This window comes from Bactrocera oleae, chromosome 2 (assembly GCF_042242935.1).
Source record: "Bactrocera oleae isolate idBacOlea1 chromosome 2, idBacOlea1, whole genome shotgun sequence".
NCBI lineage: Eukaryota > Metazoa > Arthropoda > Insecta > Diptera > Tephritidae > Bactrocera > Bactrocera oleae.
The window spans coordinates 86,065,568-86,126,515 of record NC_091536.1 but is presented as its reverse complement, the minus strand read 5'-3'; the positions used below and the strand labels follow the sequence as shown (position 1 = coordinate 86,126,515).

The 60,948-nt window shown below is 33.9% G+C and overlaps 1 protein-coding gene across 1 annotated transcript; it reads right to left on the bottom strand.

Moving 5' to 3' along the window:
* Positions 1-1,983: 1,983 nt before the first annotated feature.
* On the bottom strand, positions 1,984-40,665 carry C15 (homeobox protein C15). The gene is made up of 4 exons (XM_014237565.3): positions 39,928-40,665; positions 33,392-33,744; positions 20,144-20,372; positions 1,984-4,105 (listed from the first exon to the last, which is right to left on the bottom strand). Exons 1-4 carry the CDS (start codon positions 40,089-40,091, stop codon positions 3,907-3,909), a joined length of 945 nt encoding a protein of 314 aa, XP_014093040.2. The 5' UTR covers positions 40,092-40,665; the 3' UTR covers positions 1,984-3,906.
* Positions 40,666-60,948: the final 20,283 nt, after the last annotated feature.

Genomic DNA, 60,948 nt, shown 5'->3' with positions numbered 1-60,948 from the left:
CATGTTGGGCGATGTACCGTTAAAATTTTGAAGACGAAAAGAGAATGAAAAATAATTGTGCTGAAGTTGATCTTCTTAAATGTTTGAGATTTTTTCTATGTGAACGAAGATAAAGTTACCGTAATTGTGCGCACTCTGCAAATCTCATTAAATATTATTAAGTGATTAAAATTTATAACAAATTACAATTGGCTTTAACTTATTTGCATGCTCGCAATACCATACCTCCGACCCCGTGTTGACACACTTGCTTGTGAGTTTATACACGTATAACGGGTATGCGTTGCACTTGCAAATGTAAATGTCACTCGTGTGTGAAAATCCGTTATCCGTTGGCAATTACATTAAATAAGAGCGAAAGCAGCAACATTTCGGGTAAAGTGCCAAAGTAATAAAAACAATAAGCAAACATATAAAAACGATTGTCAAAATGATGTGAAACAGGATATGCGTGTAACCGCCGCGCAATACACGCGCTCGCACAACAATATACACATATATACATAGTACTAAACACGGCAGTCGCAGCAGCACTCGGAGGGCTAGCACAACAACGCCCTTTCAATTAAGCACAGCGCATCACTTTTTTCCAAGTCAAGGACATGCAAGGATAATTGCCTTTTGGAGTGGAAAAAATATACATAATGATTAACAGTTTGATTACGTATGTATGTAGGCAGCAGGATGGGCCAGCACGCCAAGCCTACTGACTGTGTTTGCTTTTGCTCCTGCTTCTGCTACTGGTGGATGTTAAATGATGAACGCGATCCGACACGTGTTTTGCCGCAACGCAGCGTTTTTGTAACAAGTTCATCAATTTCAAATGTTTTCCAGACGTTATGTCAATTCCGTTGTCTCTGCTTAATTTTTCCTTTCCTTTCGATTTTTTTATCGCCGCTGCCGCATCCCTGCCGCTGTCGAGTCTATTGGGATTTGCTTTCTACGAGTATGTAGTCAAAAGTCACGAGTGTATTTGAATGAAAAGAGCATATCCATATCAACCATTTAAACGGAAGAGCAGTAAACAAAGCAACTACACCAACACGTTTTTAGTGTTAAGCTCAGATGAGGGTTTGAAGTCAAGTGCATGCCAAACAAAAAAAAAAAAAATACTAAACCTTTTCAATGCCATTTTTTTAACAGTATAACATTTATAACTAGGCACAACAAACAACTCTGTTATAGGTATAGTACTTGAATATACATATACAACTATATGCACATTAGGGTGAGAAAAAAAGACAAATAACGAATTTATGGAAAAAAATATAAAAATAATATATAATATTTATAATTAAAATAATTATAGAAAAAAATGATAAAAGTATAAAAAATTATGTTTTTATTACAAATACCATAGCTTTTGAACAATTTAGGGTAATATTTTGTGCATCGCTGATTCTTGTAAAACATAAAATTTTCTAAAAAATCTACCTCCATAGAATTTTTTAAATTAAAATAAAAATAAAAGGAAAAATTAAAATTTTTAATTGAAGTAGAAAAATGTATCTAGTAATACCTGTAAAAAATAGCATCTCATATAGTTTTTGAGTTGCAGCCTATTAAGTTGTAGCTACTCAGTTCAATGAGCTAAATCAGTTTATCTTTAAACGCAAAACAACATTTTTCAAATTCGATTGGCTGACCTCTTAATGTTCAAAAGATATCAGTTATTGTATCAAAAAAGGCACTTTTTTCTATGTGTATATGGGCATAATATCGATTATAGTTTTTGGCTCACCCTAATGTATGTACATGTATGCTTGCTTCTGTTGAAAAACCTTGAAATTATGCGGCGCAGTTGTTGATTTTAAAATCTGTGAACTATTGCAGTAATTTGGCATTTGCTTTCCATCGACATCTATTTCAGTTGAAAGTATCGATACTCAACCGATTACCGTCTGCTGATATATCGTGCAACACTATTTAATGCTTAACATTTTGTATCTCAATAATTTAATGAGTTTAAAATTAAAAACACCATTTATTCCTTTTTATCAGATATTTACATAAGTTTGTACATTTATTATTTTAAATAATGCGACATGTTTCATTTTTATTGTTTTTTATACACGATTTCTTGTGGTTTTATTTAATGTTAATCTAAACTAATTAAAATATTCTAAGCTTTGTTGAAGTGAGAAAGAGTTATGCAAGCGATTTTGTGTTTTTGTGTTGTTGTTCCTTTCGTCCTTTTTTATGTCTATGCATACGCAAGTGTTAAAAAAGCTGTAATCTAAAAGCTTTTTACTAAAGGTATTGGAGCGCTTATGACATACCGACGGTTATTGCGATTATTCCGTTTGTACAAAGAAGCTTTGAAAAATTTTAATTAAAACAAAAATGTTACAAAGTGACAGGGAATTTTATTTTAAAATACTTTAAGATATAATGATTGCTGTAATTTTCTGACTAGAGAGCTAGAAATTTTTGAAATGCTGAGTAACATTTTTACTTTTACATAAAATATCTGCTGTTTTGAACAATTTTGTACCTTAGTTTGAACAGAATTCAAGGACAAAATGAACATGAGCATAATAAATAATTTTAAATTAAAATTTGAAAAAATATAACAAATTTAGGAAAAACCATTAATAATAACATTTTTTATTTAAAGGAAGCAATAGGAATTGTTAAATATAAAATCTATATTAAAGCCGTCGGAATACGTTTTATACGCTATAGGTTTTATTGCTCAAATTGTAGTATTTGAAGTATATTCAAAGATACACAAATTAACTGCTAATTAGTCAATCAAGCACTACATTTTAGATCTAGTAAAATAAGTCATTACGTTCTGTAGGCCTGAATTTTTTTCAAAAAAACGGATGAACACAAACTTGCTAATATTCTGTTTGACAATAAATTAAAATATAGCATCTGATCAAATTTGATCCGAATTGGTCCATAATGACTGGGCGCGTGAGCCGATTCGATAATTTTTTTTTCTAAATTGCTATACCGTTATTTTATGTTTGTCTGAAGTTTTATCTCCATACGGAAGTAAAATAGAGTGTGTTTAGCAGCTGTTTGTTTGCAAGGCGAAAACTTTGTCTTTTGGCGATTTTTACCATGAAAGCATTCAGTGAAGGTCGTGTAGTCATCGAAAACTTGGCTCATGCAAGTCATACATCCACTTCTCTTAATAACAATATTATCGAAGAAGTAGTTTCTAATTGAATTTTTGCTCGTCAAATAAGCTCTTTGAAGCCTAAATTAAGAAATTCGCTTTTCAAAGAGCTTTTTTTTGTGTTAATTTGTTGGCATATTTTCACAATAACCGTTACTATGTCATAATTGCTTATCTAACTTATTAAAAAAAAATCTATAAACGACTGATAAAGCTTACTATATACAATACATTACTATTACTTCTTAGCTTACGTTAATTGCTTTTGCTGCTACATATTAATACTATTTATTTGTGTTAAAATTGAATTTGAATTGAAGCCTTTTTTATTTTAAGAGCAAGTTGTCACAGAGGAAATGAAATATACAACGATTTAATTAATTTTTTAAATAAATAATTTAAATACTTTCGTTTTAAAACACTATAATTTCACTTGACAATAAATAAAATGGTTTCAGCTAAATCAACTATGCAAAAATGTAATAAATAATTTTGTGTTTCATTACAGAATTCCTCTGTGACAACTTAAGTACGGCTTAGTTTTTTTAGTTTTCAGAGTAATTAAGTTTTTATAAATTACATAGTATAGCTAATTCTTAATTTTTGTTGAGATTAATTCCGTTTTGCTTGTATTTATTATATAATATTTAGTATGTATGTATGTATAAGTGTTGTAGATTTTCCTATATATACAAAGCATATCACAAATGAACTTTACTGCACTTAGATATTTGGTGCACCAATACGGTTCCGGCTTGTCCTTAGTGTGGGGAGGATTAGCAACCAGCCGCGTGTGTCTCAGCCCAGGGCTGGAGTCCATGCAGTGCCGCCAATGGTGCACCGTTAACCGTTTGTGTGGACAGTTGCGAAGTTGGTGGTGGCGCAAATCCTTTGCTAATTGCTTCTGCCTGCAGGGATAACATCAGACGATTTGCCGCTTGACGTTCAGCTTCGCGTTCCTCAGCCGTTTGACGTCTACAAAGAATGAAAAAAGTAAATGAAAGTGGGGGAAAACTAGAGTTTATCCATAGTTATTTATGTGTTGCTAGGTTATTTATAGAAAGAAAGTGTATTATAAGTATTATTATAAGAGAAGAGATTAAGAGAACTCCTAGGTTTAATTTAGCTAGCTTTAGTAATATAAGTACATAATTGAGTGACATGTGCCTCTTCAAACTATTCTAGTAGTTTTTTTTCTAAAGATCGAAAATTTGTTTCAGTGAAACATAATCGATAAATTTTCAAATAGATGACTTTAGTAATCTGTATCTCGCGTTCTATAAATGCGATCGGGCTACGCTTTATGGCACCAGAAAGCAAAGAATTCGTATTAAAAATATTCTACAGTTTTACAAAGATTTTAAAGTTTTTTTCGATAAAGTCAAAAACGCAAGCCAGATGGCTGAAAATATGAATAGTGTTAATGGTCCTTATACTGTCACAGCCAATCACAGGCAAGTTTAGTTTCGTCGATTCAGTTTCGATAATTTTGATGTCGAACACGCATCACGATTTGGAAGGCCAATTGTCGTAAATACCGATGATATAATGGAAACCGCCGAGACAGACCGTTATGTAGGCACTGTTTGGTTTGCCCAGGAGCAATACATTGCTCAAAAAGTAGCTTGGAACCATTTAAATAAGATCGCATATAAAAAGAAGCTCAATATATATGTACATAGGTGCCATACGCCTTAACGCAAAAATAACTGCATGGACCGATCTATTCATCGTTCATTCAGCGAAAACGTTTGTGACCAAAACGCGGTGAGCTGGAGCAAGCGGTAGCCAAGCCTGGATTGACTGTCAGAAAAGTTTTGCTATAAGCAGGAGATCTTCTACTATGAGCTTCTTTCTTACAGCCAAACTCAACAAACGTAATTAGGACATGTTATGAAATAAGTGATAGATAAGGACGGTTATGAAATAAGTGATGTGACTCGGGTGTAAATGAGCTATCCGATTGTAGACTAAGTTATATCCTAGTTCGTTTTTTTCATACCACGATTACATAACATACACTTATATTCGTATCTAAATTAGTCAAAACTTAATCTGAATAATTTTCGTCCATTTAAATATTCATATACAAATGTACATATACTCGTACATAGCGACATTTCTACATATATTCGTAAGAACCCATATACGAATACAGCAACTTGTATGGCCATTGACTAAAGTATTTAGAAAGCAATTACGGTAAATCAGTATGCATTTGCCCATTTAACAAATACCGTGATGAGATCTTGTGTTGTTGTAGTTATTGAATCAATGGCAGTTTGTTAATGAATATTTAAACGAGAAACAATTTCAAAACTCATTAGTGTATGCACATGCTCACCAACACACACACACACACATGGATATATATGTATGTATGCATGCATCTTTCCATGCTCAAATAGCAAAATTAAGGACATGACTGCTGATTGCCAGCGTTGATGGCTCCAATGCAATAAACTGTGGTTGGTATGTGCTTGTGGGTTGGTGGACAAACCAATATGTATATTCCCAAAATAATAACTGCTCGCATGTGCAAAATACCTACATATATATAATATAAGCAAATATGAGTGCTTTTGCGTGTGTGTTTGTTGACTTTTAAGTTTATCCTCATTCTTATTCGTTATTAATTAAGGTAAGAAGAAATGTTGATGAGACCGACGGTGACAGCATACATTTAATTCATTACCATAACTACAACTACAACTACGACATTTACTGACTGCTCCATTTCTCTACATCCCCCACTCCTCAGAGGAAAATGGAGTTTGCGCATTTAAGTAAATGTGCGCCGCAGATGTGAATTACCCACGCAAATATGTATGTATGCATGTTCGGATATATAGATTTGTATGTGCTTGGGGGATGAAGCGCCATATTGAATAAGTCATAAGTTAATGATATAACCTCGTAAATGCATATCTATTCGGTTTTGGTTATGAGAGTCAGGACAATGGGATCTATATTTTGAGTGAGTGTATCCACTTACAGTTGTATAATAACGATGTGTAGATATGTTAACTGAAGAGGAATATTCCTGCAAGTTAGAAACATTTAAGTGATGTCTGTAGAAATGTGACCGAAGGACATGATTTTCAAAGTATCATTAAGTGTAGCTTAAGTTGGAAAGCTCAGATATTTGAGATACAATACAATGACAAAAATGCCACACAAAATTCTACAAACAATGTGTAACTTTCATAAAATCGGTAAACCTTCCGTATTTAAAATAATTAGGCATATATGTCACACATTATAGGAAAACTTAGCTCAACTTAATGTTTGTCAAGGTTCAATAATTTCGACGAAGGCAACAAGTTAATTTGAAACTCTCACGATAAAATATTCGTTTTCGATTCGCGAATTCTTTGTTCGGTAAGAGCTGCTTCCTTACTAAGTAATTTTCATCAGAAAACAACAACAAAATAATATTAATTTTATATCAATAGTTTCCTCAAGGCGTTAATACAAACGTAAATCCTATTAATAATTTTTATCAAGAAACTAATTATTCGGCTTTTCACACGTTTGAAATTCAATTTGTAAAAAAAAACGGTATTAAAATTAATTTTTTTTAAATACATTGTATAATACAGGGTTGCAGATAATGCATTAAAAAGATAATTGAATTAACGTTTGAATTAATTTTCTTTTTATTTTGTATTCTCGAAAATCTTAATTAAAAATATTTAAAAAATTTATTATCTCAAATATTGTTTTGAAAAATTAAAAATAAAGGTGTAATCCCACAAATCGGATTGAAAATGCAAAATTTTAATAAAATAAAAAATTAAAATATTAATCTTAAACACCTGATTAAAAAAGTGTTAATCCCTCAGCTTTTGAGTTATCGATCTGAAATTTGCACACGTCCTTTTTCCTCCAAGAAGCTGCTAATTTATCCGAGCCAAATTAGAATATATCATGTAGTTGCCATACAAATTGATCGATTAAAATTAAGTTCTTCTATGGAAAACTTTTATACGATATCAAGTTTTTATATTGAAAACTTTATTTTATATGTATTTACTTTATTATATTACATACTTATAATATATTTAATTTGAAAAGATATCTTCACGAAATTTAGCAAGGATTATTGCCTAAGGCTAGGCTTTAATCTCCTAATATATTGTTTAGATCGGACCACTATAGCATATAGCTGCCATACAACCTGATGATCAAAATAAGCATATATATCTTGCATACCCTTTTATGTCACACGAAATGCCCCAGTAAAAAGTATTATAGTTACGGTGTAGTCGAATATTTTTTTTTTTTTTTTAATAAAATTTGAACAAAGACCTTTTTGTCTTATTTATTGTACATTTAATTATTTTTAATTATATTTTTTATTTATCGGTTATCCCTTTACATTCCAGCTTTTGATTTGAAAAACTATTAATTTATGTTTTACTACAAATTTTAAATTATAAAATAAAATATTTCGGATTCACAATTAAATATCTACTATCTAATATTGATATATAGTATAGTATAGGAGTATGAGGCGACATATACAAATACCTAAACACATACTACTTTTGTATATAAATACATGGAACTATGTGTGTAAATGTACATTCATTCTAACTCCAACAGTTCGAAAATCTACGATATGCTCCGTCTGTGCTCTAGTCAAGAAATATATGCCAAACACATGCACACTTAATATATTCATCTATACATAAGAATCATACATATGTATGTATATAAATAGAAGTATTTGCAAAAACCAACAATTCAATTTGCAACATTTGCACTCAATGAAGTCAAATCCTTCTCAGTTTCATATCGCATATTGCGGAGTGAATTATTACTGCGGATAAGTTGCAATTGCTTGTTGCTAGTGTGCTGTTGTAGCTGCTGTTGGTGTTGGCGTTGGTGGCACAATGCTGCACAGGAGGAGGGACTATTTGTGGCGTTATAATATTTTCAGTGGCACTGTGAGCTCTTGTTGTCGGCAACAATGTAGTTGGAGTTAGCTGAAGCTGGTTTGTTGATGCAGTGATGGTGTGGCAGAAGTGGCGGTTGCACTCCAAAACTTTTCCATGTCACACCACGGTGAAATAACAAAACAAAACAGTAGAAATTGATTACATTTTTAGCGCACCCGCATTTGTTTAGACACACACACACACATATATTTATACATATTGATGTAAATTGGTTGAATATGCAATTGTGGGTGTGTATAAATGTATTTTCCTCCTAAAAGTGCTGTTATCTGCATATTTATATGAATTTTTGCGTATAACACGTTTACTTTATGCAAATTTGATTTACCTCCTCTCCAGTGTAATTTATCTCCATTTGCATTGAAGTGAATTGTAAATATATAAATATATATGTATGTACCATATATATGTATGTACAAAATGAAATATTAATGAATATTACCCATATTCTGAAAATTGTGTTAGGGCATTACTATATATTAAATTTTCAAATTATTTTTTTTTCGAAAGATTTCAGGCACGGAATGGATTGATTTTCTCTACAGTCTGGTTTTGTTTCCAACACCCTTTAAAAGGTAAATAAACCAAAATTGTAGAATATTTGGCTAGGAAAAAATTATCTATAATTTGGAACACTTGTAATATATCTAAATATTTCAACCTTTAAGCAAGAAAAGCGGTACACAGGCTAAGATCGAACATGCTCTTAGTATTTTCCTACTATAAATCGAAAATTTGTTAAATGTGAAAGAGTTCTATTAATTATTTTGAATACTTGATAGGTAATAATTATCAACAATTGTCTAATAGAGACACTAGTTTATTGAAATAATTTCTTTTCTAAAATTCTCTAAATCTCACCCATTTAAAATAAAGAGTTCGAAATAAGTGGTTGGTTATGTAAGAAACGACCCGCAGAGAGCACAAGCCTTCATAGTAGATTTCCTTCGGATATTTAGACGACCGATTATTAGAGAAGTAGTTATTTCGGTTCATTGAGTAAAATTTTGAAGCACCGGTCAAAATTGTGAAAAAAATTTAGTAATCTTTTTACCTGAACAGGCTACATTAAGTTTGCCACGTAGTAGGTAACACGCAGGAAAAAACGTCAGATCACAATAAAATATGCAATATATATTATATAAATGATTAGTGCGATGAGTTGAGTCGATTTAGCCATGTTCATTTATATGTCTGTCTGTATATGCGCGCACGTCCTTAATCTCAAAGCAGCTGCTCATTTGTCGGCATCGCCGATTTCCCACCACAATCCGAACAAATCTTTTAGACCGGACTACTAGAGCGTTGAGCTGACATAAAAAATGACCAAACGAAATCAAGATAAAAATCTTTATATTCGATTTTATGCAATAGGTGCTATGAACCATATTATAGCTTCGGTGCAACCGGAGTTAAAGTTTTTCCTTGTTTTTTTTATTTACTTTCCGTATAAACATTTTTCATATGTTTGAATCAAAGACTTAAATTGCAGTAAATAACAGTTTATACCGGTTACAGATATAGATAGATCTTCTGATGATACGACAGTATATTTCTTCAGTTCTTGTTAAGTTTTAACTGCTAAATCAACTAGAAAGAGGCATTAATATACAATCTCGTGATATAATATTAAAATTTCCTAAACGCCACTAATTTATTTTTCTTGCGTAAGCTTTCAAATCTGCCACTTAGAACTCAACCCGCCTATTCTGGGTGGTAATTAAAATCATTTCACAGCTTCTGAAATTTACGCCAAAAAACATCAACGAATTAAATATGTTACTTTTAAATAAGAAAATCACCACTCCCCCATTAATTTCCCCAAACACAGAGTGGGATGCTCAACACAAAATGGATGCTTCCAGCTCTGCTGCTTTCTCTGAATATGCATATTCATGTCTATGTGTGTATATGCGGCTGTTTATTAACTGTTGCCATTTGGGCAACGGTAATTATCTTGCAAGCAATAACAATTTAGCCACAAACGACAATGACCAGGCAATATAATCACTTTGCCACGTCTTTCCCCGCCGAAAAGCCCACTAGAGCTTTAAGTTTCGTGTATCCTTTTTGGTTTTAAACGCCTTTGTTGTTGCTATTGTTCATATTTATAAAGCAATAACTCTTCTTTAAGCTGTTATCGTAGCCTTTCTTGCGGTAGCTTTCTTGGTAGCTTGAGTTTCGTGCAACCTTTGCTGGTTGGTGGGTGCGGTAATGCTTCCGACTGGGACGTTCTAAATTGTGAAATCCCGAGGGCATCACACTCCGCACACAGTATTTGTTGTTACTTTTCGCTTGCTCTACACTAACGCCTTAAGGAAATTTTGGGTTTTGGTTGATTTTTTTTATTTTTTTGTTGGTAAAACTTTTGCCGCACTTTGTCAAAAGCATGAAATTAATGTTAATAGCCAAATTGCTTAAGACCGCACTTCACTTTAATATTATTTGTGTGTGTTTGTGAGTTACTTTAAGAACAACAAAATTTCTCTAATTAAGATTTTGCATTTTATCGTTTATTTTACAAACATACTTGCAAACAATTCATGCAATTAATTCTACTCAAAACTTTTGTTTTAGTAAAATAGATTTCAATTCGTGAAAATGCGAAGGTGTGTGGGTGTATGTGTAGCTTTTGTGATAGAGCGGAAAACTTTATTTTGCGGTTGCCCTGTTTTGGCTCACACTTACTTGCTAATTTTCATAAATTTTTGGCTCATGTGCAGCCACTCACCCACACACGCACATAGACTCCACCGCATATTCCTGCTACAGGGCCATTTGCTAGTCATTTGTCAAGTGACAGTGTTTGCGGCAATAAGTTGCGTAAATTTTTAATTGTGCTGCCACTGGTGTGAAGGCGGGATTTAACTAAGTTTCAAGAGATAAATGTACTAATGTACACACATCCATTCTTATGTGTCAACATGCTAACACATGTGCACAATTAATTTTCGCCTTCGCCTTAAGACAAATGTGCAGGCTAATTTCAGCCGCAAGGACTTGCCACCAGTTTCTCGAATTATTTTCATGTGAAGGTGTTGAAATATGTTTTTTGGCAGCAAGTTTGCAAGTGATATATGGCAGGTCAGAGCAAGTGGTCGGAATTGTAAAGATTTCATGTTTGCTTGTGCGTGAGTGTGTTATTTAAATAAGTTGTGCTGTGGAGAAATTATAATTGAGGTTTTTCTGAAGTTAATTTTTTTTCATTTTATAATTAATATTTTTCAGTTTATATGAAGTGAGCACTTACATCGATATATTTTATTGGCGTTACCGGACCCTTTAAGCAAACTTTTCTTCATATTTATTATTATATTGTACAACTAAAATTTTATAAGGAAATTAAAAAGAAATTATGGAGAAACAGGTTTTTTCATTTATCGACACTTTCTCACAAAGCGGTTGGGTTCTTCCTATAAAAAACTGCTTATAAAATTTATTAGCCATTCGGAGGCGACTTTAGCTTTTAATAAGGTGGATCTGAAGAAATGAAGTAATCAGGTTTTTTTCATTTCAATTGCTTTGTTTAAAAAAAATATTTAATTATTATTTAGTTAAAAAAATATTTAATAATTTTCTTCGATTTACCAATCTCGAAACTGATATGTATTAAAAATAAATATGGAATAAAACGCGTTTACTTAAATATCTCTAATTTTATATATATTGTGTCCCTTACACACAAACCTAAGAACGGATATTTTATAGGAATAAAAAAAAGTACTACTATATCAATAGTTTTGAAATTTCAAAGGTATATTTATACATATACATAAACAATAATATTTGTGAAGAAAAATCATAAATATTTTTTTTGAATTACATGCGATCTCCGGCAGCGCTAAAAAAATAGTACCTTCACTGCTGAAATGATTACGGCCAGTGGGGGAAGCCTAAAAAAAAGTTTCTATAGAAGATATTGTCAGTACAAAGGTTTATGGTGGAAAAAAATAGAAAATTCACAAAATGGCGGCGTTTATAAAAAGAGTTGAATTTTACCCATAATATTGTTTCTTTAGTTGATCAAATCGAAAATCTTATACAATACTCTACAGAACATGCAAAAAAATTTTTATAGTGATCGGATTATTTGTCTTCAAGTAATTACTGCAGCAAATTTGAAAAATGCTTTTTCGCACAAAAATGTGTTTAAAGATAAACTGATGGAGCTGATTGTACTGAGCGGCTACACTTTAGAAGCCTGTAACTCAAAATATATTTTAAAATGTTATTTAGAATTTTAGTATGATCTTTTAAAGGTGTAGAAATATACTGAACAAAAATTTTCAAAATTTCAAACAAGTTGTGTACGTTAATGTGCTTATCTTATTTTGAATTCAACGGTACAACCTTTTCAGTTTTGCAAGTGATTAGAGCTCAAATAAGCAGAGAAGTGACGAATCGGTGCTATTATACGACTATTTATAAATTCTATAAATAAGTTTTAACCATGTGATATACATAAATAATGACAAGTTTTTTTCATAAAAAAGGAAAAACTTAATTTTTTATTGGCTTAATTTCGCATTTATTTATTTATACAAGTAGTTTAAATTTTCTTTACATAATTTGTTTCACCTCCAAATTTAGTTTGAATTTAACTGTTGTTAGGTTTGGCAAACTCAATTTTGATTCTTCACTAAGCCGAATCTCACAATTTACTCTTGACTTTTTTCTCTGCGAAAAATTTCTCTTTCTACTAGTTCAGTTTTTTGTTAGAACGAGTAACCCAAGTACTATGTTCGTTTCCTGTCATTTTTAATTGCTGTAGTTACAAAAAAAGTAGCATGTATTTATTTGTTCAATGTACGGTTAAACGGTTCAATTTACAATTTTTTGCGGCAAAACAAATTACTGTAGTGGCAAAGAGCATCTATGACTACAACGCAATGTCTTTCTTTGATACTGTTATACCTATAGACCTATGCCAACCGCCACCATCTGCAACTCGATGTTATTACCTTTAATTTAGCCTCCTGCCAAAATACTTGTATATGTATACACATCTCATTCTCGTTTAATATCTTTGACTTCATTTTGTAAATGGCAACAATTCTTTTAGCCTCACGAAACCGCATTTATTTTCCACTTTTTTTTCTGCATCACTTTTGACAGTGATTCCTCGGCTATAAAGGACGCCACATGGCTTGCGATGGATAACGAGAAAATGTACGGATATGTGCCGCACCCACACTTAAAGCTTTTATGCAGAGGCCAGAACAGTCTTTTCTTTAGGGGTTCTTTTCTCATTCATGATTAATTTAGGTGATTTGCGAACTCCGTATTCTCCTTCTGTGTTTGCTGCTTCTGCTCGTGTGCTTCATGTTTTTATTTAATTTAAGTACCAGTTTATCATTGATCACGTTTCAGCACTCCTCATTCTACTCTATTCCAGACTTTGTCGGAGTATTTGATTAACTTGATTTGACATTTGTCGAATTGACAGTTAACATGTCAACTTGTTTACAAGCAACAAATCGATTGACTTGGAGAGAGTTTTTTTCAAAATTGCTCTTGCTGTTTTATCACCAAGTTTCCTTGTGCTCCAAGTTCGTTTATAAGAATTAATTTAATTCTTTATTTATGTTAATACATGTTACTCAGTTAAGGTAAATTTGTACAACCTGCAAATGGGTGATCGATAGTACTACATACTTGTTTTTATACCCTGAACAGGGTATATTAAGTTTGGTATGTTAAGTTTGTTACATACAGAAGAAAACGTCGGAGACCCTATATAATATATACATCTATGGTATAAATTATTAGTACGTCATGTCCACGGCTTTCTAACCGTATGTACGCTAACTAGTCTCGTCATTTTTGAGATATCGGTCTGAAAATTTTCACACATCTATTCTCCTAAAGTAGCTGCACATTTGTCGGAACCGCCGATATCGGACCACTATAGCATATAGCTGCCATACAAACTGGACGATCGGAATCAAGTGTTTACATGGAATACTTTCTCATTTGACGAGATATATTCACAAAATTTGGTATGTGTTATTGCCTAAGGCTATAATGTAATCTCCGAAGAAATTGCTCAGATCGGATCACTAACGCTTATAGCTGCCATACAAACTGCATGATCGGACTCAAGTTCTTGTAAGGACTTTTATATTATGGAAGGGCATTGTAGCTTTGGTGCAACTGAATGTAAGGTGTTTTCTTGCTTTTTGCGGTATTTGTGATATGAGGCCTTTCTATTGCGTTCATACCTTTATAGTTAATGCTTTGCTATTTCATTAATATTTACATCAGAAGAATATGCATGCACAACTACATAGGTTTGTCTGCAAGTTAGATACATACCATAGGTAATACCTATGTACATATATACCATATGGCTAAATAATATGTACTGACACATACATACAAATGTGAAAAGCAATTAAGTTAGACTGTCGCTTATACCATTAAAGTTAATCTCACTAAGTGAACTGGGGCATATTTGTATTTATAAACATTTAAAATTTCTATTATCTATTTACAGCCATAAATATCGCCAATTAAAAAGTAATATGAAGCTCATTAGCATATTGACTGTGCGAAGTTATTCAAATCTTTTTACAGAACACGTTTATGCTTTAAATAGGTCTATAATTATATTTCTCTATTTAAATATTTATATATATTAATGTACTTACTTACTAACATCAAAAGCTTTATCTGTATATTTGTATATACATATATATTACTTATATTTACAAGACTAGTTCGAAATTCTTTTCGATGTGCTTTGACGAGCAAGACCACAAATCTAATGAAAAACTGGTCTAAATCAAGTAGACATATCTTTTGGAATTATACTCTTCATTTTGTTTAAAATTTCATTGATATTTTTATAACAGAATTTACTTTTGACGATAAATCTTAATTTCTTGCACCTGGGCTAATTATACCATCTGATCAAATTTGACCTGGACTTACAACATTTTCTATTTTAATACAACTCTTTAAAATATCCTGAGCTAATATGAGCATGCCACCTCTTAATCCAATTTCATACATTTGTTATAAGCCTTGTCTGCGACGGCTTTCAGCGCCTTCAGCGAATTTTGGTTTTTCATTTTCGTCTAATTTTTGGAGCGCCATTCACTTGACTGTTTGACAGTTTCGAAGTAATATTTATATACCCACATCTCGTCACCAGTATATTTAGATTAGTATGATTGTAGGGTTCACAGCTACTTTGCCAAGCATCTTTTTGCGATCTCTGCTAGACGTAATTTTTGCAAAAGATTCAGGTCTTTTGGACGAGCCTTGCATTTAGACACATCATACCCAAAATATTAACCAAATGTTTTGAGTCATTAAAAGAAGGGTCTGGTTGACTCGCATGAGGCAAGTTTTAGATGATTGCACGACCTTAACCGAATGATTTGTGTAGCTCCAATATTTGTGTTCGTGATAAAGTAGACTCCTAAAAATATTGCTACAAAATTGTCAACGATTCCGTAGCCGTGATTCCATTAGAATTTTGGAAAAATTTCAGGCAAATTCGTTGTTCAATTTTTTTTCCATGGCAAAAATCGCCAGATTAACTTTTTGCGTCGTAAAATAAAAATAAAACAGGTTGTAACAATCTAAGAGAAACTTTTCCTCGACCAGTCCGGGTCAAATTTCATCAGCTGTTAAAATGGAACTTGGTGGCTGCCTGGGTGGATGATTTGTCAGAGCATTGGTTGTCTGCTGTTGCTGTCACAGCAATGATTGGCGAGTTAACATGTTATTATTTCTCAGGATTACAGTAAGAAGTATACCACAACTCAACTCTCAAAAATCAAAACTTCGTCAAAGCTACCTAGTGAGTAGTAGTTAAGAAAAAGAAAGCATTGTTCCAAGACTGTTGAGGTAATGGGAGCAAAATATATTACTTGGGCCAGAAGCGTTTAAGTAACCTAACGCGTGACATTAACAACATATTCAAAAGTTCAGTCATACATACATATGTACGTATTTATAGTAAAAGTAATATATTTTTAAGTACATTACAATAATAATTTTTTGTATAATAATTACATACTTGCGTCAATTTTAATTAGAATTGAAATTTTGCTATTGAAAAATAAAATTTTACGTATTTTAATTACCTAAAATTTATTTACAATTAATAGTTGTCCATAATTATTAACTAATTATGTCAATCAAGCGAGTTTATATTTATATACATACATACAAACAATTCAAATAACTGTCGCTGATGTGAAATCCATGCAAGTATTTGCGGTTATTTATTTCTTTAATTGAAAAGTGAATTTGTTCACAAAAAGCATACATACAAACAAATAACCATTCGAAAACTTTGTAATATGCATTCAGCACGCAAAGTTTAGCATATATAGCTGGCAATTAGTTTGTCTGTATGTATGTACATTTGTGTGAAAGCATTGCATGCATGCGCGTGTGTATGTGTGTGTTGCTACTACTCAGTGAATCGAGAAATTTGTATGGCGTTTAATTGAAAGCGCAGGCAATTTATTTTCAGCTATCATTTCAATATCTCGATTTGTTGTGATTTACTCGTGCCAATTCCTAGTTGCGCCGACGTTTGCATGTTGAACACATTTAATTCAGTCACCAAATAAAATGTATGTGTATTTTAGTACTAAATAAAGAGCTAGAAATAAATGTGAATGCTAGAGCTTAAGTAATAGCAAGTACACATGCATATATGTATGCATATACATTTGTATACAAATATTTACATAAATGCGCGTTGACACATGCAAAGTAAAAGTCCAGTTAAATTTGCTTTCATGTTGGAAAAATATACTGGACGATAGATGTGCCTGTGTGTGTGTATGTGTGTTGGCATGCAACACGGTCGCTTGATGACAGCTGACAACGTTAACTGCTTTCAGTAAATTTACAATCTAATGATTTCGGCACAAAAACTAAGTGAAGAAAAAACTTCTAATCAAATGCAAACAGTGAATTTATCACGAATTTTAAAGCAATTGCTGGAGCCATAATGGCGCACAAAAGAAATTAATGAGCTACAAATTAAGCTCGAGCAGTCTAGGGGGCTAAATTAGTGCAATGCGAAATGAACAGAACAACACAAATAACAGTAATAAATAAAAAAAATTAAAAAAAATAAATGGTAAAAAATTTCCACCATTGTAATCAGCGGCCATTTCCTATGTAAATGCGACGATTGAGTGAACACTGGCCATTAAAATGTTAATGTGTTTGCTTGCCGCATTAGGCGCTGCCGGCGCTACAGTCGCTGTCAAAACGTGATTATAATTATATAATTTGGATATATTTGCTTGCAAGTATATTCCTGTAATTATTTAACTAATAACTAAAATTTTTTGATCGATGGCTTTCAGCACGTAAAATATGTGCTCCGCCGCGTTTACAAATAAAGAGGGCTTTACTACCCCAAAATTACAGTTATTTATTCTAAATGTTTAAATGAGCGCCGCCTTTAGTACTAAACACTATATCTTGCTCTTCTATAAATAATTTAGCATTTTTGTAACCGTTGATATCGCTACGTAAGCGGTAAGCTTTGACGTGACCGTGCTTTTACATTAAAACTCAATAAAAACACCTTAACTTCGGCTGCTCTGAAGCTATGATACCCTTAACAGATGCATTTATCACTCCGATATTATATATATTAATTTTATAGGCTCTTCGACGTTTACTTCTGTTCAGGGTATAAATAAAACGGAACTCCAACAACACTTTGGTCGCCATTTATAAGACCTTTTGTTGTTTCGTTCCTTTTTTAACCACTTCCTTCACATGTTTATAAATATTTGTATTTGTGAGGGTTGAAAATAGAAGCGTTGAAAGATATAACTACCCTCCACCTACTCACACGCCCACAATGAAAATTGTACACAAATTTGTACTCACTTTCAAAAACGCACTTTTTTCATGCTCTGCCGTCGCAGCTCAGTTAGGGGGGGCGATTGGGCTGGGCGTTACAAAATGGTGTGGAAAAAGTGGAAAAAAGCGGTCTGCTCGAAATTGAAATGTGGCATTGTTCCACACGTTTAATGCGTTCATGAATTTTTAAAGTGCTTATTTTCATTTTACACTTTTTATATCATACGCGTACATAATAAATAATGGCACTTATTTAAAGTATGCTCACATCGACAGTAAAGTTTGTGCAACTACATATTTTAATCATTTCCTAACTTTCGTTCTCGAAAAGTATACATTTATTAGAACAAAATCAAGGATGCCCTTTCGGTTTGTTTTTCAAAAGTTTTAAAGTGTTAAATGACAACGCAATTTTAAGTGAAACTTTCTATGAATAATATAATATTCAAGTAGATATATGTTTTCGAGAGATACCTTCAAAAGTTGACTTTCATGCGTACTTCTCTGGTTCTCATATTTAAGTTTTACGCTCTTGTCAAAAAATTGACTTCTAAAAGTAACAACACAAATTTCTAGATGAATTCTGTACAAGAAAGTATATGGATATTTCATTAAAGTTATACAATCGTCTGCTATTCTACCTCTTGTTGTTTGTTCTACCTCTCCCTATAGTTTCGCAAAAACTTAACGGAAAAATCCATTTTTAATTTACCTTTCGCATCACGTCATAAAATGCTTGAAAGACTGAATGCTAATACCAAAAGTTTTGGCTTTACTGCGCTTCAAACTTTCTTTTGTTATTTTAGACAAGCCTTTCGGTAATTTTAATAATAAATTCTCTGGAACGTTTGCGATTCTTTCGCATCATTATATATTTATAAATCACATGATTACTGTATATGGCTCCTTATTTTGTGAGTAATCCAATGTGGTCTATGTAAAGTTTCATTATCGGTCAGAAACACTTAATATATAATATTTTTTTTGCTATCCAATTTATACATTTTTTTAAACTGAGACCATTTTTACCATGAAACAAAATTGAACAAGGAGTTTGCTTGAAATTTTGTATTTCCAATAAAATCGCGGCTACGAAATCGTCCATCCACCTCTAATAATGACGATACATGACATCAAAGAAGTTAAAGAAACTGTGCTCGAAAATAGTTGTATTGGCTTCAGAGTAATTGCATAGGATTTCTACATCTCTAATGGATCGACTCACCACATTTTGGCTTACGTTTTGGACATCAATCGTGTCAATGCTGGATTCGTGAATCTTTTGTGAAAACGCCATCGAGCAGAGGTGCAAAAAAGATGGTTGGCAAAGCAGCTGAAGACTTTACATTCATCAATCGCCTAATTACGGTGACAAGACGTGGGTTTATGTATAGACGTCGAAACTGTTCAATAATTTAGTGAATGGTACGCCAAAAACGAGCCGAAACCTAAAAGACCATTTGAAAGTCGGTCAAAAATCAAGGTGATGCTCATCGTTGGTTCACCATGAATTCGTTCCATGGAGAAATGGAAATGGAATAGTACTTTTCCATTTTGAGCCATCTACGTCAAACAATTCGTCGTAAACGATCGGATTTGTGTGCAGTAAATTAATGGATTTTCACCACAATAACGCGCCGTCACATTCTAATATGTTTGTGATTGACTTTTTTGAAAAAAAATCCAAACGAGAGTCATCGTTAAGCCACCGTATTCGGCAGATTTGGCTTCCTGTGACTTTTTTCGGTTTTCGAAACTGAAAAATCGGCTTCGGAACACGCGCCGTGAGTCCATGGAAGCAATCAAAAGTCATTCGCTAAAGACACTGAAGTGCAACTCAACCGAGGCTTGTAGCAAGTGTATGGAAAATTGGTTTACGCGTTGATATGCTTGTATTGGCGCGGGAGCCTATTCTGAAGGCGATAATAAAGATTTGTAATAAAATACATGAAACGTGAACGTTATTTTTCACAAAATCACTTTAACTCAGTTGTTCTATAAATACATGAAGTTACAAAATAAGGTTTTTAAGTTTTCAGAGTATGCAAAATGGGAGCTCTGACAGTATAACTGAATTTAAATGAAAATAATTGATCACTTTTTCATATTATTAATGACATAGTAACATTATTATACTCATAAAGAAGTCGTATATTTTAAGCTGTATAACAAGTAGTCACGTTTTAGTAACAACACTCACCTCCATTTCGTGCGTCGATTCTGGAACCAAGTCTTCACTTGTGCATCGGTCATCTTAAGACCGCGCGCCAGTGCCGCTCGCTCGGCGGACGCCAAATATTTTTGCTTGTGGAAACGTTTCTCTAATTCGGCGACTTGTATGCGTGTAAAGGATGTGCGAGGCTTTTTCCGCTTTGGTGGTGTGCGATTTTGATACGGATGTCCGATGCGACGGGTGATGGGAAAAGCAGCTGTAAAAAGAAAACAAAAACAAAAGGCACATCATTTGTATATTTAATGGACTTGTAGCTATAAACGCATGAAGAAGCTGGTTATTATTTAAGAGTCTTCATACAAATACAATATTTAAGCGAAAGGGCACGCAATTTCGTCGATATTTCGTATATATTTATTTGTCTCATTGTCGACAATGGCGTCTAAGCAATCGGCCAGCGAACTCAACTTAATTTAATTGTAGGGTTTCAGTTTTGAAGCAATTTGTAAAGCAATAAATTTCCAAAGATAACAAGCAATTTCCGATATTTACTTCCGGCACGGCTTAAGCGCCTACGTGCATGTGTATATGTGTGGCGGTGCGTTGTGTCAGCAAATGTACCTGTATAACGGCGCAGCTCATCGGCGCGAATGTGCCACAATGTATTGTATCAATTATCCTGTGTATACCTGCTGTGAAATCAATTAAACACTTCAAAATGACCGCGCCCCGAACAGCGAGCATGCAACCAGACTAATGCCGCTATATCTTCCGCATACATACATACATACATTGATGCGATCCTAATTGCTGTTGTTATCCTAAATTCGACTTATCAGTCATACTTAAATAGTTGGAGTGTCTTGCGTGTACCCATTGGAAGAGGTAAGTGCGTGTGTCATTTGCGCTTAGCTAAGCCCAACGACCTGTGCAACAGACGGACGCTTCATTATTACAGACATATGTATGTATATGTGTTGGCATTTCACTTTTTCATTCATAAAATTATTAAATTTGTTATACCTTCGTCTTAGCGGCGAACTAGCGCCGACGCATGCAATTAAGTTTTTATGTTATTTTAATAGTGTTTAAATGCATCAAAAGTGTCTGAATGCGGACCGTCTGAATCAACCGAAAGTAAGATTATGTTTTTTTGTTTGTTCTGATAATTGTGTATATTAATTGCTTGTTTTTAGTAGTGAGTTCTTTGTATGAAAAAATTATGCTCTACACCACCTTGCTCAAGAGAGACATTGTAAAAAAGTTGGCTGCCGGGATATCGTCATCACAGTTGGGTATATATTATATAAGTACTAGTAAAAAGAAATCCATTATTTTTCCAATAGATGGCTTCAGTAAAACTATACATAAATATAAATTATGAAGATATAATTTCGTACAATTCTTAGACAGTTTTGTGTTAACATGACAAAGTATTGCTTCAGAACGCGTTCAAAATGGACATCAGCAAAGCGGAAGTACGCGGCTGAAAATGTGTACAGGATTAATCGTACTGATATTGTAATAGCTAATCACGTGCAATATTAGTGTCTGCGATTCTGTTCCGGTAATCAAAATTAAGATGCAACATGCTCTTGAAGGCCAATTGTCAAAAATATTAAAGTAATAGAAATGCAATGTTTCGATTGCACAGGAGATAAACATTGCACAAAAATCATTTGGAACCATTTAAATTAAGCTGAATACTAAAAAGAAGCTCGACGTATGCGTGCCACACGAAAAAAACGCTAATGGACTGAATTTCGCAGATGGTTGCTGAATCGCAATAAAATCGATCGATTTCGATGACTGAAGATATAAAATGAATCACTTATTAAACACATCACACATCCAACGAATCGTGGTGAACCGGCGCAAGCGGTGTCAAAGCCAATATTGACGGTCAAGAAGGTTTCGCTGTGTGTTTAGTGGGATTGGCAGGGAGTCATTTATTCCCCACGGCCACTCTAAATTCAAACCTTCACCCAACAGAAGCGGCCAGCTTTGGCGGATAAGAGAGAAATTGTGTTCCATAAGGACAAGCCAGATCACACACATTGATAGTGACACGCCAGAAACGTGGGGCCTTGGTTGTAAGGTTTTTACCCACCTTAGAGTCCGGAACTGGCACTACCTATTCCTGTCTACGGCAAATGATTTTGCTGGTGAAAAATTCGCCTTAAGAAAAGTTCGTGAAAACGATTATCACACTTTTTTGCCAATTGGGACGTAAAAGTAGCTTTAGGAAATTACCTTCAAAATGGCAACAAGTAAGTTATTGAACAAAACGGTGTATGCTCAATAATATTTTCGATTAAATAATAGATTTTATTTGACTAAACTTTATATAAGGATGTATTATTACCCCTATGTATAAAGAAAAAAAGTTGTTACGAGTTCGAAATTGAAAAGTTTTGGATAAGCTTAGACGTCTCAAATTTTTGGTTACTATAGTTCAGGCTTTTGTTTCTTTAATACTCTTATAACTAAAAAAATATCATTAAAGTATCAATTATATAAAATAGAAATTTCCTTTTAATATGTATCGAACTTAATTTAATTATCGAGAGTGGAAGCAAATTCATTAAAAATAACGGAAATATGTAAAAATTAAATATTTCGATAACATAAATTCTTTTTTTTTACTTTATCATCCACCTACATTTTCCTTATTTTACCCATTCAATTTTCGAATTCCATAATTCCTTAGAATTTTTTACTACTTACAGTTCAAGCACGTGATCACGTGTTAAACTGACAAATCGCATTTCTTATTGATGATTTCTGCAAAGGCACATAGAGAACAGCTAAGTCAGAGCTCAACTCATTTTTTATACTTGGACGAAGGTAAATGCGGAACAATTTCAAATTTTATATGTTGTTTATGTTTCGACGTTAAACCGTAAATTTACAAGGAATCAATACGCTGTGAGTTTACGGCCAATCGAAAATTCACACGTAACTGAATATGCGCTATATATCACCTGTATGTATGTATGTAGTATACCTGCTTTATGTGCTTTGGCCATATTTTTGGTAATATCAATTGCAGTAAAAGTCATTTATCGCACCGCAAACGCTGCACATCATAAGCACATGATTTGCCACATACCTCACATACATATAACGGCAGATTGAGCTGAGTACGCGTGTATAGGTATATACATCTGTATGTATGCGCCTACTTTATATGAAGTCATGCTTGGCGTCAACCTCAATACCAACCCCATTTTCAGGCCCAAAATCTACGTGTATCGACGTTGTGAACGTTACCGATTTTACGACTGTGGCAGCCGCAACCTGCAATGAAAAGCGCTTCAAGCTTGGGGCAGGCTTTTAAATCCCTTGTAAACCACGTAAGCATAATTTTATAGGCCCACCATTTAAAGCAACGAATTATGTGGCTGTAAAAGTGTTATGAGCACACACATATACCTCACATGAGTGGGGACTGCTGGTGAATAACGGCGGTTAGAGGCGATTGAATTTGAATATATCAGAAACGCGGTGAAAATTCGAGCAATAACAAACACAAACAAAGACACCAACAAAATTGAGTACTAAATATTTGTATGGAAGCAACATAAGAGGCCGCTTAACGGTAACAGCTCACTTGTGGAACGCCTGTAAAACATACGTGCATGTGTAAAACAATCTTGCAACAGCTCGACGGATTTACATAAGTACATTTTTATTTATTATTTCCCCACACAAATGTTTTTAAATAATCCGAAGGGGATATGAAATTTTATGATATCAATCGAGTGCTTGAGTGTTTCCTGCATCTATGGCTGCTTCTTGAGCGTTCCACTCCTCGACGTTTCCTTCTTCTTATGCTGCGAGTAGCGTCGCTTGAATGTGGTGGCTCAAGCACAAGACGAATAATGCGAAAAGCTTTTAACATGCATTATTTATGCGGAAAACCGACGAAAACCGGCGAAAGGACGAGTGAGAACGGTGTGGCATTTGCCTAATATGTATATATAGTTGTATGTGTGTATGTATTTATTGTGTAGGATACGACGACCTTTCGAAAATGTGAATACCCCAGCATAGTTAGTAGTTGAACTTGATTTAGATAAATTGAAAAATAGCTAAGATATGATTTTTGTGGTTTAACAGGAGCAGAGCAGAGCAACAAAGTTCGTTGCAGAATAAGAAACTTACTAAGACTTCGCTGCGTTGCATTGGAAAAGTTTTACTTTGAAAATATTTAACGACTGCTTAAGCATCGATTTTACGTTTATGAAAGTACTTAAGCAAATTGCTTCTTCCATATGCCGTAATCGGGCAAAGAAGTCATTTATAATGGCAGCTTTTATGAAAATTATTTCGAACGAAAAGTTTTTGTCATAAATTAAAAGTTATTGAAGAATCAAAGCGGTCAAACTGTAGATTTTCGAGCCTTAAATTTGTGAAATATTTATTGTATATGTATGTATGTATATAAAAGGTAAGCTTGCAAATTTATACAAAATGTATATATGTTAAATATAAGAAAATATGAGCGACATGTATATATGTATGTACAACAATTAATGGGTTGAATATGAGGAAATTGCGTCATTAGGTACATTACATTATTTATATGTATGTTATCAACGCAAAATAAAAATAATTTACTATAGTGGTCCGATAAATACATAGACTTTTAATATAAAAATTAAAACTTCGAAAATTGTGATTTAGTTCGCCACATATTCTCCCTTTTGCTCGATACATTTGACTCAGCGATGCTCCAAAGTCTATAACCCATCTGAAAAAAAGATTTTCTTGCTAGCTATAACCTCTTTATTCGACTTAAATACCGACAGATATTGTTTTTTTTTCTTTTTTTTTTTTAATAGGCGAACAAGCGTGTATTCACACATGGTCAAAGCAAAAGTACGACGTCACCCGGCCATCCCCATAACCATATCTTTCGATGTGGCCCCATCTGGCGTTGATACTAAATTATTGCTAGACTATTCTCACGTGGTAAATAATAAATATAAGTATTTTCAATATCTTTTTCAATTAAAATGTGTTAAGCTGCTAAAGCAACTTTAGTTGACTTTGCTGTTTTAAGCAGATTTAAGTTTACCGGACAGACTAGTCGTTTTGGAATATCATAAATATTTGATATTAATCATCTCCAATCTTATCACTTATTATTCAAGATATAGAGTCATAGGTTATAAATTCCTATATTTTACCGATTTTTTATATCAAAATTCGCAATGTAAAGAAGTTAAGATATCACTTATTCTATGTAAAGTTAGCTGCATGGATGTCATTGGCGAAAGCTTTGAACTGATTTATCTCCTATTTCAGAATATTCTGAAGCGAATGCTTAGTGGTAATAAAAAGTGAAAACGGTCGTGGTGTGCTGGCGCTAACGATGGCCCAGCCAGTATTGACGGTCAGGAAAGTTTTGCTATGTGTTTGTTGGGATTGGCAGGGAATCATTTACTATGAGCTGCTCTTCTACGGCCAAACTCTCAATTTGATTCTGCACTGTTAACAATTGGACCGTTTGAGGGAAGCAGCCGTCCAGAAACGGCCAGCTTTAGCCAATAGGAGAGGATTGTGTTCCATCAGAACAACGCCAGGTCACACACATCTATGAAGACCAGAAGATCCAGGAGCTAAGTTGCGAGGGTCTTATGCATTCACTTTAAAGTTCAGACCTATCATCAAGTTATTATTACCCGTTCCCGAATGATTTTATTGTTGAAAACTTCCCCTCACCTTATTATTATTTTAATATAGTTTTAAGGTTACCATGTGTTTCAAAATGTGTATCGAAATCTTTCTAGAGCTATGCACATATATATTGCGTATTCAAATAATACTATAATATGGGAGTCAAAAGTGCGTTATATGATATCGAAACTGTAGAGTGAAGGAATTTTATAGGTTGCAAAAACCAAGTTTGGTGTTTGGTTGGGCTTTGTTAAAAGGTCTTAGACATGTTTGGCTGTAATGAAAAGCTCAAGAAAATAAATTATGCAACATATATTTCTGGTATAATTTAAGTTTTCAAACAAATCGATCACAGAAGAAAAAAATGAAAATATAATAAATATATATTTGACAAGTTAAAAAATTTTGATAATTTAATGTGTAAATTTAAATAGCACTGTAGTGTAGTAAGTTTTTTTATATATCTAAGTATGAGTATTTTCAATATGTAATCATTTACGAGTAAATATTGATATGCATTTTCTTCTTGTTCTGTATCTTGGCTCCAAATGAAGTCTTATTCTTGTTTCTATTTCTGTATTTTACAAATATTTCTCCTTAATTTAGGTAATATTATATATATAGCCTATATATGTATGTTATATGCATTCACTTAGTCCGAAACGAAGGCGCAGCCATGGTTGTCGCCACTAACCACTTCCGAACTGTTACTCAATTACTGTTGATGACTGTCGCATAGCGGAGCTAAATATGCACAAAGTCCTATCGTTAAACGGTTCAGAAACGGCTTAAGGCAGCCATAAATCATCGAAGCATATGGACAGATGAGGCCAGGCCATGAAATGTTGCCACCATGGTTGCGCTAATGCGGGGCAACGACTGGAAGAAGTCAATTTAGAGAAAAAGCCAAGGCGCCACCTTATCAGCGAAGACAAAGAGCACAACAAGCGACAACGTAAATTTCCGATAAAAGTGTAAGAATTAATAAGCACAATAACGGCGACGCGCAGCGAAATATACGAGCGTACGGCGTGAGGTAACGAGGCGAGGAGGACAAGAAACGGTCGAAAAAATATAAAGTTGAATATTTTCGGTTTATAAAAATGTATAATCGAATTGAGGCAAATATGTATGTGTATGTAGTTTATGTGGAATTGACGCATAAAATTTGAGAAGACACTAAGAATCAGGTAATAAAAAGGTGCAGGCGGAAATGTACGAACACTGCCGGCTACCAGCCGATGTTTTAGTAATTAATAAAATTAAAAGCTTAACAGAGACATATGCGCGCGCACACACACACACATATGTGTATACAAGTTTGTGCTTAAATATGTATCAACTAGCGGGATTGCGCATGCGCGGACTGCCACAATTTGCATGGATAAGAGGAATATGCCGACAACTTGGCGCGCCGCTTGCAGAAAGCGGGAGCATAAAGTGCGTATGTATGTATGTGGTTAGGGGCACTACAAAAGGCGGCGGCGCACAAGCCTCTGCCTTGTGATATGTAGATATGTGTGCTAGTGGAAGTGTTCGCGCTTCGATTTCAAAGTCATTTTGGCGGCTGCGACCGCCCAACGCGTAATTAATTCCTTCTACTCGAAATTAAAAAGTCATGTAAACCACCTCATTAAAATAACGAAAAGTCCACAGCCAGTGAAGAGGCATTGCCGACAGCGCGGTCAGTGCTAAAGACGAACACTTCAATCGGTACTTTGAAAGAGTAACGAAAATGCGAGTGTCGGCAACGCAATGTTGCGGCGAGCAGCTTAACCGACTAATGCTGTCTACGGTTCGTCCGTCGGTGACACCAATTTAAATTGATCTGCTAAGTGGTGGGCTAAACAGGTCAAATACTGAGGTGCTATTTTTCGTTTTTCAATTTTTATATTTTGGTGTGTTGATTTGCTTTTTTCTGTGGCAGGAGAAGTTTTGTGAGTATTTTGCAAAAATTTTCAACGATTGTTGTTTTCAGAATAAAATGGTGTGGTTCCATAAGGATTTTTTTTGTTTTGTACAATTTTTTCGTTTACCTGCCTTAAAATTCTAGGAAAACATTTCCACTAGTTTCGAAAATTTTCGAGATATATTTAAAATGTATATTACATTTGAAATTAGTAAAATTTACTTTTTGACCATTTTCCATCAGAATCCGTATTCAGTTCCGTAATAAATTTTTTTAAAACAACAGCAGATTAAGTGACATTCAATCGACCTTATCGAACAGATCACATCATAATTGCTGATAAATAAGCTTAAAATTAGGTATGGTTTTGCAGGCCTAAAGAGCAGTCTTGGAATGCTCTGTAAATTCGTAGTGTCTCAGAAAAGAAACTAAATCAACGATATTGTTCAGAGTTGAAAACTAGAAAGAGTAGGGATAAATTACATATTTCCGTAAGATTGTGGAACATAAATAATGCAAATAAAAAAATAAAATTTTTCTATAAATTCTATGACTCTCTAGTTGGAGTGCTGTTTTTCGAAATTATTGTTGCATAATCGTCTTTTGCTATCCACATTGTATGGTTATCGTCGAAAGTTTCGAATCAACGAATATTTACAATCGATGTGTAAATGTATATAAAGTAAAGGGTCTCCTTCTGCTTTATAATTTACTTTATACAATCACTTGGATAGAATATTTTGAAAATTGAAGTTATCTTGTATAAAACCATTGATATACATATTTTTCAAAAAACGTTAAAAATATTTGGCAACACATTGTTATCATAACCCAACGACCAAATGACTTGAGGGGTGCAATCCGCATACGGGCATTGTAATTAAAAGCAATTGCAAGTCTTTATTATGAATTGGTTTTTTATACTTTGCTAGGTTATACCTGTAAATTAAACATACTAAAATTTTAAATCGATATCTCATATAGTGCTTTTTTAAAGTGTAACCGCTTATTTCAGTCAGCTCCAACGGTTAATATTTAAAAGTGTTTTTCATAAAACTCAAATATTCAAATTGGCATAAGTGTTTTGGCAGTCCAAAAACGACCCAAATTTTGAGTAAAAAAAACATCGCCATTTTGTAAACTTTTGAATTTGTTTCGATTGTAGGTCATTGTACGGAAATATCGTCTAGTAGAGATTTTTTACTGGAGAAGACCGAAATCATTGCAGCAGTGTAGGACCTTTTCTACGCGTGTAGCTCGAAAATTATTTAGTTTTCTTCTTCAAAAAATCGACTGTGCATTGTATTATATATAAATTTACTCATACACAACTACAATTTTGGAAAAAATGTTTGCAGCAGTTTGTTTTAATTTCGAATAATCGCCTGTCGCACTAGGGGCACACGTATATATTTTAGGATCCAAAATTTATAGCAGCCGCTCGACATGTGTAACGACAAATGATGACTAAAATGTCGAGAGAAGTATTCAAGCATAGCCATAACCTATAAGTTTTGGTGAATCCATTACAGATATGAGTACGTTTTAAATATTACTTAATAAAATATTCCTAAGCATTCTTGATAATTTTCTTAAATTTAAATGCTATAAAGGCATTAAAGAGATCCAAACACAACACCCTTTTTCTCAGAATTAAACACGATCACTAAACACACGAATGAAGCGCACAATGTAAGCAAATTAGCAAAAGCCAAGCTTGCCTCGAGCCCCACTGAAACATTACAACCAACGGAAACGAAATCGGATATTCTCGAAAATGAATACTTGACGCGCATAATCATCTTTAGCATCATTGGCACTTCATGTAGGCAGCAACAGGTCTCCCTAAAGTAGCAAGTGCTGGTGTGTGGCAGCAAGTACTTCTGGGCGGCGAACGCATCGCAGCTCAACGGGTGATAGTGCTATGTGTAGTTGAGAACGTTTGAAGGCGAACATGCTTTTATACTTTAGCCATTTAAATTTGCAACTACTAAAAAACAACAACAGCAACAACAACATATATAAGTATATATGTATATGCATATATGCGAGCAGATCACGCGCCTCCATCAAAGTCTGAGCATCCGTAAGAACAGTAGCAACAATGATAATCGGTTCAAGAGTCCAGGCACAGCGCATGCCCATGAGTGCCGCTGGAAGCTATGTGACACGTTGCCACCATTTAGTATGCCACGCCGAACACGCCGCCCCCTTTTGGCAGCCCAAATGCGCAAGTGCGTGTATTCGCGAACGTGCAACTGCAACATACATGCTTTTTCAAAACACTTGCCATGCACTTTGCTGTTGTTGCTGGTGTGTTTTGTAGCGTGTAAATTTTCGTTGTTGTTGCTGCTCACTGCAACACTCGTTTGTAAGATCGATGTGGCACGCATTCTTGAAGTGTGCGTGCTTTGTGGCAATCATGTTAACGCTACTGCTTTGGCTCATCCATTGTTGTTATTGTTGTGCGCGACTCTGAGGGCGGCAATGTGTTATACATATATGTGTGAATGTTGTTGTTGCGGGTAAATTGCTGTTCAAAACAGTAGCTTTTTGCCATTTTTAGTGATTTCTTCTGCTACTCCCTCTATAATTGTTATTATTATTGTGTTGAAAACGTTTGTTATTGCTGTTTTAGCAACTCGGTGTGCTATATTTCATACACTTTCTACAATAGCTCAGTTGTAGCACATGATATTGCGTTGCAAGCGATGCGATTTTTAAGAGTGGCATAAACACAGACACACCTATTATTGTCAGCAAAGTGCATTAGTATGGAAAGTGAAATCAATAGTTTGCAGAGTTCTTTTTAGATGACTTCTCTATGACAACTTTGTAGGCAACTGTGCCGCAGCTTCACCACTCAAACCAGCCTCATTGATGCTTTGTAATGCGATAATTGAATGCAATTCATTTGTCAAATTCCAGCCGGTGGTCTTCCGCGCGGAAAAAGCTTTTACGCCACAGCACTGATAAGCCGGAATCCGGCCAATGGGTTCCGCTTGAGTGAGGACTGCTGTGATTAATGTTGACGTCTTTACAGCACTCATGCAAGGTATTTAAAATGTGGGCCGTAGGATGAATGCATATATGTTTTAAAGTAGGATATACTCATATTTACTTTTTGGAGGCACTTCAGCTGAACGGTTTTGGTAGATTTTGGCACATGGCAGTCGTTTTCTGGACAAAAACCAAATTAAATTTGTGGATATTTTAATACTCTTGCAACATGTTGCTACAGAGTATAATAGTTTTGTTTACCTAACGGTTATTTGTATCACCTAAAACTAATCGAGATATGTAGATATAAGGTTATATGTACATATATTATATAATATATAAATGATCAGGATGACGGCACTGGTTGAAATCCGGGTGACTGTCGGTCCGTCCGTCCGTGTGTCCGTGCAAGCGATAATTTAAGTAAAAATTGAGATAATTATTGATATTGATGAAACTTCGTATAGATATTCCTTGGCAACTAAAAGAGGTTGGTATTTCAAATGGGCGAAATCGGACCATTGCTACGCCCAAAAAAAGCTTTTAAACGAAAACTGTTAAACTCCCATAACTTTAATATGAAACAGGAGATCGCGGTAGCTAGGGACACCTGTGGGCTAAAAAATTTTAAAAGTGGACGTGGCTCCGCTCCCTAAATGGTTTGATGTACATATCTTTCAATTCGATTTTGATGTTTCAACCTAACTTGCTGAGAAGAAGTTATTTCATCACCTCTTCAAAATCTGTGAAAATAGGTAAAATCGGATAATAACCACGCCCACTCACTATATAACTGTTATTTTGAAAACTACTTAAAGTACTAAAACTCACTGAATAAATGAGCCACAAGCATTAAATTTCAAAACCAGGATGATAGAGAAGGGTTTTTTTAGGGATCTGGTGTTAAATTGCACAAAGTGCGTTGCCGCGCCCATCTCTAGATGAAATTCTATATCTCAGGAACTCGACTGATTTCAACCAATGGCATATATCGCTGAATATGTAAGAAATCTTAATAAAATTCAAAAATTATCTTTTTCTAATAACAGTGTATCGCCTTTCCTTAGTTTGATATGTATAAAACTTTGCCAAAGCCTGAACGCTTTTGTTCCTTATAAGTTGCAAGAGTATGAAATGTTCGTCTACACCCGAACTTAGCCCTTTCTTACTTGTTGAATTATGTAAATTAAAAAATTAAAACAATTCTAACTGGGTCATAAACGAACTAGCTTTGTACTATAGTGTACAGCGATACAGTTTTCATTGTGCCAAGGCATGCCAAGGGTTTCTATGAGATTCGTCCAGTCAACGATTTACAAAATATTAAATTTTTTTTTTGGCTTAAAGTACACTTTAGTGTTCTACACATAAACATTATCAAACTGATAGAATAGATACTTGTTCCATTTCACTCGAGTGTCGAAGTGTTCGGACCTATAAGTACTCCAAAGCATGCTTAATTAAGCCTAGAAAAGAGAAAGCCACAAAATAAATTGCCAAACATAAACATTCTACTTGTATAAGACCTCTAGACTGGCCTACCTTCTTAAAATCGCTTGTGTAACACATTTTTTTAATATTGTCAAATTTCTTCGTTTTGAATAGATGGCAACTTTATTCAAAAATATGTGTGATTTTTGAAAATTAACAAAAAAAAACTACTGCATCAATTGTTAAGGGTATATTTATACATATTTTAAGAATACATAGTAACATTTTTGAAGAATACAAAGTAAATATTTTTTGAATTACACAAATAAAGTCCTCCACTGATGCAGCGTTTCCAACTACATATCTTCTCGGATGAAGCCTAAAACCAAAAATTTGTCTACTAGAAGTTATTGTCCCTACAATAACGCACGGTCTAAAAAAATAAAATTTGACATATTGGCGTCGATTGTTTTAAACAAAAAATTTAATTTTATTCCAAATTTTGGTCGTTTTTCCCCTGCCAAAAATCGATTTCTGATCAAAACAATGCTAAGTTCTTGTATGGAGAACTATGGTACATACAGAATATCAGAAAAAAAATCACAACATCTCACAAGTCAATTGGAAAAACGCGTTTAAAGATTAACTGATGGAGCTGTTTGAACTGAGCGGCTACACTTTTGAAGGCTGTAACTCAAAGACTATTTGAGATATCGTTTAAAAATTTTACTTAGTTACTTTGAAAGGTAAAACTTTTTGAGATATGAAAAACAAGTTATAAAGTATGAAAATGTTTTTTGAGGGTTGATCCCCAAAATCGGTTTGCTACCCCATCATAATTCTTGAACAGTTTTTTTTTACGTCCGCCGCTGCTGTTTTAATGAACTGCATTCTCTACTACCACTGTGCACATCACTAACCCTCTTATGATTTTGACACAATTCCGATTAACGACAACATGACCAATCCATAAATGGCGATTTTAGTAGATGCCCCACAGCGCTTACAACGTTCTGCCGCCCAACAAGTTTGACGAGTACAAAACGGCCAATGTTGCCGACGATTTTGATGAATCGTTAAATTGAGAAAAATTCAGATACACTAAACTTTTGTGTAAAGCAGCGGCAGCGACAGTAGTTAAACGGAAGCTCTTTTGTTAGTACTCATGTTTTTGGTTGTTTTTCCATTTTTTGTTATTATATAGTGTAATAATATATTACGTTTAGTTGTTTTTTTTTAGACCAACTCACCTGCCAATCTGTCCTTGACCGCTTGATGCGCCAAAGCGGCGTGATGCAAAGGCGGCAGCGCCCAGGTTAACGGTGTACGTTGCGGCGGTACACGCAGTACATGTCCGGCAGCAGCCGCCGCAGCTGCGGTGGGATATAAATGCGGATATGTATAGAGTGCGGTGGCGCCGCCATACGTCGATGTGGCTATGCTTGTGGCCAACTTGTACGCAGCTAAATCATGTTCACTCTGTATGTCTTTTTCAGGACTTTGTTTATTGTTGTTTTCGAAGGGTTTCGACAGCAGGCGTGATATGCTAAAGGGTAAATTCTCACTAGACGATGAGCGCGTTTGCTCCGACTGCACGGATTCACTGAAATTAGGAATGAAATCAAGTTTACAGATTGTTTGCAATGTCAATGGGAAATTTGTATCTATAATATAGTAATAATAATGTTACTCATTTTTTTATTAATATAAAAAAAAGTACGTGTGGCACTCGGGGACTGCCGCGGTAACGCTATTGCATAACATTTTTTTAGTAACTTATGCAATTATAATTATTTATTTATTTTTTATGCAGTCTTTTTTTATTTGATATTAATTCAAGTTTTTCTTTGATATTTATTCAAGTTACACTTTTTGAGTGTGGTGATCGATAAGAAAACAACTTTGTTTCTTTTATTGAATAAATGAGAAGTTAATATTGTTTAAAATATTTTTATTATCTTACAATCAAGTAAGTAATTCAGGAATTTTTAACATTGAAACATAAGTTTGTGTCTTGATATCCTCTAAATATCTGGAAAATTATGTTGTGGATTCTTGGGGATCATTATTCATTTTCAAATTAAAATTTTACGAAAGAAAAGTTGTCAACCGCTCTGATATTTTATTAGCGAAGTTGATGTTGAAATCGCCAGCCAAGATAAGTGTTAATTTATTGCCATTGTTAATCCGATTGAAATACCTAATTTCAATTGTATTGTTGAAGTCAAACGAGATACTGTTCCAAAAGGTGGGGTAGTTATTGTATTTGAAAAAATAATAATAATGTTACTAATATTATGACTCCGAATATTGAAAAATTAATTTTTAAATAATGAAATTTTTATTAAATTCTATATTTTTATTTGCCACACATATTATTATTTTTGAATCACCCTGCTCTTTAATTGATTTGTTCCGCTTGAGATATGCGAAAATACGCCTACATTTTTCGCATATTTTGTGATCGTGTTAAAAAATGCAATAGCTTAACTAGGATTATTTATACGAATATTTTTCATATCTTATATAACTTTCGAGATTATGCATTGTAGTTGCCATCGATTGAGTTTTCTTTACATACCCTCACACCTTTGTATAAAATCTCCTTCCTTGTATTTATTTTGTGGCATTTTTCAAAAGAGCTTTTCATTTTTAGAGAATGCTTATTGGTGGCAGCATCACAATACTTTCTGTTTTCCTCTTGAAAAACTAGTTAACTGGAAGTTCGTTCACAATTGATTTTAAGAAGAGTTAACCATCATGAGGATTGTTCAGCAACCCCTCTGAGCAATATTTTCATAAAAACTCTCTTACGCATGGCTGAAATATCCTATAATAAGATAAATTGCTTACATTTTTCATATTTCAAGTTATGAATTCTGCAATATATCAAGACGTGCATCGTAATCTCACTTCATGTAAAGCCCTACACGCACAAGAAAAAGTCGTTAACTAAAAAAGGTGCAAAAAGTGTTATTCAGTGACGTCACGCCTCTTCATGTCTCAAAATTTTAACACAATTTGCAAAAACAAAGAAATTTTAGCATTTTAGCGTAAACAGATTTTTTACGCAAAATCTTGTCGCATTTACACAGTCACGCACACTCTTTGGTTGCTGTTATATTTGTATTAAGTCCGTCACTGGCTGCTGGACAATCTCAAAATTCACACGAATATTTGCTTTTAAACGCGCGTTTTCATGTTCATGTTTCGCACCAGCATTATTCGATTGATTTTGGGCGGTTGTTGTTGTGATTTTTGTTGTGAATACCATTGGCGTTGCCAACGATTGCTAATACGACTGCTGATTGCTGACTGCTTGCTGTTGACATTGTTGTCCACCGTCATTCGCATGCCTAATCGAAAACGGCGCTATGTCGTGCCTTGCGTGGGCCCCCAGTCTCCTTTCGATTCTTAATTAATAAATGCGAGTATTCCGCGTATTCACGTTTGCAGCGCGCTGCAGTCTATTGGATTAAACTACCTTTCATATTCGTGTTGTTATCAGTGACACTTTGTAAAACTCATTAATTTAAAATGGAAATCAAATATGTACACTCATTATAAATGGGGGACATACATATTTATGTACATGTGTATGTATATACTTGTATATGTTGCTTATATATAAATTTGTATACTAAGATATATGTTGGGTAACAAGGTAGTTCAATTTGTGTATTCGGTGCACAACGGGGAAGGAGTTGCTTGTACTACAGTCAAATGGGCCGACAATACTTAAGGGGCGGTAAAAGGTCGTTAAGGAGTTGATTGGCAAAAAGAAATAATAATAATTATTTCATATAATATAAATTTTTATAATAGGTATATCAAGAAAAGTTATTCAAAAAAATTACGTTTTTTGTGATTGTTGTTCAGTGACATACGTACTACGTGCTGACTTGATTTCTTTTTAATTAATTTTTAAATAAAATCTATATATGTTACATAGATTCATATACAGAAGTAACCAATACCATTTAAGAAACAAATATCAACAGTATTTGTACAGAAAAGTTGTTTCAAAGCGGCCCCTTATGGCCAATTCGCACAAAACTTTGTTTCGCTTTGCATGAGACATTTGTTTCGACTTTCGAGAAAAGTTCGATGTACGATTTTGTATGAGTACGTTCACAGAAAAAGTTTTCGATGCGCAGCTAAGCAAAATGTTGGGCAACTCTCATTTTTTTACGCTTTGCCAAGCAACATTCGCCATTTTTATCAGAGAGAAACACTGCAAGCAAAGCGTTTATTGTGGCATACCCTTTGTTTTCTGCACTTCGTTGTTTCAGTATGGACTGTTATGCAAAGCGTGCAAAGTTGTAGGTGAATGGGCCTTTACTGTCAGTAAATCCGGCCCTGATATTTTAACTCCATTTCCATACGTAGAGAATGCCAAACACGCATCGTTTAGTTTAAGTGGTCACGATTTTCTCATATTTTGCTTTGCTCTTGACGCCAATTTGTGATTTCACAAGCTCTTATCTTGCTAAAATTAAATTGACAATGTCTTTTATATATATATAATTTATATATAATTTGGTTTCACAAATGAAAAATAATATTACTGCTGAGATTTTCATGTTTTACGTGAAATAGATATAACCGCCCAATTAGCTTAGTGACTTAATTATAAAAAAAAGTTATGAAAAAGAACTATAAGCCCCAGATGTCAATATATAACTTCTAAGAACCTTTTTTGTTGAAGTATTAGTAGGAGTGATATCTCACCAAAGTTTTAAGTACTCAATTTATTATTTTGAATGACGTAGCCGAAAAGAGCATGCATTTAAATCGGGAATCGAGACATCGAAATAGTAATGAAAGTATTTCACAAAAATAAAACTATAAATAAGAAGTATTTGAACAACTGTTTTGGAACGCCAATACGATAAATGAACCTTAATTATCTCTAATTTTTCTTTATTTTTAGTTAATAATACTATTTATATTTTGTCAGTTGGACTTGATGAGAGAAAAATTTTCGATTTGTGAAGTAAAAAACTTAACTGTGTGAATGTTTGTTAGGAATAATGTTCCAAATATCAATATAAAATTTAGAAAATTAAAGAAAACATTTTTAATTTGCTTTTCCGTAATTTTTGCCTGATTTGACAAAAGTAAAATATATTTTAAAGCATTTAAAACTATAAAAATACCAAAGTCAATCTAGGCTATTAATTCGGAATAGGAACATTTGGAGACACTTTTGCTTTTTACATGTGAGGAACGATAATAGTTTTTTTTTAGAAAAGAAAGACTTTAGTACTATTTACTTTTATTAAAAAATTGAACCTGTTTGTCATAGTAATATTTGAATGCCTGTATATATATTTTTTAACCATAGTTTCAACATAAAGATTATAAGAAACCTTTCATATCTTACAAAATACTTGCATATCAAGTTGTATAACATAATTATATATATTTTGATGAATGCTGTCACACCACCCGTATGAAATAGTTCTTTAATATGGAAATATGTACATAAGGGTGGGGCTTATAACGCGATGGTCCTCCTTACAATTTTCTATTTTATTTTTTTATTATTATCAGATAGAAAAATTCATATCTCACTTCCAACCCTTTGAAAAAATATATCTCTGATAGAATTTGTAAGAAATTGAATACTTTACAAAATAGTCTCCTACGATTTTTTCGTAAAACTAAACATTAAAAAGATATTAACGGTTGAAGTTTGATTATTTTAAAGCAAAAATTTGTTTGCTATGAATTTTATAACTCAGTAAAAAATTTTGTTTTTATATTGCAAATCTCACTAATTTGTAAGATATTTACTGCTTTACAAAATTTTTTGTTAGGTTAGGTTTACGAAAAAAGTGTAAGATACAATTTTGTAGAACATTAAATTTTCTATAAAATCTATGAATCGAGATAACGTCACCTACCCGTTACAATCAAGAACTTATAATTGCAGAGATTTTCGTAGAGAGTCTAAAACATATTTTTCAGAATACCAAGCGAAAGAAAGATATTCGTTTTTTGGCACACCCTAATGTACATACTCATGTATCTACGTTCAGATGAGCCGAAAACTAACCTTTCGAATTCATGAATTAAAGTGAACCAATATATAGACAAATAAGTATCACTCCAGGGAAAAACTCTTAGCCTAATTTTTAAAGATGTCGGTTAGCATTCAAAGTTTAAGCATAAATTATTTTAAAAAATAAATCACAGTGGAACTTTTCTGCAATTCCAAAATTCGTATATTTAAACGTTGTAAACAGTCATTTTAACCCATGAAATCGATAGGCTAGTTTATGGCTCGCCCTAATGTATGTAGCATACAATTGTCTCCATCTAAACAGACATCCCATTAAAATGTAGTTCAGAACTAAAATCTTATTACTCTCTTGTTTGTTTCTTCTCAACCAAATTAACAAACCACAGGGTCTGAAAAGATTCACTGAACGCTTCACTTTAAAGAAACGGAACCCGTCATAACTATAATCATTATGTACCGTTAAAACACTTTGTCGCCATTAATGTGGCATAACTAGAAAATTTGCTCGTTTTGCTTTGTTGCTCACTCGCTATGTTCACAGCTTATTAATTTTTCTTACTCATCGCATTTTACTTTGTTCGCATTTGTCTAATTCGTTAGTAAATTTACAAATTATACAGACATTTGTTACATTTTTCAAATTGTTGAACAATTTATAAGCGTTTGACTAACATAATTAAGTGATTTGAGTTCTAGTTTCGATTTAACATATTTAAGATCTTCTAGGTGTAAATGTGAATAATTATAAATCGTATAATAATCCGGTTGGTTTTGAGGCAACTAATTGGATCATGATTTTCTATCTCAATAAGCTTAAATTCGGAGCTCTTGAATGTGATTTGCCGTTGATATACATACATATATGTCGTTTCCTTAAATGAAAAATAAGATAACATCGCGTTTCATAGGCTTAGAGGAGAAGTAAAAACTATGTATAATAAAATAGCACTCAAATTAAAAAAAAAATTATTTTGGCTATAGTTAGATTATATCTGATGACAGACGCTTAAAATTTTGCGCATTTATTTATGTTTTATTTTATTTTTGCAGTATTCTTTATTATTGCAGAAGTTCCCAAATCTTTTTTGTGTTGCTTATTACCTTTCAGGATAATATGTTAAAATAAAGAATGTTCCCATCATTATTAGCATATACAGAAAAATTTATGAGTATTTGTACGTACAGACATAGCGAAAAAATATTTTCTAACCTACAACCTATCTACCTAGCATATAGTTCTCAAGTTGAAGTCTAGCACTGATTAATGATCTAATAATTCGAAATAAAATATCGTAAAAATATAACGAGTAGTAGATAAAGTCATAATATTAGTTAAAAAGGAGTCAAAACGTGAACTGAATATTTAAAATATGCAGAAGTTCTGTTTCTATTTTTTGAGAATCAGGTTCAGACTGTGAGCTATGAAAACTATCGTTATTACGATAGCTATTTGTTGTTTTCTTACCCGGAAGCACATTTTCTATTGAGAACAATGATTGATTAATTCGTTTTTTGTTGCAGAACTCCTTGCTAGATTTGTACAGTACCGTAGTTCCCAACTTGAGACCTGATTTTATCTGAGTGTTTATTTAAATTATAAAAATTCGCATTTGAGTTTACAGATTTGGAGTTAGAATATATCATATACAGATTCATCACAATTGTGTCCTACATACATATGTATATCTTCCAATGAGATTCACAGATAAGTACTCAATATAAGGATTGTAGGGTCTATGGATACGGGATAAGTCCTACCTTAGCGGCGTTTCCATTTCATCATAGCAACTGCCGCCTTCCATATCCACTTCGGAGCCGCTGCCGCAGGAAATACGTGAATCCGAGTCAACATCAACATGAATCTCTTGTTCATCCTCCACATCATCGCGTTCCTCATCTTCGTGCTCGTGTGTTGATGACATGATGAGGTGTTGTGGCGCCAATTTAGTAAAGACCCAAGGAATCACAAAACACTACACTTTTTATATATAGTCGCAGGATTTATTTTAACTTCTTTTCAAATAATTTTTGAACTGTTATGAGTATTTCGTATACTTTTAAAGTAAGTAATTTTATTATTTTTTATTTAATTGCACACACATTTGTTTTTTGCTTTGTTTGTCTTTCCACAAAATTGCCACTTAATTTAGCCGAAACTTGACAACTAGTTCACAGCTCTTAACGGTACGCGTCACAGCAAGCGCTTAAACGCTTTTGAACGTAAGCTGTTTTGTCAAATTGCCGTACAGCTAGCCGAGCGTGTATGAGCCGCGAATGTGTTTTGTGTCAATCGCTTGCGCTGACAAAAAGCGCTGTCAACGCCAATTGCACAAATATGTCGCGGACTACGCACACATACACACAATGTAAGCGTGTATGTTCTGAAACCGTTATTACGAGTTGAGTAGGCGAGCAGTGAACAGCGCGCAAATTAACTTGAACGGTTGGGAAAATAGTTATGATTTTGTGCGGGCGCACGCGAGTCTCGATTATTGCAACCGCACCAGAGCAGCAGCAGCAGCGTAATAATAAAACGTTCCGCTTTTTGATTCTCCGCCAGCCGACGTAGAGCGTAGCCACCAACACAAGCCTGTGCACAACACAACTCACCCCAGGCACCGGCGAATAGTGCGGTTGTCATTGTTGTTGGTGGCACCAGTAGCGGCTCGTTATACCAGTTTTACGGCTTCCTTTCTGAGTTGTTGTAGTTGCTCGAGCTCGTTAGCAAGTAAATACTCGGCGTTCCGCCCTAACCTACGGTAATAGTGATATTACTGAGAGCAATAACAGCAACAAACACGCGAAAAAGGTGTATGAGTACCTTTTATTGTGAACATTATTGCCCACACACCAACAGCAGCACTAACAACAACAGCGAGAAAACAAATTGCAATAAGCGCCGCCCCTTTTTCATATACCGTTTCAAAAGGCAATGAAGCACTTCGGCACATGCGACAGTCAGCAGCGGAGTAAGTAGCGTAAAACTGGTTCTTCTTGTAAACTTTATACATTTCTATAGAAACTTGGCAGCACAGACGGCACTTACTATTTCTTACACAGCACACATCTGTATGCAAACCTATGTTGGCAAGCAGGCATGCATGCAACAATAGAGGCGGAGCCTAGTGGCCAATTGCTGGGCTGCCATTGGCACGGCGCATGCGTCGGCATTTTGCTTTTTCGCTTTGTTGTTTTGTTGTGTGCATACAATTTGTTGTAGTTGTGCCATTTCATGGAGTCGCTTATTGACTTGCCCCCCACAAGCTGTAAGCGTTTTAGCTGTGCGCTTCGTGACAATCGCAAGTGTTCGTGTGTGTAATGCCATTATGGCGTGCAACAACAACAACAGCAGCTGGCATTAGCGACGTTTTAAACGAAAAACGTTTTGCTTTTGTGTTCTGTGTTCTGTTGATATTTATTTTCTTGTTGGTTTGTCTTCTTTTTTTCGATATCTTTGATTTGCTGTTTAGAGGAAATCGTTAAATTGTGGCAAGCGCAAATGTGGCATATTAATAGAACAATTGGCAATGAGTACGAGCAACAAAAACACCAACAACGAGCAGTTAATTTTACGGTATTGAATATGTCAAAAGAGAAAATAGAACATAACCATCAGTGAAGTGAATGAGTGTGATAGCGTGAAGGAAAGAGACGGAGTCGGAAAACTGAATAATAGATTGGAGGGTTAATGAAGGACATTCCGTTGTGCTTGAATTTTTTGAGTTTGCTAATGAACTCTTGAAAAATGTAATTGTTTGTAATTTAACAAAAAAAAAAAAAATAATATTATTATTATTACTTCGTTGGCATACATAACTAATAGTCACTCTGAACAGTTTATATTAAGTTTGCCCTGAAGTTTGTAACACCCAGAAGGAAGCGTGGCGAGCTGAGTCGATTTAGCCATGTTCGTCTATAGATATGTCCAGCAGTTTTTGAGATATCGATCAGAAATTTTTCACACGTCTCGTTCTCCTCAAGAAGCTTCTCATATAGCAGTATATACAGTGTCGGACAAAATTAAAGCACGAAACTTACCATATCACCATTTAGCTGCATATAATTTATTTACTGTTATAAACTTAATATTTTCTATTTTATTTCACAAAAATATACATTTTTATTGATGTATTCAAAACAACGTAACATATTAGTTCATTTTACACTTAAATATGACTTAAAGATTAACAACATACATAAAATAGATACGACAAAACTAAAGCACATTACATATAGTTAAAAAATAAAAGTATTTGTTGTTAATATTTGGTGGCATATCCATTGTTTTTTATGACGGCTTCACATCACAATTAAATTGGTTAAAATGTCTGGATAGATTCTCTATGGGGTTGAGATCTGGTGATTGCGCCATTTCAAAACTTCTATATTATTGGAAATAAACCAATCCTTTACACATTTGGCCGTGTGCTTGGGATCGTTATCGTTTTGGTAATTCCATTTTAATGGCATTTTCTCGTCAGCATGAGGAACCTTAACGTTTTGAAGGATGTTTTGGTACATAAAACGATCCATGATGCCATTGATTTGATGGATCGGACCTACTCCATGACCTGAAAAACATCGCCAGACCATTACATTACCTCCCCCATGCTTCACAATTCCTTGTGAATAACGTGGATTCAAACGTTGACCTTTTGGTCTTCTTACCAGCTTTTATCCATCAGTTCCTTTAATATTGTACTTGGACTTATCTCAAAAAAGTACACTCCTCCATTTTGTAATACTCCAGTTTGTGTGAGCTTTTGCAAATTCAAGCCGCGTTTTTCGATTTCTGTGCAAAATGTATGGCTTTTTTTTGGCACTTCTGCATGTTATGAAGTTATTTTCTACAGATTTGCACGAAATATTTAAGCCCAATTCGGTCTAAACTGATCTAGCTGATATAAAGGAATCTCTTTTTATTGAGCGCAATATGGCAGTAAGCTTACGACTAGTAGTTTTACGTGGTCTGCCACCTCCATGAATTGTGGTTAGGGAGCCCGAAGAACGAAAACGACTTATAATTCTTGAGACAATGCTGCGATTAATTGTGAACTTTTTCGAAATATTATTTAATAATTTTTTCCCTAAATAGTGCTGAATACTTATTATGCGCCATTTCACAAATATTTTTTTTATGACGAAGCAACATCATCGGTTGATCACAAATGACTAATCTAATTGTATTAAAATTACTTCAACATGCTCTTCAAATATCGGTTTCTAACTACATATGGAATTTTAACGGGACTTGTTGAAATTAAGGTCAAGAAATAAGTAATATAATTAAATGCTTTAGTTTTGTCGCAGAAAATATACACACTATGCGAAATTTTTGTATGCTAAAATCTTATTTGTAATAAAAAGAGGTTCAGCTTGATAAACTTTTGTTTTAAGCATATAATCTACTGAATTCATAAAAAAATTAAAAGTTTGGCAAAATTTTTACATTTTCTTTTTAACTAAATGTGTACAAGGTGAACTTCGTGCTTTAGTTTTGTCCGACACTGTAGCTGTCATACAAATTAAGCGATCAAAATTAAGTTGTTGTATGTAAAACCTTTTTATGTGATATGAGCTCTTTACGAAATTTGGCATTGATTATTGTCCAAAACAACGCTGCAATCTCCAAACATATTGTTAGATCGGATCACTATAGAAAACAGCTGTCATACAAACTGACTAATCATAATCAAGATAAATAGCTTTTGATACCCTCTATGCTATAAGAAATGCGTATTCAATGTGAAGTGTATAGCTTTGGTGCAGCCGAAGTTTTTTTGTTCTTTATCATATTCGATAGACTGATAATTGTAACAGAAATTAAATATATATATATATATATATGTCTTCAGGGTATAGAGTTAGAATACTCTAGGTAAATTTTAGAATTATGTAGGGTCAGGACTTTCGAATGGATTTTTGATCTAACCTGATGGGTATGATGATAGAAAATTTTATTGCAGACATATTTCTACAGTACTCAAAATCTTAACCATGCAGTCCAACTTCTCTATAACGATCTTCTGTACAACGAAATTTTCCTTACTAAAAATGATTTTAAACAATACTGCATTTTCATTCAATCTTCGGTTTACTACAATTGTTTTGCCCTTTAGAATTTTAATGCAATCTCCTAATAATGAATTTTTGTCGTTTTTTTTTCTTACCAAAAAAAAAAAAAAACAAACAAAAAATTATCTCAGGAGAACTTGAAATATCAGAATGTCATCACTAGAACTGTAATAAGATGGGGTCGCTTAAATTACTTATTATTGGGAAATCAAAAAAACTGTGATATGTGTAATAATTTAAACTTGATTAATATTACCATACAAACGTTTGAATCAATCATCGTAGCACTTTTGCCACTCTGGCAGAGGTATCTTCAAGGTATGTTGCGCCTCTTCAGGTGTCGAATAACTTTGACCTCTTAGTTTATTTTTTATGTACGGGAATAAAAAAAAGTCGTTCGGTGCTACGTTAGGACTATCCGGTGGGTGACTCATGAAATCGATGTTTTGAGTGCTCAAACTTGCAGTTGTTTCAGTCGATGTGAAGAGTGATCCGTCTTCGGCGGTTGGTTTTCCCGATTTCTGGAAAGACAACTGGCAAACAAATGGTTGTATACTACTCAGAATTTGCTGTTCTGCGTTGTTCCGGTGGTTTGGTGGTGACAAACCAGGCAACCATTTGCTTGGGTTGCTGTTTATTTTCGGGCTCATACGCGTAAATCGACGATTAATCACCTGTCACGTTGTCATAAACGTGTTTCGAAGCACCGCTATTGTATACTCGTTTTAGATTTCTTTGTGGATCTTGCCGCCTTGTTCTATGTTGACCGATATTTTCGGTAAAAAGTCAACTATAGGCTGGGATCACAAGGTGGCATACTTTAAACGAATATTGATTTGCATTCTGGAAAGTGAAAAAATCAGATGGAATTTTAAATTGTGTTATATAGGAAATAAGCGTGGTTGTAATTCGATTTTCGCACTATAACATAGAAATATGAGAATCGAATTTGGTTGAAATTGGTTAAGCAGATCTGAAGATATGGGTTTTCACCTAAAAGTGGGCGGTGCCACGCCTACTATCTAATTTTGAACGTGGTTCCTATTAAATCATCTTATACCATCCCAGAGATAAAATTGAATGTCTCTGGCTTGTTTAGAGCTTGTTTTTTCGCGCTTTTAGTAGTTTTAAACAGTACCGTTATATGCGGAGTAGGCGGGGTTGTCACCCAATTTCACACCGTCGATAGAGATGCTAAAAACATTTGTTCCCAGTGAATTTTGTTATTAGAGCTTCAGTGGTATAGGAGATATGCACATTAAACTTATTAGGGGGCCGGACTGCTTAACTGCTGATGTCCCTCCCTAATGTGATCCTGTATACCAAATAAGAGTCTTGTATCTTGTTGTAGAGCTTAGTTATGTATACCAACCGTCTTACGGTATCAAGAAACATGTGTACCAAGTTTCATAAAGATATCTCAATTTTTACTCAAGTTACAGCTTGAACAGACGGACAGACGGACGGACAGACAGTCACCCGGATTTCAACTCGTCTCTTCATCCTGATCATTTATATATACATAACCCTATATCTAACTCGATTAGTTTTAGGTGATACAAACAACCGTTAGGTGAACAAAACTATTATACTCTGTAGCAACAAGTTGCGAGAACCAAATTCCGAAACATAAAAGGCAACCCACGTATTACAGCCAATGGACCATGTTATTATCCTTAACCTGAAACAGCGCTACAGAAAGCAGACTTTATCGAATATTTTACCACAAATGAAGGAAAATAAGCCTAAGCCAGCACTTTAATCTCAACGTTTTAAATCTTAAGGTATTGGCTGAGTTACCCAATTGCTTTCATCTGAAACTAGAGCGAGCGGTTGGATCAAATAATTCTATCAAATATTCAAATTCGCTTATTCAGTTTCAATATTAATTAAGAATATATCATATTTTTTAATGATATGTATATGTATCTTAATGTATATGTATTTATCTTAAAATAAATTAAATTAATTTCAATTAGAGAAATAAAGTACAGATATAGAATGGATATTTATTTGATTTCTCTATTTGTTAATTACGTATATTAATATCATTAATTTAGTTCATAACCTCGTAAAGTCCCACCAATGCCAGCTCAATCAGTTAACCTTATAAGTGAACACTGTGGACAAATTTTTGCTGACATTTCGAAAACTTTATTATCCGTACTGCTTTGCTATTTGCCACACACTATTCTTATGTACATATGTACATACGGTATATGTGTATACAATAGTATATAATGCACATTTATGAACTATTTTCCTTTGGCACAAATTCGATAAAAGTAGCGAACTGCATAAATGCATTGGTGTGCGTTGTATACCCACCGACCCACCGATAATCGGCGATTAGATTGACAACTCTATTGCAGCTGGCAAATGTGCATTACTCTTATTATTCAATTAGTCGGCACGAATTGCATTTTCTGTCGAATGCGAATTGAATTTTTCAAAAGCACACATATGCATATGTGTGTATGGACACGTGTCAGTGTAAGTAATCATGGAACAACGATGGCGGAGTGCTGCTATATGAGAAATGTTCGTTGCATGAAACTTGCATGTGGTCAAAGAGCAGTACATATATACATATGTATTTAAGTTGAAATTTCTATATTAAACCCTTAAAAAGGGTAAAAGGAAACGAATATATGGTGGTTTAGCTGGATCAATGCAAGTTTAGACATTATATCGGATAAATATTTTATATAAACGTTTTGTGGTATCAAACTAAAATTCTTAGTTAACATAAAAAAAAAATGAATGCAAACTCTTTATTGCTGATTTAATGTAATAATGATAAGACAAGTTTTCATCTGCCAGAATTTAATCTTCGAATTATTCTCTTATTAGAAATGATATAAGCATTGCATTTACATAATTTGTAACAAGTTTTGTTAAAATTTGTATTTTTCGTACAAAATTAATTGCCTGATTTTATTTACGGTTTTGAAAGTTTGTAATTCTTGTATAATTAATTTTTCTCCGTTTTACTATACAATATGAAATAAATATTTTTTGGCAATTTTAATTACAATTTCGCTTATAAATTATAATACAAAAATATACTTGCATGAGACTTGATTATGGTAAGTATATTTAAAATTTTTAAGAAAATTGCTTACATTACATAAACCAGAAAAAACAACATTGTTAAGTGTATTGAATTACTGTTCGTATTCGAGTCCGAAACGTAACAACAATTTATTTGGTCGTTCTAAGTGAAACAAAGGCTTAAGTGTTCGCCAATAAAGCACATCGAAGTCAATGGTCGGCAGTTTTCCGATGTTAAGGGGTTAGGCCAATTTAGAGCCCACAAAAAACCGTTGGGATATATTCTGGAGGTTAGGAAAAATTAATTGAATTTCTTTTTCACCGAAAATATCAGCTGCGAGTTTTTTTTGGAAAACAAAGTTGCAACAATAACCAAGATTAGTACGTAGTTCACTAAATATTGTAATCATGAAGCTATAGTAAAATTTTCAAGTGATATGCGAGTATCAATGTCGTCCGATTTGAAAAAATGCAGTCTTAAGCTAAACGCGTTTAAGTCTTACGTGTTGTATTAGATTTATAGGAGTTTGATTATTTTGACTATAGAACCTCAAATTGTACTTTTGGCCAAAAATAATTTATTTTTTGAAAATTCTAGATTATCCTAACTTCTTCGAAGACACTGTGACAACAAGAGTTAAAATGTGCAGTCAATCATTTCCGACGACGACAAGGGGTCGACGGTTCAAAATGCTTGTTACGAAGTTAATCAATCGGTGTAAGTTTCTAAAATTGACTCAAAAAAAACAAAAAGTATGTCTAACATTATGAAGATATGAGTTTATTAATCTAAAATACAAAGCTGCTCATTGTCTGGCCTAAAGTATAAGCATCTCGTATAAAAGGAAAAATTATAATTTTTTAACGTTTTATTTGCAATTTGATTGGGTATGGGTTAATGACAAATAAGCTTAGTTGTATCTGAAAATAAGTTTCGTGTTCCTTTAGTTGAAATAAGAGCTATTTAATAAACTGTCTGTTGTGAGTAGTTATTTTAGACTCTATAAATTCCATTTTGGAGTTAAGACAAAATTTTGGGTATGTTTTTAGAAGTCTCATATCGCTGCTTGATGATATTTTGAAGATAAATCCTGATTTTGTAAGATTGTTCCTAAAAGCTTCCATTGAATATAGTTAAATGGAGCTTACAGTAAACATATAAGATACAATATATCCACTTTACACTTGAACACAATTCGCAAATTAGTCAAAAAACTAAATTTTATAGTGTATATGTATGCAAATATATATGTATTAATATGTACATAAGTAAATGCAAAATTGCTGCTGTATGGCTAATTGGATTTCGCATCAACGACCATAATAAAAACAATAACAAGTACAACTGCGTATAACAACAATAAAACGCAAAGCAATTGCGATGCAATTTTAATGCAAAATAACAATTTCCACACAACAATAAAAGCAATAGTGACGGCAAATGTAACTACGATGGCACAACCAACGCATACACACACAACCACGCATGGGCATAAGGCAACATTACAACAGCAACATAACAACGTTTGGTGAAATTTTTATTTCATTTCTTTACTTTTATTTTGGTTAATAACAGCAACAGCAGCATTAAACATCGACAGCGACAGCGACGACGACGGCAGCAACAGCAACAGCAGCGGCATGCGGCAAGCGGCAGCAACACGAAATTGATACTTGGTATGAATACAAAATTAGTTTCACCTTTGCAAAGACAAAAGAGCTCAGGCGAATGAATGCCAATTGGTATGTGGCATGCAGCATGCGGCATACAGCATGTGGCATGAGGCAAGTGGCAATCAGTAAACACGAAGTTGTAGACTACACGTTGCATATCGCATAACGCAGACATGCCAACACAATTACAGCACACACACATACACATGTACATGCATACATATGAAAGTATTATGGTACTTTGCCATTTTGCGCAACTACAACAACACCAACAAGCAAAATTACATTAACAATAAGACAACCTGCTAGCAAACCGTGAACCTCCATAGGCACTCAGCGCCGCCAGTAAAGGCAAATGAGTCTTCCTCTCCACGCTGACACACCACCACAACCCAGACTTTATTGGCAACTCATGGAATATTTAACCAATTCCGTTGCTCCCACAACAACATTTGTTGTTTCATGGCTTGCTTAGCTTTGCCTTAGTTTCGAAAATCTTCACAAGTTCCATTGTTTCAGCTCTACGACCTCCGTCCCACTAACAAGTTCACATGCTTCTATTCGGAAGAGTGTCAATCTTGTTAAAAGTACTCTGTCTTCTGCGGTAAAGTTTGCGGTGTTGATGACTTGGCTTTTGGGCATTCGGCTGACAATTTCCTCTAAGTGCAGACGAGTGTTTCTCCGAATGGAGTTGGACTTTCATTTTCTATGCATTTCTATCTCTGTCACATGACCATAAATGTAAATGTTCTCACTAAAATAGATGCGAAGCCAATCATTTTGTGGACTTTGTATGTAAGTGTATATACAATATATGGAGTGAAATGCAGTAGACTGCTTCATAGTTCTCAACACACTGCAAATCCTTTGTGGTCTATTTTCGGTTAAGTTATGATCATTTGATTGAATCTCTTAAAAAGCGAGGAAAATGCCACTTCCATATTTCTCAATTGCTATCATTGTTGTTTTGAAATGCTCCAATGAACACTTGAACCGTGGGCTCTCGGTCTTTTTGTGGGGTAGGTTGGATATTTGTAAATATATTTGTGAATTCTTAGAATTCCTCTGCTGTTACGAAAACAAATTTCGAGTCAAAGAGAGATAATATTTACGAATATTTTTCGATTTGAATCCTATGGAGTTATACTTGTACTTTACCCTTGAAATGGATAACTGGGCAGAAATTTCCGAACCATTTTTAAGAAGGAATGCTTCTAACACATTATTTATGGATAAACCTTCACGGTTTTTGAAGACAATTAGTAAAATTTTCTGCAAATAATACTCTCGAATATTTTAACCCCCCCCCTCTTATAAATATTTAAAATGTTCAAAAAAGACTACCACAAAGCAGAAATTTGCTTATGAAAATTCGTCAATAATTGAGAAATAAATACTTTGGAAAACTCAAGAAGAAAATAACAAAACAGAGGAGCAGATATCCAGTTGAAATATTTATGGATGCAAGAAAGGCATTAAAATATACTTTTCGGCCTCAGGGAATGTTCCAAGTCATTGTCATGGTAAGCTAGAGTATAATGAAGGGAAAACATTTTATACTCTTCAAAATATGAGTTTAAAATTATGTAAGTCTACCGATTACATATCACAGCCGGCTTTAAAGCCGTATTTTACAGACAGATATACATAGCTAAATCGGCTCAGTTCATCATGCTGAGTATTGATACTTACCTATATATGTATATACTGTATATGGTCGTTTTCTTCTGAGTATTACAAACTTCGTGCCAAATATGTAATATACATATATACATATATCAATAATGCAAAAATCCTATGAAATCGAAATCCTGCTATGAAAAGAGTTACCAATCTTTCATTGAATTTCAAAGACTTTCGCTGGTGTTCTAAAATACAATTTGGATAAAGCTCACTACCATCAGCATCACAAAACCACTAACCATAAAGCAATTTCGCTGGAAGCTTCTGTCGATATGTTGCCAACAGCATATACATATATACATACTTATATACAATACATCTGTTTATATGTATGTAAGTATTTACTACAACATTGCCTAACCTCCGCTCCCCTTCGCCCACCCGGAAGCATTGTGTGCAATCGTCTGCTGTAACTTCATCGTCGTCGGTTAATGTCTTTCCAATTTCATATCAAACCAAGTGCCAGCATTAATTATGTATGCATTCGAGAAGCCAATTGCTATGACCGTTATATTTAGTGTTGGTGCGCACGAAATGGGTTATAAAAATTTTACTAGGCCAACAAAGACGCAATTGATTTATATTTATTGCTGCAATTTTTGGTAAATCTGTGGAAAAGTTGGTTTCCGTGATTTCGTGCGTGTTCGTCGGGCATTCTGGCATTCAGGTATTTGCCAATTTGATTAGGTATCATTTTTAGTGTGAAAATTGAAAATGTCAACGTTGATTTTTCTGTTATAAATTGTATTTTACGTGAGGTATATTTAGATTGCGGCAATATAAGTAATTGGTTGCTGAATATGTGAGTATAATACGCAATTTGGTGGACTATTTTTGAAACTTATAGGTATCTGCTGAAACAAATAAATGTATGCAAATATTTTCGATTGTTAAATTTAGAAGAAATTTTTTCATAAAAGAAATTTTATATTTTAACTTTTGATTTATCAATAAATATAAGTTTAGGTAGAAACTAAGTTAGATTCATTACATATGTATATATATTTCGCCGAATTGATTAGGAACGTCATCTGACTTTATGTGCAGCCGAGTGAGCTCTATGTTTGATAGAGAAGTGGAACCGATAACCAAGAGCCCTCATTTCGGCGTTCTAACCCTTTTTGGATTGGTAAGTAGCAAATTAAATCGTTAGAAGCTATATACATAAACATAGTTTTAATATACACAAGTATAACAAGTTAAGATATTGATTAAAATATTGACTGAGGTAATCTAGTGCTATTAAGGAAACTTAAACTTCAATTTTACAAGCTCTCAACATTGGTTTAAGGTCTGTTATAATAAGAATTGCGTTGAGGTATCGAAAGTTACATTTTTATTAACGTACATAGTTACTTATGATCAAAAAGAGTAAACTGGTTCAATATAGATCTGCCCAAGTATAGACAGCATCAGTTCTAGGGATTATAAAAGTGATTGCATATGAAGAAGTCAATTTCTAGGATGCTTTATCAGCAGATGTCAATAATTTTCAAGTAAAAATCTGAAAAAGAATTTGGATGTCATCTTCATTTATTATTTAGGTATTTTTTCGAGTGGCATATATTTACTATACTTATGCGCTATCTAGATCAGATAGATAGATAGATCTTAGCTCCGTTTGGCAAAATGTGCACAGCAAGCAATTTGACTTGCTCTGGCGCTGCCTTTAGCTTTAGCAAGAAACTGCATTGCGACTTTATATGCGCTGCCTTTTCTAACACGGACTCATAAAAGATCAGCACTCTGAAGAATCCGGAACCCTGCTGGGCGCTGTTGAGGCGATTTGATTCCTATTCGGATATATATCCAAGGCCTTACTGTGTTAAAGATTTTTATGCAGTCTAGAATCAGGTCTCTGGAGTTTCCGGATCCATGTTGTCAAATCGGCAATTTGAACAAGAGGCTATACCCATGTTAAAAAGGGGCTTCTTGAGCCTGCAATGCCCTGTATCAAATGTCACTAGTAGCTGGAATTTGTATCTAGGAAGTTTTATGATACTTTAGAATCTTGTGCACATAATTCTAGCTGTAACAAGCACTGCTTTATTGCTGGTTCAGTAGAAATATAGCTTTGAGTTGAAATAATTTTTGTCATTATGGGTACTATGTTGTTGTAATTTTTTTATTACGTGGCTCTGGAGTTAAAGTTTTTAGTCACCCCTGATCATAAACTTTCTCTTTACTAATTTCTGTTTGATTAGTTACTACTTATCGTCTTCTCTAATCGCATACTCTGCGGACAAGAAGTCTTACTTTACCAGAGTTCCAGAATGAAAATTATATTAAATACTAAAATAAGAAGAAGAAGCAAACCACACAAATTTTAGCAATATGAGTATCTTTTCAAATACAACCACAAACTATTTCTGAGTTTTACAATGAGCTATAACTAACTATATAATTCAGGTGGCGTGTGGGGACATGTGACTGCTGAGCACAGCGGCCATTTTGAAAAAGTTTCCGCCACACTTACAGAATTCAATTCCACATTTTTAATGCAACTATAAAGTAATTGTTGTTGCAGAATTATTATTGCTTGACGAAACAGCGTACAAAGAGTAGAGAAGAAATCAAGAAAGAGCAAAATTCGTTTTGAATGGTTAGTGGAAATAAAACAGAAAGGCAAACGAGAGAAACAAGCGTGCTCGTGGATATTACATTGGATGTATGTGCATCGGAGATTGAGACTTGCGGTGAGTGTCAACATCGGAATTCCCCTTCGTTACAATGAAATGTCGTTGCTGCAATTGTCGTCTTTGTTGCAGTGGACAAAAACAACTAACAGAAACAACAAATGCAATGCAAACTAAAATTGGTGTACATATTCACGTAAATTATACATACATATACGTGTGCGGGTGTGTAAGGTGGTATACCGAAGTTTGTAGCAAATAAACGCCTGATCCGCGAACGAAAAAACAAACCAAACAAATGAATAAAGCTGGGAAATATCACAGGAAAAATTGTGGCAGCTTGAAATCTGCAATATCCCGTGTTACTTACATTAATGAGCAGGCAAATGAAATTTTTATTACCGTTACATAACTGCAGAGGCAAAGTGTTGTTCAAATTAATCATTCAGTCACTGAGGCAGCCTTTAAAAATATTTCAATATCATTTGTTTAGCAATTTTTTCTAATTTACTTTTTTGATTTTTGTTCCTGAATTTTAATTGGTACGAAAAATTCAAGAACGTGTATATACTTACATACATATGCGGAAATCATTAGTAACAGATTCATTTATTATTTTTTGAGCGCTTATTTAGAAGCGCTTGCAGTTGAGCTGATAAACTGTAAGAAAAAATTGAAAATATGAAAAATGATGTGGGCATTTGACATGCAAATTCCCTTAGAAGAAACTGGAGTTAATTTAAAATTTCAATGGTGTTGCATAGAATGTAACGTGAAGAATAAAAATTAACGCTTCGAATGTTTCTTTAAACGAAAAACATACCAAGGCTTCCAACATTCAAGTAAATTGATATTTTAAATAAAAAAAGTATCTATATTTTATAAAAAAGTTTTTTTATGAAAAGTAAAAAAATTAAGAAGGTTGCTTTATAACATATAATGGCTAGAGGAAGAAATTCTTTCATTATTGGGACAAAACTTTGTATGTACATATGTATATTGTACAATGAAATATAAAAGCGCTTGGATGTTGTATAAAAGGACTCTTCTCCTTCCATAGCAGCCTTCAAAATTTGGTTTAACGAGTTTCAAGGTGGTCTCTTGGCGGTTTTCGATATTTCACACTCAGATGCCCCGAAAACAAAAGTCCACAATCTTATATTGGCAGAGCACCGATTGAAAGTGCGCTAGATAGCTGAAATATATAGTAGGCTTCTCAAAGGATTGTGTGGGTCATATCTTGCATGAAATATTAGAGATGAGAAAGCTGTGGGCGCGTGGTTGCCGCATTACATCACTCCAGCCAACAAGTGTATACGTGAGACAAGTTCATAGAATTGTTTGACCACTTGTGAATTTCAAAAAAAATTATTTATTTTTTTGCAAATATATTGAATGTAAATTCACTATAACGACTGGTTATATATTTAATTATATATCTTATAAGATCTGTTATTTCCACATGACGTTCGTTTTGCAATAGTTTAAACTTGTTTCTAAACAAATTAGCTTCCTAAGTATTACTTGTTCGCATTTAACGATATTTTGCCTCTCAGAGGTTTTCCGTCAGCTCCCTGGCGTCAAAGCTATTATTCCACCTTTCATTTCTTGATTCCAAAAAGATGTATAAAAACAAGTGTAAATGTTTGTTAAGTTTTTTTTTTACACATTACAATTGGATGCTCTTATCTAATAATGTATCTCATTCTTAATGTATTTGAGAAAAAATTAATGTGGTTCATATTTGGACTCTCATGAATATTGAAAAAAAAACTGATTTCGCCTTTTGTTTTAGCTCTTAAACATGTTAATGAATTGATTTTAAAAATTATCTCGATTTAATTAGCATTTAAAATACAAATTAACACACTCATCGCCAACAACAAACGCGCATAAAAAAACACTTGTGTTGCTGTTTATTAAAAACAATAAACTATAAATGACAACGACAAGCATAATATTAAAAAGCTTTTAAAGATCACTAATACGCGGAATGTGTAGTCATAATATCGCTTTTGGCTTTTATTAACGGCGACAGGTACGAATATATATAATGTTATATAGATATTTTTAGATTAGGGTGGGTAAAAGAAAACGATTTTTTTTTCGCTTGGTACTCTGAAAAATAGGTTCTTAGACTTCTCTACTTAAATTTTTCCAAGTATGAGCTTTTTCGATGAAGTTAAGCGTTTACAAGTTATCCATCGTCAAAAATCAAATATTATAAAAACTATAATAAAAAAAAAATTTTTTGATAAAAAATATATGAGAACTGAGTTATAAAATTCGTAAAAAAAAAATCAAACTTCAATCGTTTATAATTTTTAAACGGATAGGTTTTGTAGAGCATTCAATTTCATACTATTTTTATTTCAATTAGTTGGAAGCGAGATTTGAGTTTTTCTATCTGATAATAGAAAAAATAATGGATAACTATAATGCGAAGGACTTTCCCGTTACAAATGAGAGCTCATACTTGGAGAGATCTTCGTAGAGGTGTCTAAGCGCCTATTTTTCAAAGTGCCAAGCAAGAAAAAAATTTATTTTTGACCCACCTTAATATAAATACAAATATATACAAAATCGTAGTTGAATTGAATTTAAAGTTGATTCGGCGAAAGTTTCGGTAATATGAACGTATTTAAAAGAATTGTTTTATTGAGCTCAATCGGCTCCGAAAACTTTAAACGAGTTTTTCTCGAAACACTGTTTTCAGGGTCGGTGAAGAAAATTTCTCAGAAACGGAGATTTGGAAAAAAAAAATTACCAAAATTAAAATTTGACTAGTCCTTCGATCATACATACCTGTATTCCTCTATAGTAATAATACATTTTGTTTGCTATCTTGGATCTTAGTTAGTTCAAGAAGAAAAATCTTCTTCACTGATAGAACTCCTGTCCAGACACCTCTTTTCGGAGGTCTTTCTGGAGATCGGCTGCAGGATCAAAAGAATCCAAAATTTTTCAAAATTAATCACCGATTACGACCAAAAAAATTTATAAAAAACTGATTTTTTCTGACTTACAAGTGGATATAAACCCTTGATATGAAGGTTATCCTAAAACTTTCAAAAAAAGACCGTACCTAGCCTATTCAAAGGCGACTTCTTTCCAAGCCATAATCAGATTTTTAATCATTAATAACGTAAAGACTGATGAGCATAGTAAAGCCATAGCTCCGTGCTCCTTATGTGTCTTATTTAAAATGGATTCACCATTATTGCCAGTAGGGAATGAGGTGTGGTAAAACATATTTACCATAAACTTAAACTTATTCAAAGTTACAATTATTAAAAACTCGAGGTATTCACACTTAATCAGTAAGGCCATACTGACATTTAGTGTTTCCAGATTCAGTTCTTTTGATATTAAAAATATTTGATATAGATTATTCGAACATTTGGATTTACATCGTTTATTCAAACATTTGGAAAATTCTCTAATCTCCTCACAAAATTTTTACTTAGAACATGCAATTTTAATATCTCTGACCCTTTAAATTGAGATCTAGCAATAATCTTTTATTCTACAGTATGCTTCGATGGAGCATCCTCTCTGCTAATACCGTCTTGTTCGATAACCTCTACATTATAATATGAATTTTAGACTATATTCATATTTGAGATAGTGATTTTTGTTTATTTTATTTTGACAAAGGACTTTGGTGGTTTGTAAGGATGTACATTACATATATGTATGTTATTTCGAAAACTTCGTACGAATATACGTACGATGCGTAGATTTTTCAATATACATACTTGTAATTTTGATCAGTAACCCTAATGTTGACAGAACATATATGAATAAAACAATGCTATTTATAGATGCCACATAAGAAATATTCAGAGTAATCTAAAAAAACAACAGTCGCGCTAATTGATTGAATCACTGCTATAAAAATTTAATCATTACAAAAACAAAAGAAATTAAATCGAGTAAACCAAAAAGGAAAGATATGCGAGGACAAAGGTAGGAAAATTGTCGCCAAAACGCTCAGGCCGACATGAAGAGGAACACAGCTGATAAGCAAATTGACGGTAATCCGCCGCAACAAATATGAGTCATTCAGGTGCAGCTCTCAGGATGTATGGGTATTCACAACTACTCAACACACATAAATATTTATATATATACAAAATGCATTGGTGTATGTATGTGTAAGTAAGTAAACAGGTGAAGATGAATGCGCCGAGCATCGGTGGACGATAACTTGGCGGATGTACGTGTGGAAGGGTACGACAATTAAACCCTTGAGGTTTCTGTTACTTACTTAAAAGTACACTGAAACACGTACAAATAAGTGAAATAGTTTGCTGACACTTTGCCACACGCCACACAAATTAAGTGATTAAGTCTTCTTCTGCCTTTATATGGTTTATATTTATTTGTGTATTTATTCGGACCCAAGCCTCGATGACTGATTCAATCTTGTCCACTTTTAATTACTCGCTGAAGGTGTCATTTTATAGCCTCATTTCTATTTTTGAACGAACGCTTAGCAAATGAGTATGTCTCTAATTTACGCTCATTATCTGGAGTGATATGTATATTATAATATATACACATACATTTGCATGTATATGTTTATGTCTGGAGCAAAGCATCATCATCAACTAACTGGCTAAACATCTCGTTAACTCTACGAGCACTTCGAAACGATTTTTGCCGCCAACAAGTGAGCGTACGTTTAATGGCCTAACCGGTTGGCCATATTTTTCGATCATTTCGACGGTTTTACGATCTGCACTTTTATGACTATTAGATGTTTCAATTTAACCGACTTTGCAATCAAAATACTTATATACCATGCATATACACACGATGTGTTTAGCATGTGTATATATATCTGTAAATGTTGCCAGTTTTTGTCTTTTGTTCAGGTCCACTTTTTCAAATCGAACACTTAATGATTTTATTGCGTTTATTTTACGATCTCAATTTATTAAAGATTTGTTTGGAAATTTTTTTAAAAACTTTTTACGACTTTCATAAGTCACAATTGTTGCGACATAAAGTGTCGTTTAAATGTAGTAAACGATTGTCATTAGGAATACGATTTGCATTTACGAGCAAAAATATTGGATGAAATTGTGCTGCAAATGGTATGTATGCATGTGTTGCAAATTCGAAATTTTGTACAATACAAGCAGCTAACAAAAAAAATGATAACACTGAAGTAATAATACCCTTTACAAGTGCTTTTCTTATAATAACTATAACTACAACTATGCGAAATTTTGTGCTGCTATACCCTATAATAGTTCGTTAACGGTGGTTTCAATAAATGAGCAGCTTTTTGGGTAGAAAAGGACTAGTGCAAAGTTTCAGCTCGATATCGCAAAACCTGGGGGACTAGTTTGTATACACACCTAGCTTGTCACGCTGACTATTTATATAGATACTATATATGGTCTTTGACGTTCAGAGTATAAAAAGTTATGAATTTGTATATATAGTATATAAGGGAAGATATAACTGAAAACATTTTACGATTTTTGCATTTGAAAACTATATAACAATTTTGGAGCTCTAAGAAGTAAACGTCTGTTGCGGCGATAACATCATCATGTGACTCCAACTTGTACCGACTTCTACCTTAATTTTACAAGTTCGGAAACAAAAAAAGAGGCATAGTCTAATTTGGACAATTTGGTCATGGAAATGGCAGATATCTGAGCCGGTGTGTTGTCATGGTCGAAGAGCTTCGCCAATTTTTTTTTTTTGATAATTCCTCGTCAAATCGGTCCATTGACAGTCTTCACCGAAGCTAGTTCAGGGTTACGACTTTTGTTTGTCGCGTTTAGATACACTGCTAGCAAAGGTCCCACGGTGGCACTTGCCGTCGATAGTAAGCAAACGCGAGACCCACCGCCCTGACAGCTTTCTCATACCCAATATTTCTTCTGTATATGACTCACGCGATCTTTTGAGATGTCTACTGCCCCTTACTTTCAATCGCCGGTATGTCAACGTAATCTTTGTGTTAGACGTATTCAAGCAACTTAGGAGTGGCTGAGCAAAAACCAAATCGCGACCGCAATGAAACTCGTTAAATCAACTTTTGACGGTGATCATCTAAAGAAAAGAATCACCGTATATAGCATATAAACATTTTTTAATATCAGTACGCGATTTCCCTTCCAAGAACAAGAATCGAATGGATATTGCATTTTTCCCTTTTGCTTAAATTCCACTTTTTTTACACGTGGTAAAAAAGAGCTTTGTCCGGAGAGAGATCCGGCTGAAGTTTTAACCATAATTGTCAGCGAGAATGTACTAACACGTTAATAAATTTCTCTTGCGATAATAGCGCTATTGACTGGCGAGGCAAACTCATTCTCGGACCGCCTTCTTAATGTGTATTTAACAATTCTTCGCTGGAATAGTCCACTAGCCATAAATTAATCAACAATTAAACATACAAATGAGAATATGATTATTTACACATTTATAGCATATTTTACCAATGACACATACATACATACGCCATCACAGGTAAGTAGCATTCGAAACCCAGCACTTGTGTCATTTGTCTATTTTATACGAATTTTCATTGTGGCAAAAAGTCTGATTAATTGCTGCTTGCAATCTTAAGCCAAATTGTCGCTGGAAAGCAATTAAGGCAGGCAGACTGAAATATGAGGCGAAAAGAAGAGTACTTGGCAACGCACTGACATTCATTCATTTCTACTTACATACATACTTATGTAAGTAAGTGTGGATTGTCTGATTATATTTGCAACAGAAGTGCATGTGACAAGTGTGGGTGGGGTGCCACAACAATGGACACGCGACAATTTAACACCAGACGACGAATGCTGACCACTTTGTTGACGACTTTTTTAGTACCGTACGAGTATAAGGCGCAAGCGCAAGAACATGCATGTACAAGTATGTATGTATGTATGTATTGTTGTTTGTGTGTATGTTATATGTGATTGTTTGTTTGTTTGTGTGCGCTTCAGAAGTTAAGACGAGTTTGTTTTCGATCAGTGTAAAATAATTTCGCTTCCTCTGTTATCGTTTGCTTTTCAACATTTTCAGCTTAATAAATAAATTTATGAAAGTGTGACTGTACACTATACACATACATATTGTACATAAAAACTATATTTATGCGTGTGTATAATGGTATGTTTCATAAGCAACTTAAGCACTACAAAGCTACTAATATTACCCTTCTCTCCAGAGGAACGTAGTCATTTAACGGCGCCCAAATAAAAACCTTTTAAGATAAGCGCGCAGTCCTCTGCGAAGAGTTGCTTAGTCGAATGGTCAAGCAGTTCGGCAGTTGCAGAGCGAGGCAGCCGAGTGAAGAATCGAACAAGCCAAGAACTGAGCAGTTGGTGATCGGTACAAAGTGCATCCAATCAAAATGTTAATGACATTCACTCCAGATTATCAGAAGGCTGACGCGTCGCCGCTTGTTCATTTCATGGATGCAGCACGCATGCGTGGAAGCGGCTATATGCGTGCGGTTGTGTGTGTGTGTGGCAATTGTGTGATATTTGTTGCGGCTGCACGACGCATTGGCTCCACTTCATAAATATGAGACTTGTGTTTACGTAAATTTATATGTATGGCGACGATTTTTCACATACATACATATTTTCGCCAAGTTGCCCTTTATACCGTAGCTTGCGCTTTTTGGCATAAA

Bases quoted from the DNA above. Each gene is read 5' to 3' on its own strand.
- C15 (XM_014237565.3), bottom strand. From the start codon at position 40,091: ATGTCATCAACACACGAGCACGAAGATGAGGAACGCGATGATGTGGAG. The intron at 33,745-39,927 runs GTAGGACTTATC...TCCTAATTTCAG, and splicing joins GAAATGGAAACGCCGCTAAG to TGAATCCGTGCAGTCGGAGC. The intron at 4,106-20,143 runs GTGAGTGTTGTT...CATTCTTTGTAG, and splicing joins AATCGACGCACGAAATGGAG to ACGTCAAACGGCTGAGGAAC.